This window comes from Danio rerio, chromosome 9 (genome assembly GCF_049306965.1).
Source record: "Danio rerio strain Tuebingen ecotype United States chromosome 9, GRCz12tu, whole genome shotgun sequence".
Taxonomy (NCBI): domain Eukaryota; kingdom Metazoa; phylum Chordata; class Actinopteri; order Cypriniformes; family Danionidae; genus Danio; species Danio rerio.
In genome coordinates this window covers 17,355,435-17,427,523 of record NC_133184.1, presented here as the reverse complement: position 1 = coordinate 17,427,523, position 72,089 = coordinate 17,355,435, and the positions used below count along the sequence as shown (strand labels likewise).

Sequence of the window (72,089 nt, the reverse complement as noted above, 5' to 3'; positions counted from 1 at the left end):
TTGCGAAAGCCTTCAAACGCTTAAATAAAGATGCTTCAATTACTTCCTGGGAGCCATATTTTTTTCTCAATGCGCTGCCACAACTGTCTGAGGCCTGCTTCAGGATCATATGCATGAGCCGCTCTTATTCTTAGAGCATGTTTTAAAGATTTGCCTTCTAGCCATTTGGTCAGCAAATCAAGCTCTTCATTAGCCTTTAAATTCAGACCATCGATAGCATTCATAAAAGCCATTTTCCACGACACGTAATTCTCTGGCTTGTTGTCAAAGATTTTGAAGCTGCTAGTGAGAAGCTCACGACGAGCAAGGAATACTGCAAGATCAGATACCTCACTAGAATGAGGTGCTGGTGTACTTGGGGTGAAGGGTTTTTTTATTTGAGAGGAAAAGCAATTTGGCTGCATTGAATGCTGATTTTCCCTTGGCTTGTGTCTTGCTATTACATTTGCAGCATCAGGAGTTGATTGGATGTTTCCTGGAACATTTTTATGCTCTGCACTTACTTCATTGAGTTCATCTTTCACACTTTGATTTTGAGAAAAAGTGCAATCTGATGTATTCATCGGTACGTTCAGCAGCGATGGAACTACCCTTGTCTGTTCCCTCCTCTGAACAAATAGCTGCTGTCTACAACACTCTTGCTGCTGCAAGAGCTGCTTCAGCTTCACCCTCCTCTTTCAGAGCATTTAGCGTTGCTTCAATCCTAGCCTTTTTGACTTCCATATCTATTTGACGCTTTGCAAACTCAGCTTTTGTGCGGGCAACCTCTGCTCTTGCACGTGCCTCTGCTGCAGCTTGGCTAACATTATGCTGCATTCACACCATACGAGGAACGCGCATCAAGCGTGAATGATTTACATGTTAAGTCGATGCAAACGCGCGAAAAGACATCCTACGGCACGAATGACGCGAATTGCACGAATGGCGCGGTGCGAATGACGCGATACGTGCGAATGGCGCTGCGCGAATTGATCGTTTTGCGCGTTTGACGCGCTTAACGTGCGTTTCGCGGGAATCTCTCTGATTTTATTTCTGTCATGTGGACAAAAGCTCTTTATGACATTTCTGTTCATTTGAAGTCACCATGTTGGCGGACAGAGTCTGCTTTTGTTGGGCTCTTCAGCTGCTTATTTTACCTTTAGTTTTTATTGGTTGCTATAATAAAATGTATTCATCACACTATCTGTATAGTAAGAAAAGCCAAAAAACTATATAAGATTCAGTTGTCATATCAAAACTTTCTTCACCTGCTTGTTTGTTTGTTAAAAATCTTGTTAGCCTGGGGCCTGTTTCAGTAAGGAAGTTCAAACAACTCAGAGTTTAAACTTGAACTCTGAGTTGATTTACCGAGAGATTAAAAACTCAGAGTTTTCGGTTTTAGAATAGCTGATCTGAGTTAGATCAATCAACTTTGAGTAGACCAACTCCAGAGTTAAGCACGCACACCGTGACTATAAAAATACATTATCAATGGAGCACAGATATTACGAGTGACTATAGCAACATCTTAAAAAAAAGAGATCAGCATTTCTTTCTCCAGCTGAACTTGATGTTCTCATGCAAAGTTATAGCAAATTTGAGCGTATATATTTGAAAAGAAGCAACCATCAGTGAAGAAGAGACAGTTAGCGTGGGAAAACAGCTGCTCAAGTTAATGTGTAATTTCACTTTTTAAGTTCTTAAATATTTAAGTATAATAAAATAAGTAATGTAATTTGTGACGTTTATATTTTTTTCTAAACTTTTTTATACATTTATTAGTTTTAAATGATTTAACAGTGCACTTGTGTGTCTGCCTTTTTTATTGATCAAGTGAAAGAGGTTAATATAACATTTAGAAGGTAAGCAGTACTAAAAATAATTTTTAGAAAGAATAATAATCCCATTAATCTAGTTACATGCATGTCGAAGGTGAATTTAATTTAATTATTTATTAAAAAAGGATAAGCCATTCTCGTACAGTTCTTCTGTGTGTGACTAAAATGTAGGCAATAGCATGCTTCCATCCAAATATATTACATAAATGTATGTGCAAAACTGGAATATTGCAAAAAAGATGCAAATAAAATTCCATCCAACGAGTCAAAGAGAAAAAAATTGTCACTTCCTGATTAAACTGGCACCAAATATTAACAGTAAAAACAGAATTTACTGTGGTAGAAGAAGCTGCGTCAATTAATTCTTTATTTAGCCTAATTAATGTACTTGCGCCTCGATGTCAGAAGACAATGCTGAAACACAATGAACACATGGGGGCGTCTGATGCCATGAGACGCGGAGACTCTTGACACGCACCAGACGTTCGGAGGTAATTAATAATATACACTAATACTGAAACAGTAAAGGCATTTTAGAATGACTAAAACCATATTTTTTTGACATGTTACAGTGTGCTCAGCCTGCTGGTTTGTTCATTTTCACACATTTTCATTATCATATGATCATGATCTTTTTTTAATTTACATACTGTAATTTGTTCAGTAATCGTCCGCTTCATCTTTAAAAATGGGGAGGAGCCGACAGAAACTCTGAGTTTAGAGAATAAAACCTGCTTCTGACCAGGTTAGATTCACAGAGTAAGTTACCACAGTAACTGACTCTGAGTTAAAGTTACCTTTCTTTCAGAAACAGGCTTGACTTACCCTGCTTTCTCGAGTTTAACAAACCTGCCATTTTGAAACGGAAAACCCAGAGTTACTCTTATTTCAGAGTTAAAATACTCTGATTTTTCAGTTAACCTCCTTTCTGAAACAGGCCCCTGGTGCAAGAAATGAATATATATACATTACACAACATTACACCACTGGAAAATCAGCCCTCAATACACCATACACAATGAGAATGTTTGATCTATGACATAATTTAAAAACACACAGACATCAACAATTAGTCTTTGAATCTCAACAATGGTGACAAACCAAAAATAAAAAATCTGATAAAAACAACAAGCCAGAACTATACAAAACACTGTACTGAAATATTACACAATTCAAAAAAAAGAATATTTAGTGTGGATGGTCGCAATGTTTACACGCAAACAAAACAATATTATTTATAAATAGATTATACATGTCATCTAGAGAAAAACTATGTAAAATTCGCTTATTTTTGAGATAGCACGCTCCTGTGCAGACTGTTTTTTTTTTTTTTTAAGCAGAAGTTGGTTTCATAATAAACACATGCGTTACTAAACTCCTGATCCAAACTCCAATCCAGACGGTGGCGGTAATGCTCCAAAAAGCTGGTTGTCAACCACCATGGCACGAAGATCACAAGAAGAAAAAGTTTGGTTTTTCAAAGATTTCACGTGGATTCCGGTCAGAAAGGTAAGCTTTTTACTGCTTGTGTTCTGTATAATTAGCGAATTTAGAGCTTAAAACATTTCCACGGTGTTTGGTTGTAACAGCGTTTAGTAATTTAAAACAGTTTGATACGAAATGTAACTTGCTTTAAGAAACACGACTGGAGCTAATGTATGCTAACGCTAACAATTACAAACACGTCTGAAAGTTCCTTTTCCTTTTACACAATGTTAGATTGTAACGTGTGTAGTAACTGAAAACTATTTTAATTATTTTAAAGAAACATGAAACGAATTTGTGTGTATGCTAACTTTGCGTTAAAGAAAGTTTCTGTAGACGAATCCATGAACTAACTTGGCAAAACGTGTTTTTTTCCTGATTTAACATTATAAAGAACCGTGGATGTTGAAAAAAAATCATTGTACAGGCGTATACTTATCCAACAGTATTAATTCTGTGATTGTGTAAATAAAAACTAATCGTTTTGGATTAATAAAATATTATTGTTTATCTTGTTTATGCAGTTAGTCACGAAAATGATCGAAACTCGACTGTTTACTATTCTCTTTAAATTATCCAAGAGAAATATATTACTATGCACTTTAATTCATATGTGTTAGCCTATGTGAATCAATTATATCTTTTGTTCAAGCTGTAATGGTCAGTTAATGTAAAACTGATGTTTTTTTTTTTTTGTTTTTTTTTTATGTTATTGACAGTGATAAATTCTGATTTAAATGAATGGGTAACAATATTTGTTGGTTAAGTCTCATTGTTCTTGTTTAACAAAGGTTAGTGAGATCATTTTGCAGCACATCACGACCAAAGAAGTCAATGGCACACTCTTTTGAACGTGAATAGGCATGTTGTGTGCTAAAAGTCCATTATAAGCTGTAAACTGCTGATACATTTTCAACATAGATTGAGCTTTTCAGACATTACATTACTAATTGCATCACAAACAGCTGAAATGGTTTATTGTTATTGGCTATCATCATCAAACATTTTTCACAATGGTAGGTTAATCTTCATGGGTACAGAATATTGCATGTGCTTGACCATCTTACAAATCTATGTCTCAGATTCATAAGGCTGTCACTCTGCATGAATCTCCGAATAAATCTTGTGCAGCCTTCAGTGTACTGATTATTTACACTATAGGTATTATATGCATTAATTAACTTTGATAGTATTTCAGGATTTGAACTTTTCTTTACGGGAGGTTAACAACAATGTGATGTTTTATTATAGATGCATATGAGGAAGCTCGACTCAAACATCCACACGCAACTGTGATTTTTGACTGGTAGACAGATGAGGACGATGATTACCTGTCATACATCTAAAGACAGAACAGGTTTGTTTGCAATTATTTTAAACGCATACTGTCAACATTATGTCATTGATCTATTACAACCTGTGAGTTTTGCCCTGGCACTATACTAAAGTGATGTTTTGTAAATGTATCTGATCAAGGGACAGTATAGACACATCTATACCGTGATGAAGAAAAATTAAGTAATATATATATATATATATATATATATATTTATATACATATATATATATATATATATATATATATATATACATATATATATATATATATATATATATATATATATACATATATATATATACATATATATATATATATATATATATATATATATATATATATATACATATATATATATATATATATATATATATATATATATATATATATATATATATATATATATATATATATATATATACACATATACATATATATATACATACATATATATATATATATATATATATATATATATATATATATATATATATACATACATATATATATATATATATATATATATATATATATATATATATGTATATATATATATGTATATATGTATGAATATATATATATATATATATATATATATATATATATATATATATATATATATATATATATATATTATTATTGTTTATTATTATTTTAATGTTTTATTAAAAAATGTTTCAAGATGTTTCTTCAGAATTCTGCAGTACTTTTTACAAGTTTGACTTGGATATTTTACGGATTGTCATTGGTATTTTAAAGATGTTTCTTGCTATATCTTAAATTGGTTTCTATATTTAGGTTTATATAAAATTTAGCTGTTTGTACAAATTTTTAATTCAAGTCTATTGGGAAAACAGGGTTGTTATAAAAACATCTGTGTTTGTGTGTAATTTTTAGATTTTTTGTATAAATCTTTCTGTGTGTCTTTATTGTGTTGTTTTATTGTTGTTTTTATATTGATATTCTTGTGCACTACAAAATTATTTATAAAATTTTAGTACTATTTTTTTTCTTGCAATCAATAAACGTTTAACATTTATTTATTTTGTCATTTGTCTGATTATTTTCGTTACAGAATATGTATGCAGTTTGCACTTTATTCAAAGGTTAAACGCAGTGCTTACACTTTGTGTTTACATTATAGCCTGTGTTTGCTGTTATATAAATTCAAATGGTTGTAATACCATATATCAAGTACCAATGTAATACCAAAAGGTTTTATAAGGTGTATAAATACGAAGTCGCGCCAGCTCCGGGCCGCAGCGCACATTACCCGCGGAATTCCGGCGCGGATGCGCAGCGTCGGCTCGCTTACGGCCGCCGCATCTGGCCCGCTTGATTCCGGCAGCCGGAGTTGGGCCGAGGGGTAAGTCTCCGGCAGGCGACAATCTAGCCGGATCTGGCCCGAGTGTATTTTGCTATCTGGGACAGACTCTGCCTGCAACAGAAATAAAAACAGAAATTACACAAAAGAAATTATCAGACATGTACCTGGGTTAGATTTTGTACAGTTAATTTTGTGTTTATCACAATATAATGTAAATAATCACCTCTGGTGGTTATTCAGGTGTTTGTTTAATATGCAAAATGAATTATGACCCCAGGCATTTAAAAAAAAACTAATTGCAGAATGGCGATCAATTGGGAAAATACAGTAGTTTATCTGTGCTCCTCTGATCAAGGCAGTCAAGGGTCAGTTATGCAGAAATGATGTGTTATGTGTACTTAACTCACTAAAATAAAGACATTGCAAATACATATATTAATATCTATGCTTAATTTATTTAGCTTCATAGATGTAATTTGCCTCATATACCATATTACAAGATTATAAAAACATTTATTTAACACTGATGTTTCAAAAAATACCAAATATAATATAAAATATAATATATATTTTATTCTAAAATGTTTTAATTGATCCCACAATTCGTAAAAAAAACTTAGGTGCAGCAACAGTGGGTGTTTTTACACATACTCGTGGGATACAGTGGTACTATGTTTTTATGTTTTAAACAAGACAAAAGGGAAGTAACGTTAGTGCAAAGCAGTAGCGCTCTCTTGTTCTCCCTCTCTCTCTCTCTCTCTCTCTCTCTCGGTGCATGCTGGGAGTGTACGGGTGCGTGCGAGGGTGAACACGGTGAGAGGGCGTCTGATTTTCCCCCCTTTTCTTTCTTTTTTCTCTTATTAAAGTCATAAACGAAAGTAAAGTGGATTGAAGACGTAAGTAAAAAGTTATTGTTTGTAGTTTTGGTGTGGCGGAGAAGAGATGGCCTCCTCACCTGCGGAGGGCGCGGCGTCTCTATCTCTCCGCCACAGTGTCAGGTGTATGGCTGAACCTGGAGTGACCGTGGAGGATGTACTGTTGGCAGCCAGAGAGCAAATAGGATATGAAAATATCTGCTCTGCATCCCGCATGAATAAGGCAGTCGTTATTTTTGTGAAGGAAGAAAACTTGGTGAATCACTTGATAAGCACGGGTGTTGAGGTAAGTGGCGCTTTTATCACTGTTTCACCGCTTGTCACGCCGACAACGCGTGTGACGATATCAAACGTGCCACCGTTCATAAAGAATGCTGAAATTGAACGAGCTCTTGCAAGTTATGGAAAGTTGGCTAGTCCAATTAGAATGATTTCTCTTGGATGCAAAAATTAGGCTTTAAAGCATGTGTTATCATTCAGACGGCAAGTTTTTATGTTCCTGAATGAACCAGAGCTGAACGTTTCATTTAGACTGTGGCATGAAGGGAAATCTTTTTTGCTGTACGCTAGCACTGGAAGTTTAAAGTGTTTTGAATGCGGAGATTTAGGACACAAAAAAGCCAAATGCCCTCATAAAGTGCAGGCTAATGAAAATATAGAACAGCATTCTGTTGACAGAGACCGTGATATTAGCACAAATGTAGTGGAGTAACAACCCCGAGTTGTGAATGAAACGCATGATGGTGATGTTGCTGGTAGCAACAGTGGTAGTGTTAGAACTGATGACGGGCCTGTGGTTTCCATAAACCAGAACAATACGGTCGAAGAAATAGCGAGACACGATGATGATGATGATGATGATGATGATGATGACGAGATAGTGGCAGAAAGTAGTGAAGCAGGTGTAGAGACAATGACTGAAGAAAAAGAAATTGAGCAACAACTTGAAAATTCACGAGGTCTTGAAATGAATAATGACAATGAGACTATGGATGATGATGCTTGTTCAGATATTTCAGATTTTGGTCCCCAGGTTATGGGAGAATTGTATACATTACAGGAAATAAATGATTTTCTAGATGAAACTTTTGGAAAAGTGATTGAGGTTGAGGATTTTTTCCCAGATGTGGATAAATTTATTGCTTCGGTTGTGTTGCTTCAGAAAACAGTAAGCCTTGATGAGTTGAGTAAGCAGAAGAGATTTCGGTTGAGAAAGCATTTAACAAAACTGCGCAAAGGAAAACCTCGTAAATTAAAGAAGCAAAAAATGTATAGGCTGCACAGGGTGTCTATCTTTTTTTGGTTTCTGGCTCTGTTTCTGTCCTGTCTGTTTTTCATTTATTTATGGAGCAATTGAGGGTAGGCTCCTTAAATATTAATGGGGGTAGAGATAGGAAAAAGTTGGCAGTGATTTCAGAATTTCTAGAATTAAAAAAGATTAATGTTGCCTTTTTACAGGAAACACATTCTGATTGTGATAACGAAATAGAATGGGATATGTGGTGGGGTGGAAAACTTTTTTTGAGTCATGGATCAAATAATAGTGCAGGAGTTGCAATATTAATTTCCAAAAATTTAAATGCTAATATATTATTGGTAAAAGAAATTGAAAAAGGTAGGATCTTGTATACAAAAATAGAAATGGAAGGCTTTTTGTTTGGTTTTATTAATGTTTATGCCCCAAATAATGGGTCGGAAAGGGTGAGTTTTTTTATGAAATTAAATGAGTTTTTAAAAGGAGTAGAAGAAGGTGTTTGTATTGTTTTAGGTGGAGATTGGAACTGTACAACAGATTTTAGTGTTGATAGAAATGAAGAACCTCATGATCAATCTAGTTTAGTTTTATCCAGAATAATGAAGAAAAATGGGTTAGTAGACATATGGAGATTAAGAAATAAAGAGGAAAGACAGTATACATGGGTTAAAGTGACAGATGATATGGTCTATGGTGCAAGATTGGATCGTTTTTATGTGGGACAAATATGGAACAACAGGGTTATAAAGGCTTTTATTTCCCCTACTGCTTTTTCGGATCATCATATGATTGGTTTAGAACTTAATATGACAAAAACGTCAAGATGTGCATATTATTGGCATTTTAATACAAAATTATTACAAGATGTTTTGTTTTGTGAGAGATTTATATTATTTTGGAATGAATGGAAAATGAAAAAGGATTCTTTTGAAAGCCTTAATCAATGGTGGGAGGTGGGCAAAGCACAGATAAGAGTTTTTTGCCAGAACTATACTTTAAACTCTTCCTTACAAATTAAGACAACAATACAAAGACTGGAAAAAGACATTGTGCAGCTTGAAAAAGAACTTATGGATAATCCTGGAAATGTGCAGAAAGATTTTTTGAAAAAGAAAAAAGCAGAACTTGGATCTTTCTTGTATGAACGGGCAAAAGGAGCAATGATAAGAGCAAAATTTTGTTCCATTAAAGACATGGATGCTCCCAGTTCTTATTTTTTCAACTTAGAAAAAAAAAGTGCTCAACAGAAACAGATACATCATCTGCGCCGGGAAAACGGGACTATTACTTCTGATACATTGGAAATACGAAAGATGGCTGTTGATTTTTATAGAACATTATATAGTAAGGAACCATGTGACATTAAAAGTGCGGAAGAACTACTCGAGAACTTGCCAAGATTACCAGATGAACAAAAAAAGTTGTTGGACAGTGATATTACTTTCAAAGAACTAACTGAGGCAATGCAGCAATTGTCTAATGGACGGTCTCCGGGAATAGATGGACTGCCAGTTGAATTTTATCGACAATTTTGGAATGAAATCGGAATGGATTTATATGAAGTATTTTTAAGCTGTTTTAAAGAAAAGTTGCTTCCCTTGAGTTGTGGACGTGCAGTTCTCTCATTATTACCAAAAAAAGGGGATTTATGTTCATTGAAAAACTGGAGACCTGTGTCATTATTATGTTTGGACTACAAAATTTTGTCAAAATGTCTAGCAAATAGAATTATGCATTGTTTACAATTCCTGATTGAGAATGATCAAACATATTGTGTCCCAGATAGGTCAATTATTGACAACATTTTTATGTTACGAGATGTAGTTGATTTTAGTCATCTTACAAGTAAGGATCTTGGTGTTTTATTATTAGATCAAGAAAAAGCTTTCGATAGAGTGGACCATGGTTATCTTTTTAATGTTTTAAAAAACTTTGGGTTTGGTGAAGAATTTTTATCATATATAAAACTGTTGTATTGAAATGTATTTATAATGGTTAAGGCTGGTGGGGCTTTGAGTGCTCAAGTACCTATTGGAAGAGGAATCAGACAAGGCTGCCCATTGTCTAGACAGCTATATAGTCTAATGATTGAAGCTCTTTTACTCAAACTTAGGAAAGATTTAAATGGTGTTGTATATAAAAATGGAGGTGAAATTGTAAAACAGGTCTTATCTGCTTATGCAGACATTATCACAGTATTTATCACCGGGCAGGAAGACATTAGAAGTTTAAATAAGAATATTAGAACTTATGAAAAAGCATGTTCAGCCAAAGTAAATTGGGAGAAAAGTGAGGGGTATATTATGGGTCAGTGGAATGAGGTGGGATATCCAAAGTTACCAGGGGGTTTGAAATGGGGTAAGGATGGGATTAAAGTTTTAGGAGTTTTTATAGGTAGTGATAAATATCGAATGAAGAATTGGGAGGGTATGCTGGATAAGGTATCTGCCCGATTGTCTAAATGGGAACCGCTATTACCACAGTTGTCATACAGGGGGAGAGTTTTAGTTGCCAATAATCTGGTAGCCTCTACACTGTGGCACAGATGTATAGTTTTGGATCCACCAGAAGATATTATATGTGAAATACAAAGGAAGCTGGTCAATTTTTTTTTGGAGTGGTGAACACTGAGTCCGGGCATCAGTCATTTTTTTACCAGTGTGCGAGGGAGGTCATGGACTAGTGGATGTTAAATCTCGCATTCAAGCTTTTAGGCTACAAGCAGTAAAAAGATTTCTTTATCACAAAGAGTTGTTATGGACACCCACAGCATGTGCCATTTTACAAAGGGCAGGTGGACTTGGACTAGATAAACACCTGTTTTTAATGAGATTGGAAGATATGGATTTGTCTGCAATTTCAAGTTTTTATCAGAAGATGTTTTGCGTGTGGCGTAATGTTTTAAAGGTGGAAAGAGGCAAAGACAATTTCATACACTGGGCTCCTGAAGAACCTTTGTTTTTTAATAGCATGATTCAAACAAGACTTTTATCCTCAGTAAGTGTACAAGTATGTATGCTAAAGAAGGGGATTGTGAAGCTGGGACACCTAATGAATAACAAGACATGGAAATCTGTGGAAACCATTATGGAAGTGACTGGTTTAAAATCAAAAAGACTTGCGGGACAATTTTTAACAGAAATTACTGCGGCATTACAAAACTTTTATGAAAAAATCATAACAAGTGAAAAGTTATCAGACTGGAGTGACACTAAAGATTTTCCAAGGATTGGCATTTCTTTGCAAAATTGTGATGAGAATCAAGAAGAAACCACGGACTCAATATTAAATTTGGAGACTCCTCAACTCCATAATCTAGATAATACTTCAAAAAAAGCACTATACTATGCAACAGTAAAAGTAGTACACCAAAAGTCACTAAGGAGACAAAAAGTTTCAAAATGGAGAGGATTGTTGGGTCCAGATTTCCTTGTAAGAGACAGGTGGAGGACCTTGTATAAACTCCCTGTAGAAAAACAAACTGCTGATCTACAGTGGAGGATTATTCATGGAGCCATAGCTACGAACAGACATGTGGCACACCTAAATACAGCAGTGGGTGGGCAGTGTTGGTTTTGTGACGAGGGAGAAGATTTAGAGCACTTGTTTTTAAAATGTAAAAGACTAGGTAATTTGTTTGAATTACTTAGAATATGGTTTCAGAGGTTTGAAGAAGATTTCTCAGATAAACTATTTATAGGTGGATTGAAATATAGGTTTATAAAAAGAAGGAAAGTATGTTTATTGAATTATTTATTAGGTACAGCAAAATTAGCAATATGGAAAACTAGGAAAAATAAAGGTATGGGTTTGATGGCAACTGATCCTGAAGTAATGTTTCTGTATTTGGTGACAGCGAGAATAAAAATTTAATTTGCGAATTACAACTTAACAAATAATGTAGCTGGGTTCCATGAATGCTGGTGTATTAATGAGGCTCTATGTGTTGTACATGATGATCTCTTGGTGTTAAATTTTAAAATTTTGTATGTTTTTGAATTTATCTGAGATGTTTTTTTAATTGGCAATGTAAGCAATTGATAAATTAAAGTATTATTCAACCTTTTCTCTCTCTCTCTCTCTCTCTCTCTCTCTCTCTCTCTCTCTCACACACACACGCACAGCAAGGCAATCTTTCTTTCTCTCTCTCTCTCTCTCTCTCTCTCTCTCTCCCACACACACACACACAGCACGGCGGATGCGATGTCTTTTTTTCTCTCTCTCTCTCTCTCTCACACACACACACACACACACACACACACTCAGCACGGTGGATGCGCTCTCTTTCTCGCTCTCTCTCATTCAAATGGAATCTCTCCCTCTCTCTCTCTTTCTCACACACACACAGCACGGCGAATGCGCTCTCTCTCTCTCTCTCCCTCGGGAGCGCTATATAGTCAGGCCGGTTAAAATTACACCAGAGTTACCGACCGCTACCGCGTTTTATCTGGAAATTTATTCCCGTGCTCAAGGTCGGGTCCCGCGGAACAGCCGCGGAAATGCAGACCTCTAGCCTGGGGTCAGTTTGTGTATTTGAACACATCAAACCGACGCGTGAAACACAACATACCAAGTTGCCTGACCGACGGGCAGATGTTGCTCAACGGCCAGCTGTCGGCTTGGTGTGTGCCGGGCCACGGTGACGCCAGCGACAGTTTCAAACTTTAATTTCAAGTAATGACATTTTAAACAAATGAACGCTGAATAAAAATGATGTGTAATATCTCATAATTTTTAAAATGACCTTAAATTGAGCTTACCTTAACTTCTGCTGTTCGATCCAGCGTCGCTCTCTCATTTAAAAACGCGGGCTGACACATGCGCAATTTCAAGCAAAAAAACTCACGATTTGGGGGTATACTTTACTGCCTTTATCAATGTGATGATTGTTACTGTTGACGAATGGGTAGCATATGTAGAATTTACCCATTACTTCTGAATTCCTTGGCTGGCTGCAATAATCAAGTAAATTTTATTTGGTTTCCACAGATTATATTTACCGCTCTCAAAAATCACTTTTTTCAGTGTGGGATCAGTTTAATCCAGGTTTTTTGGATCAAAGTGATCCAGATCCTACAAAAAAGGTCTGAAAAACCCTAACTAAAGGTTTGATCCGGATCAAAACCAAGATTGGATTACGTGATCTAATCCGATTACGTAATCCGTTTTTTCTTTTGAAAAACCCATTTTCAAGATTTGATCCAATCCCTTATCCAAAATCCTAGTGGATTACTTTTGAAAAACCGGGCCCTGGGGTCCGTTCTTCATACGTGGATTACTCAGTTAGCTGGATTTGGATATTGACGATTTGACATGATCCAGGGGTCCGTTCTTCGTACCTCGCTTAAATGATCTAAGATTATTTGGCAGATCCCGCATCTTTTAATCTTGATAACTGATCTCTCGCTAATTTGGTTCTTCAAACGAGTTCGCGAATCAGATTAGAATGTCTGGATAAACTGATCTGAGATCGCTGCGTGTGTTGTGAAGGACAGATCTATCGATCCTCGAAATCATGATCAGCAATGCAACGATTGGCTGACAGCACAGCAGCGTAATGACATCATCTGATTAATATTCAATTATCCATGTGAGCAAAATTACATCAAATTAGCAGTAAACGGCTTGTTAAATATGACACTCAATAACCTTCCACATTTGTTGTGAGCTGCAGGCTCGGTGTAAAGAATAACTGGTTGTTTACAAAAGCGTTTTCATATTGGTAAAGGCGTCTGCAACTTTTGTGAAGCATCAAATCACTGGCATATTAACTATCAAAAGATGTTTATGACTGCTGAAATGTATTATTGCTTTAAAAAAAGTCACATATTGTGCATTTCTATTATACACAATTTGTACCAAAGTGATCTAAAAAGTTCATATCAATAAGTTTTCTTTTTGCACCACCAGGTGGCAATCTTTGTACTTTCATTTCGAGGGTGCATATTGCATACGTTTTACTAATATGTATAACTTAATTTATGTTATTATTGACTATAATTTTATATAAATATAGTTAAAAAATATGTACCATTTTCCCAAGTGTATATAACTACTACTGTAAGAAAATATCAGAATTCAGAACATACTTACTGTATTATCATTGCTTGAACTAAGCCGATCTAATCCTGTTTATATGAATTGAACCTGCTCCCGATCAGGTTTGACCTAGCAGAACTGTTGCTATGACAACAACTCTCGGATCAGCTTTGAAGAACCAAACGATCCTGTGGTCCGTTTTTTGTACGTGGATTACTCAGTTAGCTGGATTTGGATATTGACGATTTTACATGATCCAGGATGTCCAGAACGGACCCCTGATGTTTGTGGAGTTGTTTATTGCTCTCTGCTGAGATCATTTTATTGTGTAATTTGTTTTATTTTTGTAAATTATTATTTTATTAAGAGTTTTATTCTCTTGATTTCATCTTTAATTTTGGCTGTATTTGTGTTATTTGGTCTTGTTCTTTCCTTCAGTGATTCTGCTGTTAACAGATGTTCATCAATAATTCTCGATCCTCCTTTAATTAGACACTTAATTATCTCATTAACTTTATCACTGTCTGAGTGTTCCACCCTCTGTAGTGAGGACACTAGTGAGGATTTTGCTCTGGGATTTAAGGGGTTAAATTTGTTTGACAAAAAATACAGACTGTGGAATGTATTTTTAACAGAAAAAAATCTGTAAACTGAATTTACAAATGTAAAATGTTGAAAACAGTAGATTACTGGCAACCACAGCTGCCAGTATTTTTTGTAAAATCAAGAAAAACAACAGCAAAATTCTGTAAAACATTTTTGTGGCACCATTGTGGAGAATAGTAGTGTCTGTGTGCAAGTCCAAGATGAACTAAGGGAATCTGATGTTATGCTGTATCTTCTTTTGTTTAAAGGGCCATGACACCCCCCACTTTCGGTTAAAGTCTACTTCAGAATTTTTTCAAAAGATGCATGATTAATGGGCGTGGAGCTCCGCGAGCATCGGGCAGGAGTGGGCGTGGCCAGCAGGGGAGAAGGGGAGCGAACAAAGCTAGCTCACAAAATGAGACAAACCGTGAGGAGACGCATGAGTTTATAGTTTACAAAGTTAAAATGCAAAGAAATAAATAGTGATTTAATGTCCTGCTACATTTGTTATTCGTAATTTCATATACACATAACCACAATTTATATAATTATAAAGATAAGTGTGTTCATGTAAACCGTATAAATGGGGACTTCTCCCTCAATCCCCGTATCCAGCAGACCCCGTATGCAGCAGGTCTCCTGACCTGTCTATTTTAAACGTTAGCCCTGCTGGTAATCTGGAGGATTTAGGCAAACACAGCAGCACAGTGATGTGTCTGAATGTGAGTGAACTCCTGATAAAAGACAGCGTCCGCCATTCTCTAATTCTCGTGCTGCATGCTCTCCCGACAAAAATGCTTGCAGCACATACACAGCTTTGCTGTATGATCGGCCCTGACAAGATCGCGGGGGAAAACATTCAACAAACCGCATGGATCATGCAAACAAACACATACGAGCCTTCATGAACTGCTAAATACTGTGTGCCCGTGCCGTGGGTCCGTGACGTGTCTCACAGCTCGGGCTTGACTCTGGAAGGTCTGGCAGGTCTCATAGTAATTAAGCAGCCAGCTCTTCTCATAGGATAAGAAAACTCCGCTATGAGTAATAATGAGAAACCGACGCGTCATCATTGCACTTGCAGTGCTGCGCTACGTCGCCGATTATGATCCCGCCCCAAAAATCATTTTAAAACCGGAAGCTGAAATTAGCTGACAAAAGCTCAAAATTATCCAGTTTTCCCCACAATTAAAGCTGACAGGTGTTAACATTGTCTTAACTGATACTCAACACACACAAATCTGTTAATATAAAAAACAAAAGTTATCCAGGGTGTCCTTAAACCTTTAAATGTAACTGTGTAGTTACTAATGCAGTGAAAATCTGTTTTATACAATCACACATGAGCACAATAATGCATTTAATGACTTTACATTATTTAAAAAGGTTTTGTAGTGAACTGATGTATAATGGTTCTCAATATCGATATGCTCAGATTTATTACTTAGACATTTAAAATATTGATTTTAATGCCAGTGAATTCCAATTAAAATGTAGTTGCTTTCTGCAAATATAAATAATTAACTCAAAGGATTGTAAATTATCATTGTATCAGTTAATTAATGTATTTTTCTTTCGTTAAAAATACAACATTTTTCTGTAAAAACTATTTAACAGAAAAAGTCTGCCAGTATTTTTCCGTAAATTTTACAGAATTTTTTTTACAGTGCACAAGCTTAACCAAAACCAAAACAATGTAATTTTACAGTCCAATTTACCAATGCTTTCACACAGTATGTCAGAACAGATAACATCATGTTCTAAACAGAAGCTATATAGGCTATATAAGTTCTATACAGATGTTACTACTTCAATGTGTTCCTTGTGCCGCCATTCATACCGCGGCGACGGCGGTACTTGATGCGCCAGCAGCATTTGACCGCTGGGTGGCACTTTAACCACAGATATTCAGCTTTGCCTTTTCACAATGCTAAACAGACTGTTCTGTAGGCGTAGCTTACTGTATGTGATGTGATGTGTTCAATTAAAATATAATTTTAATTTAGTTTTTCTGGTAATAGACATGCTCTTACACTATACTATGCTGTAGAAAAGATACATGGTGAGAAGTCAAAAAGCAAATATAAGAATTAAGTTATTAGCCTTCAGTGCCCGATTAAATTGCGTTGGGGTGAAAATAATGTTTTGATTTCTTTGACTATCATTGCAATGTTATTATCTCAAATCTTAAACGTGCGCATATGAAAAATAGCAAAATAATATAGATTATCCTGCTGGTAGAGCACATCACCTTACAGCACATCATCTCACAGTTGTGAACTTGCGATCATCTCAACATACTTTATCAGTAAGCTATTTATTATTTATTACAGGCTATGTTAAAATGTTTGACCAACTGCCACTTCATGTTAAAAACTCTCATGTTTTAATAAATTAATTAAATAAATGGGCATATCCGCATGCAAAGTGAGCCGCATATTATTTGTCTGTTTATTTTCTCTTTTTTTATTTTCTCTTTCACGCGCATGTAGAGAAAGAAAAAAAAAATAGCTTGTTTAAAAAAGCATTATGTCAACTAATGCATAATAATAATAATAATAATAATAATTATTATTATTATTATTATTATTATTATTATTGTAATTATTAGCTAATAATTAACTATATCCATAATGCCAGGATGCGTGTTGCTTTCACTCGACATCTAGTTCAAAAGCAAAATTGTACTGTTGCACGGCAAAGGATAGTCTATAGTGAAAAATAACTAATTAGATGCGTTTCCCAAAACCGTCGTTAGCCAAGATCCCATTATCACAAACATAGTTTGTTGATTTGCCGTTTCCCAGTTTAGTTAGTTTATAATATTTTAGTTTTTACATAAAGTATTGCATACAGTAGGCGTTAGTTTTTATCCGACTAAAACTAACGCATGGATTCTGAGTTATTAAAACATGCGTTTTAATGACGGATGTGGGTGTCACAAAATACTTTTTAAATAAATGTTTTCGTATTATTATTATTTGATTTAAACAACACTTAATAAAAATTTTTATTTATTTCACCACTTATTGGAAAAACTATCAATTAGCGATTGAAGCACACCATATGCCCACATCACTTAGTTAACTATATGCCATAAACAAAACATAATTCCATTTTTAAATATAACAATTGTATTTATTATGACACTTTTCTTTTTAATAGGTTAAAGTAAAGACCGAAATAAAAAAATAAAATAAAAAGAAATGCCATTCAGGAACAATGTGTTCTGACAGGTCAAATTAGATTCTTTTTCTCTTTCAAGTTCAAAGCAAATTTGGCAAATTTGAATGCCAAAGGATCTGCATATACAAGCCTATGTAATATATTAACATCAACAAATTAATAAAATAATTAGCAAATGAGAAATAAATGACAGAAAAGTTGATAAAGCAGACATTATCTTTAAAAGTTATCAGAATTGCAAGATTAAAACAGCTGAATAAAGGCCTAAAATAAATCTAGAAAGCAACTACTGTGCCTGATATTTTTTTTCTTTTCTGTCTTTTTTTTCGAATAACGAACAATTTTATTGTTACCGACAGCTTGATTTGCAGTATTTTCTAACATGTTAGAAGTGGGCAGCGGACATCAACTGGCCGTAGAGACGGGCTGGCTCAAAAAAAACATGGCTGTCGGTGGAGAAGTGGCTGTGCCCTCAGCAGCTGATTGAGACGAAGCTGCATATCCTAACTGAGTGCACTAAATACTCCGAGATCCGAGAAAAATTCTACTCGATAATCCAACACATACAAAACAACTTTGAGTCCCTGTCGAACAGAAACTGCCCATCTTACTGGGGGAGTGTGTGGTGTTGGTGGTGCTGTGTGTTCAACCAACAAAACCCGCTCCTGTCTCCAACACACAAATACTGGAACTCTTTATGTGGACCTACTTTTGATAATAGGCTACTATTATTACCTTTATCCTGTCTTATGTTTTCAAAAATAAATTTTTATTTTTATTATTATATTTTAATTTTTTTATTCAATTTTTATTTTTATTAATCATTTTTTTATTTAATGTTATATTCATATTTGTTTGCACTACTGACCTTTTTGTAGGGTCTTGTTTGTGCGACGCTGCACTGCTTTGGCAAAACGAATGTACAGTTACTTGTCATGCCAATAAAGCACCTCAAATGTGAAAATGTTAAAATAGCCTTGGCCACAAAAAACAAATATAGTCTAATAATAACAAAAATCTCCTTTTCATTTTCATACAATAGGCCTATGTGTGGGTTTTGACAATATGTGTTTAATTAAGCTATAAAGATTTTGATCAGATGAGATGCATAGTGAAATATGAAATAAATGTATCTTTCGCTGAATATTTAATTAATCTGTATCTTTAATACTTTAAAAATCAACTCGCTTTTGCCCAGAGAAAGAGGCGCGCGGCACTAGCGGACCTGGGGTGCTTTCCCAAACAAAGACGTACAGTAACTTGCGGCTGAACTATGCACAGTTTGGGCGAAAAAGAATTTAGTGATGCGTGTTTCCCAAAACCCCTATTTGTCTGTCGCAGATCCATCATTTGAATCACGTTAGTTATAACGTACACCCATAATGATGAAGCACACCATAATCAGGAGGGCATTAAAATAAAGACAACCTAAACATATTTTTAATTGTTTATTTATTTAATGTGTTTTTTATATCTTTATTCTTTAAATTATTTCAATATAACTTAGGCTATTCTATCGAGATGACACCATAAAAGGCCAATGCACTGATATAGTTAGCCTAATAGGGATACAATAAAAAGCCGATTTCACTTTTAACCCTGTTTTTATTCATTGATTGCGTCCCAACGCCGCATTTCTGTTGCGCGGAAAAAAGCTGCTGCAAATAAGCAAATTTATGCCAATGCCATTTTAATAGTTTCATGATAGTAGTAGCTGGTGTGCTTCATCTGCGTTATTCTGATTTGACATTCTTCCGCTAAACTTGCACTGTGTTGATGTGTAAATGGGCTATGATCTTTGCTATTGAGGCTAAAGCCTAGTTCACCCTACAGGATTTTAAACATCAGCAGATCGCTGTGCCGTTCACACTACATGACCTGACTTTGTGTCTTTTAATCTCTGTGGTGTTCAAACTACGCAACACTCCGTGAACGATCCACAAGAGGGGGGTCACACACTACATGATCTGACAACAACTCATTCCCCATCAGTTCATTCAAGCTACAGCCAATGAAATTTTGAGGGAGGAGTCGTCAGAAAAAGCTGTACACTATTGGCTGCTTGTGTGCGGATTACATCACTGACAGCGTTTCAAGCTTTGGAGAAAGCATTTAAAAACATCGTCAAATCAGCTGATTTATCAGCGGATTAATCACTCATCTGCAGGTTCCAGTGGATAGATACACAGAGAGTTTTTAATTTTTGTAATTTTATATCTCTTTGAAATAAAACTAACATATTTATAACACCCTGCCGTTTTCTAACTATCAGTGTATTTCTTTCTGACATTGTTATTTTTTTTTATTACAAAACAGTAAAGAACTGAGCATTTCTGCCTTAAATTACCATATTGGTCAAAATGACTGCATGCATGTCTGATACTTTTCGCTGTGACTTAAAATGTGTGTGCATTTTCTTGCCTAGCAACTTCCTGCTAACATAAACAAAACTTTCTGATGGCAAAAACATCAATTTACTTCAGATATCTTACAAAACAGCATATTCTATGCTGTAAAATAGCTCCTGTTTGAAAGTGAAAATGAAAGCCAAGACCTTTGCATGTTTTAGTATCTTAACTGCATATTTATAGGCTGTATTACCAAAAAAAGATTATATTTTTAGGGTAATGGTGTCATTAAATATGATGCCAGACATTCAAAGCTTAATTTTAATACCTCAATAATAGCTTTGAATGTAAATATGTTGTGACAAAATGGCATTTTATATGAGAACGGTCAGAATGAGCAGTATGGTAATTCTAATAGTTACACAATTCTAGTTCCACTGTTAATATAGTCTACTCTCATGTCTGTGCTAACGCAGAATGAAGCGAGTGCACTGATGCCCATTCTGACCAATCACAGATGTTTCTGCTGAGCTCCTGAACACACAGGCATTCAGCTCATGCTGATATGCTCTCTCATTGGCTGCAGCTCGTCACTACATCTGACCACACGTGGGGTTGAGTCGGCCGACTGCTCTGGAATATTTAGCATGCAGAATGTTGGATTTCCGTCTGCGAGGTGTCGGCAACGCGTCAGCGAGCCTCGTTGATGCGTTGTTCAGTAGTTCACACATAAAGAGCGGCGAGCGCCGAGCACCCGCAGATTTCTTCCCGATCACAGCCCGATCTGTCGGCGAGCTCGTTAACTTCCAAATCTGGCTCAAATCAGGCTTAAAATCCTCTAGTGTGAACTAGGCATAAGGCATCAAGGTGTAAATGAGCTATATTTCTCTTTGCAACTTTCAGTTTTCAGGTGGGGGAAGTGGGAAAAGCCAATTCAAATGTACCATCTCTAAAAATAAAAAGGCCTCTTAAATAAATAAATACATAAATAAATAAATAAATGAATGAATGAATGAATGAATGAATGAATGAATGAATGAATAAATAAATAAATAAAGGGAAAGAAAACATCTAGCCTTATAGGCTGAGGTCTTTTTGCTTATAATCGCCCTTATGTTTCCGTTTTAAATGTAAGGCTGTTGCATAATACAATTTTAATTTATAAGTGACTTTGTTGCGTCCCCCTTGATGTTTCAATAACGCATAATAATCTATACACCATATTACAGACAACAGAAAGACATAAAACTTTACAAATTACCTGTCCCCTTTTGTAGACTCAAAACAAGTGTCAAATCTTGAAAAAAATTGCCTGAGCCATATTAAAATATAATTTAAAGAATTACATTATCGGATATAATAAAACCGCATTAAATAAATAGACCAATATAAAACAAGCAAAAGCAAGCTATAACAGTCTAGGTAGGTCTATGTAGCCTACATAAATGAAACCGTTAAAGCCAAATTAAACTTTTATTTTACAATATATATATTTTTTTAAGATTTTAGATATTTTCTAAAAACAATAAACACCAGAGAAGGTTTAAATAATTATATAGTGGGTACGATGATAATAATCAAATCGTGCAAACAGAGCATTTTTTTTGGGGAGAGTAAAAGCAGAATGCGACCTTTTTTTGTTATCCAGCTATGCAGTGCCACCCTAAAAAACGCATCGGGGAAAACTGCAAAAAAGTGTTTTGTGTCCCCAAACAATTGTGTTGATGTTTTTATATGACGTGCTAAAATTAAAAAATGAAATTTTGCCTACATGAAGAGCTTTATTAGTAAAAAGCTGCCGAGCGCAACGAAATGGGCTATAAGCTATATTTGCTCTTATGTGCTGAAATACTTAACACTTTCCTCAAGACTGACTCGATTAATTAAATTCGATAAGGAAAAGAACGTCAAAATCATACACAAGATATTTTAAACTGTTACAGTTCACTGTTGTGCTTACCAATAGTGCAATACAATATGAAAAATTCTGAATCAATAAAGGGACTAAGCCAACAAGAAAATGAATGAATGAGCCGAAAGTAAACAGCGCATTCTCTTCGCCTTCTCGTTCATAACCGGCGATACGTGTTGCTAAGCAGGCAGGAGAGACTCCGTCATTAATCTTAGCTGATGTATCTGAGTCGAAAGAATTAAAGAGGAATGCTCTTTTAACAGTCCCAATATGTTTAATCTTTTTTTTTCTGTCATTTCTCTTCAGCAAATTATATTTTTAAAAGCTGCATGATTCTTTTAAAACCGAAAGCAGAGCCCGTCAATTGGTGTTTTCCATATAATAAACTCATTTATGAATGTTTTATTTTATGAGTAAAGTGTTTAATGTGCTTTTTAATAGTTTTATTCTATTCAAAGCAGCAATTATATGTGAATTTATCATCAAAACGTGGCACGAGAGCGATGCATGTCATGTGTCAATTTCTGATCCTTTTGCATAAAGGTTTAAATCAAACAACAGGTAATTTAATTACTTTCGATGTGTTAAAATACTTGTTAAACGAATATTATGTAAAAAAAAAAAAACATATGCACATATTAATACTGTAAAACAGACTAAAATGTATGATCTTATCAGAAATAAAGGGAATTATTTCATTAATGCGTAAAATAGGCTAGTCTTTTGATTAATTGAGTTTAATTGTTTTTAAACTTTTAATTGCATTTTTATGTCCTGTAAATAATAAAAGTTGCATCAGATTGATAAAAACGAATCTGAATACCTGCGTGAACAGTTTTTTTTTTTCACTGACTGGCAGGACTGGCAAAAGCATCAGAAAAAAACTGCTAAATCTCTGCAAATATTTGGTTAACTTATAAAACAAATATCTGGTTTACTGATAGTAAGCAGAAATCTCCTGAGCTTATTAACCCACTGACAACCACATTCTTACGAACATATTTATTATCATGTGTTGTTTCATATTCATTTTATTTCACTTGATGCATTCGTTATTTAATGTTTGAATACTGAAATAAATAACAGCCATCATTTAAAGGTTATTTCACCATCAAAATGTAGCCTATTATATGTATCATTAACTTTTTTTATATAAAACTTTGCAGTGTAAATGGGACCTTAATACAGTTTAAAGCCAAGTTGTCTGAAAGGATGATGGGCATGTCTATTGTTTTGGCTTGCATTGTGCATATTTGAAAATAATAAACACAAAAATGTAACGATGTAACGTAACAATTTTTTAACAGCTGAAAAAAAGATGTCTTTGGTTACTAAATGGTCACTAAATGTACCTGCAACTACAATCACCCTACTGTTCGAGATACATCAGTTCTGTTTCATTGCAGTAGCTGGTTGAAATGCTCTGTAATTAAAGCAATAAATGAAACACAAAAGGTTATGATAGCTAAGCGATTATGAGTCGATTTGTTAAAGTGCTGCAATGTGTTAATATGTAGCTATGCAGCAATGTTGTAAACTGTGCCCGAACTTTGAAGTGCGGTCATCCATTAACACGATCATCAACGATGAATAAAACTAGTGCGCGTCAAACATTCTGCCCAAATGCTCAGGAGAAACCTAATCATATTAATATTTCCCTAAGTTATAAAACACTTGATAGGTAATTTATCTTTATTTAAAAGAACAATTTAAGGATGTTGCATAACTCGGTTATCAAGGAAACCGTTGTGTTGCAGGACATAAGTAATAAAATAGGCTATAGCCTCTATTTTCTTGCACTCAGCAGCTATAATAAAACTCTACATTTCCTTTTTTTTTTTTAATTAAACCACGTCAGACAAAAACATAAACACTTGTTTGAGCAGGACTGGATTACAGAAAAGAAGATAGGTTTCTGGTGGTTTCACTCTCACGAAAAATACTGTTTGCGCGATTTGATTGATATCGTCGTATCCAAATACTTTATAGGTCTATTTAATATTACAAAACTAATTTGTTGTGTATTGTTTTTTGTACATATAATTTATCTATGCCCCATATGGTCCAAACCAGTGGCGCAAAAAGGGGGTATGCAGTATATGCGGCGCATAGGGGCGCCACACATGGGGGGGCGCCATTGTGCCAAAACTATTTTTGAAATTATACATATTATTATACATATTAAACAAAATAAATACATATTTTTGGTTAAAAATGTTTATCCTGCATTTTATATAAATATACAATTGTATTTTATTGAATAAAAAAATTATACCACCCCTCCCTCTTCATTGACCATTTGATTGATCCGTTGCTCGGTTACAGTCACATGATCAAAATGGAGAGAAGAGTAAAGAGACGTGGAGCGCAAAATAGAAAACAAAAAGAGAACAAACAATGCCTTAACATAAAAACTGCCATGACAAATTGGATAATAAGGAATTGGTAAGCTTAAGCTTAAAATTACCACACTTTTATTAAACTTCTAATGTTTTTGGGAGCAACGGGCTGCCATATCATTAATTATTCCTTATCGCCACTCAGTCACTGCATGCATGGGCTTTTACTTAACATAAATGCAGACAAGGTGGTTTTGTCCAGGCAGGGGGACAGTGACGCACGGCCACACCTGAACTGCGTCCGAAATCGCATATTTCTCTCTCACCCAATAAACTATCCACCATTGTTTCAGACTCTCTTCCTCCATCTCGCAAACTCACTGCACTTGATTCGAACAGTGCCACTAATACACTCTGCTCCACACTAGCATCATGTCTAGACCGATTATGTCCTCTTGCATCCAGGCCAGCCCGTGCCAGTCCTCCTGCACCCTGGCTCTCGGATGCTCTCCGTGAGCATCGCTCAAAACTTCGGGCTGCGGAGAGAATTTGGCGGAAAACTAAAAATCCTGCACATCTCTTAACATACCAAACTCTTCTGTCCTCTTTCTCAGCTGAGGTTACTTCTGCAAAGCAGACGTATTACCGTCTGAAAATCAACAATGCCACTAATCCTCGCCTACTTTTTAAAACATTTTCCTCCCTCCTCTATCCTCCTCCTCCACCCACATCCTCCACACTTACTACTGATGACTTTGCTACATTCTTCTGCACCAAAACTGCAAAAATCAGTGCTCAATTTGCTGCACCTACAACAAACACGCAAGATACAACACCAACACCACACACACTCACCTCTTTTTCTCAGCTCTCTGAGTCTGAGGTGTCCAAACTTGTGCTATCTAGCCATGCAACCACCTGTCCACTCGATCCCATTCCCTCTCATCTCTTGCAAGCCATCTCTCCTGCAGTCATACCAACACTGACTCACATAATTAACACATCTCTTGACTCTGGTTTATTCCCCACTACATTTAAGCAGGCTAGGGTAACCCCACTGCTAAAGAAACCCAACCTGGACCATACGCTACTTGAAAACTACAGACCAGTATCCCTGCTTCCATTCATGGCCAAGATTCTGGAGAAAGTAGTGTTCAATCAAGTCCTGGACTTTCTTACTCAAAACAATCTCATGGACAACAAGCAATCCGGCTTTAAGAAAGGCCACTCAACTGAGACTGCCCTGCTCTCGGTCGTGGAGGATCTCAGACTGGCTAAAGCAGACTCTAAATCATCAGTCCTCATTTTGCTGGACTTGTCAGCTGCTTTTGACACTGTCAACCACCAGATCCTGCTATCTACGCTTGAGTCACTGGGCGTTGCGGGCACTGTTATACAATGGTTCAGATCTTACCTCTCTGACAAGTCATTCAGGGTGTCTTGGAGGGGAGAGGTGTCCAACCTACAGCATCTAAACACTGGGGTACCTCAAGGCTCTGTTCTTGGGCCACTTCTCTTCTCCATCTACACATCATCTCTAGGACCAGTCATCCAGAGACATGGATTCTCCTACCACTGCTATGCTGATGATACCCAGCTATACCTCTCTTTTCATCCTGATGATCCCTCGGTTCCAGCTCGTATCTCAGCCTGCCTGTTGGATATTTCACACTGGATGAAAGATCATCATCTTCAGCTGAACCTCGCAAAAACGGAAATGCTTGTAGTTTCTGCCAACCCGACTCTACACCATAACTTTTCAATCCAGATGGATGGGGCAACCATTACTGCATCCAAAATGGTGAAAAGCCTTGGAGTAACGATTGATGACCAACTAAACTTCTCTGACCACATTTCTAGAACTGCTCGATCGTGCAGATTTGCACTCTATAACATCAGAAAGATCCGACCCTTCTTATCTGAACATGCAGCTCAACTCATTGTTCAAGCTCTTGTTCTCTCCAAACTGGATTACTGCAACTCTCTACTAGCTGGGCTTCCAGCTAACTCTATCAAGCCTCTTTAACTGCTCCAGAATGCAGCAGCACGAGTTGTCTTCAATGAACCTAAACGAGCACATGTCACTCCGCTGCTAGTCCGTTTGCACTGGCTGCCAGTTGCTGCTCGCATCAAATTCAAAACTCTGATGTTTGCCTACAAAGTGACTTCTGGCCTAGCACCTTCTTATCTGCACTCACTTCTGCAGATCTATGTGCCCTCCAGAAACTTGCGTTCTGTGAATGAACGTCGCCTCGTGGTTCCATCCCAAAGAGGGAAAAAATCACTTTCGCGAACGCTCACGCTCAATCTGCCCAGTTGGTGGAATGAACTCCCTAACTGCATCAGAACAGCAGAGTCACTCGCTATTTTCAAGAAACGACTAAAAACTCAACTATTTAGTCTCCACTTCACTTCCTAATCTGCAATTGCCTCTTTGAATATCACACTAACTGTACAAAAAAAAAAAAAAAAACTACTAACACTTCCCTTCTTAGACTTTACAGACCTGAAACTTGTCTTTAGTACTTATTCATTGTTGCTCTTAGTTGTGTAAATTGCTTCCTTGTCCTCATTTGTAAGTCGCTTTGGATAAAAGCGTCTGCTAAATGACTAAATGTAAATGACTAAATGTAAATATTTGCATCCTGTATAGTATGCGAAAAACACTATATTTCTATAGGCTAAAGCCATGATGAGCTGGTGTAAAGTTAACTTTATGGTAAAGGCTTTTGTCGTAAATTCATGGACCATCAGCTTCAAAAGAGAACATTTTTATTTACTGCATTTAAATATTGATTACAGTTACTAAAGAGCAACAAATGAATTTAGTTTGATCCTCTGTTTTGTTTGATGACAGAGGTGCGAGTCTGACTTTAAGAATGCAATGAAAACATTTGTTTTGTTTATGCTAATTTAAGATAATATTACTTGTGTTTCAAATAAAACATGTTTACATATTATTGTGTATATTTTTTCTATTTACACACCTGAATCTTAAAGTATCCGCTCTCATTCATCTTTAAATCGCGTGTATAGAAGCCGTCTATCACTATGGAGCGCGTCCGTCACTCAGCACCGTTAAACTGATTTAGAGGCTGCATAAGGGCAGCAAAAGACGCATAAAGCTTTACTGGAAAGGACGTGAATGCGGCCGTTTTTACATTAATTTCAAAGTGCTGTCAATCAAAATAATGTGAAAGCTTAGTTCTCTTAAACAGTTCTTGCATCACATTTGAGATCGGCTCTGTGCAGCTGCTACTTTCACTTTTTATAGAAACATTACAAATGCGGGAGAAATACTGGAAAAACACACGGAAGACAACGGATAGAATAGTAAAATATGGTAGAATTAATATGGCAAAAACGAGAGGGTTTATAGGTATGAATTGCATTCGTTGACACATACATTTTAATTCAAAATAAGTTAAAACAATAACATGCAGTCACACATCCAAGTGTAAAGTTTATGTAAAAGTTTTATCAAAATAAACTGTCAAATCATACTTACAGCTGAGCTCAAAAGGTTTGAGTAATGTGAAACATTCTATTATTAATTGATTATTTAGCAAAAAATAAGAGGGATCACACAAAATGTATGTTTAAAACCTTAATATTAGGGCCAGACAGAATCTGCAAACATTTTTTTGCTATTTCTGCTGAGAATTACAGGCAGAAAATACTACTTTACCAACTGTATTGTAAATAAATCATATGGACATTTTAATATTACTATTATTATATCACAATAATATTAGTGAAATGAATTTGAATACTGAGTAAATAAAAATGTACACAAATTTACACCAATAGATTCAATGATGGGCTAAAAATCTGTAGAAAACTGCAGATGTCTGCGCATGCAGACTCCGTGCGGGACTGTACTGAATTTATTTTAGGCAAAATAGAAAATAATACATGGATTAAAAAATTCCCTATAAAATTTTTTAGATATCTAATTATAATGATTCTTAACCCTGTTAAAACTATAGTCAGAATATTCAAATTTTTTGGAACTGTAATGTTTATTAATCCCATCAAGATCCATTTTTATACCCTATACATGTTTTTTTTTATAAATTAAACTTGAAAAACTTGAACTCGCATACCCCTCAGTAAATGTGCAGTTGCGCACCTGGTCCAAACACCTGACAGATGGAAACAACTAAGCTTTTTTTTTTAATATAACAAATATAAATATGCAGGTAATAAATATTACTGCTAATAATAATACCATTATAACAAAGCTAGTTGTCATAAACAAACTACAAAGAAGCCGCCCGAGTTGAAGAAGGCATGGAGGCAGTGGTATTTATTTCTATGTGGAAAACATTATTTTCTGTTATATTTTAATTTAAAAATATATATTTTTTTTTATTAGAAAACATATTTGCGTATAGCTGTAACATTTGTCCTATTGCTACTTAGCAACAAAAATCTAAAGCTAAAGGATTAGGGATGATAAATGTAGGCTACTGTATACAGTAAAGGCAACTGTCTCTTACAAATGATGGGCAAAGATTCACACCTTTGCAGTCCCCCACCCACATTTCACAACCTGTATGATCCCATAAAGGCCGCAAGTGCCACAGTCCCTGTAAAACTTAGCTGATCATCTGCGTGAATCTTTTGCGTGAATCTTCTGCATGACCTATTAAGTCATTATGAACAGCTCATCTTTTTACGGAAAGAGGACCAGGAACTCAAAAAGGTAATTATTAAACCATTCTGTCTTTCCGTAATCTCCTTCATGATTATTTGTACTGTGTTTTCCTACGTTTCATGTTTTAACATCATTTTAACTTACTGCATTTATAGAGGGCTTTGTTTGAGAACAGGGAGACAACACCTAAGGCAACACCTAAGAAAACAGCAAAGAAGACGAAGAAGCGAATGGTCTCCAAAAAAGCGGTAATTTAATTTATTTCCTTATTTTCTGTATAATAAAATAATAACAAAAGGCTTTTTTTTTGGAAATTTGTGTTCACACGAAACGTGGCAAAATTTAATAGTACACTATGTTGACTCTCAACAGGCCGATGCGCTGTTAAGTATGATCAACCCACACACTACACCCCCGGCTGTGGCGAAGGATCCGAGGCGTCAGCCGAAAAGGCAGCCCTGCGTTATTAAGGCACTGAGAGAGCAGCTAGCGGCTGGTGTGCTAGAGACGGAGGCTATGCGAAAGGAGCTGAATGCCTGCAAAGCAGCCCTTGCAGACTTAAACAACAGTCACAAGGAACTGATACAAACTCATGCAACCACTGTGCTTCAGCTGAAAGAAGTGCAAACAGCAGCAACGGAAGCTCAGTGGACACAAGACCCCATGCATACACCCATTAACCTGAATGAGGATATGGAACAGTCCGAAGTCACCTCTGCTGGCCCGACTCCAAATTCAAGTTGCCATCCCGATTTACTGTTCTCCCCTCCCACTCAAGAGCACATTGACATGCTTATGGTTCAGAGTCATGGACGGCCAGATCGGTACGGTTGCTTGCTGTTTCGTGCAGTTGTGCCAGACCAGCGCTACGCAGAGTGGGCATCCACAACGAACTGGGATGGTTTGAGAGGCAAAGTTGCTTTGCCTGTGAACCTAAAACAGTTCGTTAGAGACAGCGTGATTAAGAGATACCCTAACCTGACCAGCGCTGACAGCAAACGCATAAAGGACAGAGTGAATGAATTTCTACGGTCCCCACGAACCTCTGTTAGCGCCCACCGACGTCTTCAGTATTAGAGACAACTTAAAAAAACATTCAGTTATTTTTGTATTTGTATTTGCTTTTTTTCTCAGAATAAATATATCCTCTTAACCAACTGTATGACTGTTTTTTTTCCCGATTATACGCAAAAGAAATATTTTTAAAGTGTTTTTTTTCATGCTTTATTTCTAACACGTTTATGAATTATAAGTTTTAGCCTAAGGTTACCAGACAGAACAACAATAACAACATTATTATACATCATAGTAGCATGTAGACTATAAAAAGGCAACATATCGACTCATGCGCACACATGAGGCCCGTAGCCAGCCTGGTGAAAGGGATGGTTCTTTTTTTCTCAAGTGGACCTTTTTGCAGTTATACGCCTCAGTTTCTATTTAACTATGAGATTTAAATACTACATTTTAGTGACTTTTTTGCTGGATTAGCCAGTCAGATGTCATTATAACCACACTTTTTGATGTACAAAAATATTTCCTAAAAAGTGCAGTTAAAAAAATTCAAAAAAGAGAAATTTTTAAAATACAAATTTATTAAATCATATGTCATTAGAAAAATAGCAATCTGTTTTAAAGTTTTAAAGTAAAAAAAAACTATAATTTATTAGACAAAAAACACACTGGCCAAACCTGACAGCTTTTTCTTCTTTTTTTCGCGGTTATGCGCGCATTAGCCTATATTTTACATGCATATGTAAGGTGACTGAAATTAAAATTAAAATACAAAACATACTGATCCATTAAGTAAAAAAAAACAAAACAACAATTTTACTTTAAAGAAGAACATTGACGTTAACATTATTTTATTATACTGTACTTTAAGTCATCTACTTGAGGTAGGTCACATTTATCAATGGTAAATTTTAACCTAAGTTTACATTAATAACATACAGTGCATTGTTCTTTACCATACAAAATAAAAAATAATGAAAGAAACATTATACACCATAGTAGCCTGTAGCCTATAAAAAGGCCGCAAATCTTTTTAAATTCATTAAAAGGCAAGCGCATATCTAAGCCTTACCTTGAGTTTGTTCACACTCTGCCTTGCTGTACTTACATGCTGTATTTTAATATAGCTAATTTTGATGAATTCGCTCTAACCTTTGACAGTTTTTTCTTCTTTCCGCGGTTATGCGCGCATTATATTTCAAATGCATATGCAAGGTGACTGAAATTGAAATTAAAATACAAAACATACTGGGCCATTAAGTAAAAAAAAACAAAACAACAGTTATACTTTAAAGAGAACTTTAAAGAGAACATTGATGTTTTGAAACAAAAAAATTTACTGAAAACTATTAAAAATAAACCTGCGAGATATGTCATGCGGCAAAATTATTTTATGAAGCAGCATTCAACTTAAGCTCTTTAGACCATGCGCCTGACCGTTTTAGTGTTTCACCACATGTCTTTAAATACATAAGGCCTATTTTTATTATTTTTCATTATTCGTTTATTATTATGTACAATAATTGTGACGTAAAATATAATCAACAACGAAAATGTAAATAAAAACGTAAATTAAAACATAAATGAAAAGGTTTTTTGTTAGTCCTACCAAAATAGCAAACACTGAACATCTCTTTACATTTAGGCTAAAAGACTTTATTTTTTAATTTAGGCATACTTAGAATATTTGTACTGAATGTTTGTGCTTTAATTTTAGTTGTCTTTAACTTCTTCAATTCTATTTTTCAAAAAGAATCCTCTTTGCACTTAAGTTTAGAATAACAATAAAGCGTGTTAACAAATTTTAAATGATTAATAAAGGAATTATAATGCTTTGACTTATTGTTTAATCTCATTTACAAGCACAGTAGCATATTTAAGGCTGCTGTGTGGGCTATTTCTGTCCGTTCGCATCCCGTCCCTTTGCGCCCCCTAGCGGCTCATTCACAAACTGCGGTCATACACTAAAAACAAAGCGGCTCCTATTTCAAACGGCGGCGGTATATGACGCGGCGGTAATAGTCACTTTGAACTCTCACCTACTGTATGTCAATTGAAAGACAAATGATATATATATATATATATATATATATATATATATATATATATATATATATATATATATATATATATATATATATATATATATATAAATGGCGTTTCTTTGAGGAGTTTGCATGTTCTCCCTGCGTGGGTTTCATCTAGGTGCTCCAGTTTCCCCCACAGTCCAAAGACATGCTACAGGTGAACAGTGTATGAGTGTGACAGGCCCATCTGACAGGCCGGCCGGAAGGTGTAAAAAAGTTGTTATCATATGGACAAGTCTAAAAATGGAGGACTTGTTCCAAAAATTGCCGACCCCGCAATCATACGGGACTGAGGCCATAGAAGAGAAAGAGAAGATATATGTATGTATATATATATATATATATATATATATATATATATATATATATATATATATATATATATATATATATATACACAATGCCAATAAAGAAAACATTGGTTTTCATGTTGGATTCTAAGTGGACTGCAAAAAAAATGCCAAAATACAGGCATTGCAGATATGGAAAATGAAAAATTATAATAATAAACTATAGAATACAAACAGTTGCACTCATTGTAAAGTTTTTTTGCTGTGAGTTGAAAACATTAATTATAAAGTTGTGTAGCGTACAGTCCACAGATAAAATTACTTATTGATTTTATCACAGTCTAGGTTCAGTCGACAGGACGGTTTACGACTCCTGGCTCCATGAAGTCTGGATTTTCGTGACAGCTTACGTAATCAAGGGAGACTGGACAGATAAGCCTAGATCTTCAAAGACATTCCTTTTTTACACACACACTCAACTCCCCCACACCCAAAGGACACTAGTCCAAGGAGAAATTGACTGAGAAATCAGGGACCAGCACAGAACTAAAATGTTATGTTTGCAAACTTTGTATCTCATTTCTGACTTTTCTTACCTGTGTAACCTCTCTTATAACCTGTATGCCTGTTCCCTTTAGGCCTTTTTAAAGCATAAATAATGTAAGGATATGAAAAATTATGTTGATGTACTTTTAAACCCCCCATGTTTGGTACTGATGGGTTTCTGCTGACATTTTACAACACATGATGCATAGAGCAAGATCATAACTCGCATTGCTTTATTCTTTAATTCTCTGTATTAAATGCCTGTCCGCATGCTTTGGGCGGACACTCAAATTTGCAAACGAGCAGCCTCAAGACAAAGGAAGGATTCGCGCTTAAACTTTCCCCTAAAATCATTGGTCAGAATGCTGAACGGGTTGTCACGTGACCCGCAGGTATAACCAGACTTCTCCCCAAACATCCTGGAGAACGTCCGAACAAAGAACATCACAAAAAAAGGTGGCCCCTCGGGCCAAGCAGCTCTTCTAAGCCGCATGGACTTTTCCCGCCAGGCTTTTCTTTATTTCCCGGCAAAGTAAACTCAGTTTAAAGTTTGCGATCGTGTTCGTCCAAACTGCATTACAAACTCCACGCATCAAGAAGGACATCCAAAAGGAGTTTTCATCACGACAGAAGAAAGACTTGCATAAGAGAGACCTCCAGACATGAAAGTCCAGGTGATTTTAGTTATGCGATTAAGCTGTGCCCCTTTTATCAAAAAAAGGTGTTTTTGTCTTTATAATCTTGGTGGTCCTTAATGGTGCGTGTGGAACTGAAAGTTTTGTCACTCTTTTATCTGAAATCTCTATTTCCTCGCTTTACTATTTCTCTTTGTTGTTACACGTTCTAGAGACCCGATATCTCCACGTGGTTTACCTTTGTTCTGTGTTTAATGTATGTTTGTGCATTGTTCGTTATCTGTCTGACTAGTCAATAAATCCCATTATAATCAAATGAATTGTATTGTTTGCCTCACGAGAAAATGTCACTGAAATACAGATTCCCCTGCCTAGCTATTATAAGTTGTTTAAAACTTTTGAATGATTAATCTACTTCGCAAGAAGTAGCAATTAAATTCCCTTTTTCTATATGAATCGATCATTGCTGTGTCCGCTCGGAAGAGCGGCGGCTCTGCTTGTGTTTGTTTGGTCAAATTAACAATAAATTGATCCGGAATATTAATGTTTAATAATAATTTGTTATTGTTGATAATTAATATTCATAATCTGGGAATCTGCTCGGTCGCGCGAGCATGATCATATACAATTATATGTTTGTTTGACCAAATTGACTGAAGCTTAAGCCGGAATATTAATAATTAGGAATAAACTGCTATTGTTGATTATTTATATTCATAGAATGAGCTTATTTCTGTTACATTAGAAACAATTTAGCTTAATCCTCCTTTACATTCATCCAGTTGCTAATACTAGGAGTATCTAAAAAGTGCCCAGAGACTCCCGGAAGCCAGCAAATGAATGATAATTTCTCACAAACCGGACGTTAAAAACATTGCACACCCCTCTCCACCACATCCCTGTTTGCTATTCAGGTAGCTTATGTCGCGCGCAACTCACCCCCACCGTCCTTCAGGTTCGTCTCGCGCGCACACGCCCCTACTCAGATACGCCACTCACTCCACCCTTGACACCCCTCAACAGGCCTGACAGACACACAGACAGACAAACACACCTCAGATTCAACATGCATGATCATGTTCATCAAATTTTCTTAAACTAAGCGTCCTAAAGTATTACTGTATTTGACAAGGATTCTGACACAACAACACGAAGCATTTGCTTTCGTTGCGTTTACTGAGGAAACACGCTAAACTTGGAGGGCTCATGCTGAAAGGCAGAGTAATGCCCTGTCTTTGACAGCTCGCAACTTCACCAGAGACTTTCTGAGTACATTCACATAAGACACCAATACTCCGATTTTAATACGATTAAGATTATACTCTTATTAAAATTCTACAGTGTAGCCTAAGCAGTGATTTTATTACCTTAAAGGAACACCGAGTCACGAAATGCAGAGGATTTTCTTTCTGTTCGCCATGCGGTATCAGCTTACAACAGAAGTCGAAAGTTTAAAATGAAACACCTGAAATTGCATGAAACTCTGGAGAGCCTGGTGATGCGACTAATTGTTTTATACTGAAACTTGCCTTCAAAAAGTGCTTCCTTGGTCTTATCCACATTTCTTGCATGTTAAACACACGTCCACCACAACAGGAAGTAAAAAAAAACCTGCAACTGCATTAATTGCGTTAATTTTTTTAACGCGTTAATTATTTAAAATTAATTGCATGCGTTGACGCACTAATTTTGACAGCGCAAATATATATATATATATATATATATATATATATATATATATATATATATATATATATATGTCACAGCTGATTTCCATCTAGAAACCACACTCATGTGTTGAGGTTTTTCAAATCACATGATCATACTATATGTTCTAAAAGAGGACTCATGAGGTTTTTGAAAGCAATACGTCCAGGTAAGGTTATGCAATATAGTGATTACTTTACTATGCACAATGTGTTTTGCAGTAAACTACTCTATAAACCTGGCGTTCATTAGTACATACATTAGTTATACAGTACAGTGAAGCATTTACACTGTGTCTAATTACTTTTAGAGAGTCATGGAGTTGGAGGCCAATCAAGTCCCACATGAAATTATCTGTTGATGAGGCTGGCTTCAACTTGGCCAAAAGGTGTCACCGTAGGAGAAACATAATAGGCCAAAGGGCCACCGATGTTGTGCTAACTGTGTTAAGAGTTTAGGAAAGTTGTTAAATGTATTGATCAAAGTGTCATAGCCATTGTAAAAAAAACTGTAAGTTCCAATGGAATTAAAATGGGGTACTTTAAATTTAAAACAAGGGGAACTTCAATTCGATTTGGTGATCAAAAGAGAAGTGATATAATGCAAAAAGAATTTAGGATAATTCAGGAAATTAATGCTTCCTGTAACATACAAGATAAAGTTAAAGATGTGAAAAAGTTAATTACTCTTCAAGCTAAATTAGACAGCATGTATGTAATGAAAGAACAAGAAGCATTTGTAAGGTCTCGTGGAAAATGGATGGAAGGAGAGAAGAACACATCCTATTTTTGTCAATTAGAAAAGAGGACACAGCGAAGTAATGCAATTCACACTTTAGTTATTAAGGATGCAATAATTCCGAATTCTAAACTGATATCTAAGGAAATATATAAATTTTCTAGTAATATTTACTCTTCATCATTTTCTGAAAATAATGCTATTAAATTTCTAGAAAAGGTTAAAGATTATATCCCAGATACTAAATTTAAAGAAATGTGATGAGGATTTGAAGCTAGAGGAACTTGAAGTAGCTATTAAAAAGATGTGTTTGGGTAAGTCTCCTGGTCAGGATGGTTTAACTACTAACTTCTACAAACATTTTTGGCAGGATATAAAATGTTTGATATTTGAAGCATTAAAAGAGTGTTTTAATTCTTATACTTTACTTCCAACTATGAAACAGGGTTTAATTATTCTTATTTTAAAGTCAAACAAGGAATAAAGAATTATTGAGAATTTGAGGCCGATTACTCAATGTGGATTATAAAATTCTTATGTATGCAATAGTTAATAAATTTAAATTTAGATTGATTCTAGTTATAAGTGTAACTCAGTCTGCACTGTAAAAAATTGCTGTTAAAAAACGGTCAGATTCTACGGTAAAATAATGTTTTTTCACTAAAACAGTAATATTCTGTTAAAAACAGTGCTTTCTGGGTAACATTTTTGTTTTCGAGAAAGTAACCAACAGCAGAAAACTGTGAGCTAACAGAGTTCAGATTCGATGTTTTGAAGTCTGTGTTTGAAATCACACTGTGTGTCCTTGTTCACTATTTCATACACTAGTTAACTAATATTGTTCACCTGACAGTTTTAATGATCACTAATGAGTGAATTCAGACACTGATGAACACCTGCTGTTAATAATTACAATTACTGAAGAAAATAAACAAGAAACACAACCAGTGACTTGAGTTACAACATTAAATAAAATCAAATAAAATAAAACAGCTTCAGTCCCAGCAGAGGATCATTAAACAACTCCACAAACAACAGCAGACACACACTTATAACTGACTGATTTGACTGCCATACTATTCTCATTGAGATCCAACAGAAATTAAGGTGTTTTTTGTGTCACCGTAATGGAGTGAGGGGCTGATTTAGTTGGGCTCTTCACCCTTGAACTCATTTAATAAAACTTTCCAACTGCTGTAATACAGAGTTTACAAAACATCTGTACTATAGCAATAAGGTTGGGAAGTCAATAAATAGAGAAATCTATTTGTCTGAAATTAGTTCTGATAAATGTTTTGTTATAAATCTGGAAGAAGGACCTCATGCAATAGATTATATGCTTAGTTGCAGGTACTAATTTAATTAATGAGAAGTGGAAACAGAAAATATACCTCCGTAATTACTTAACAGTTAAGAAATTACATACAAAAACAGTTCAGTTATGACAAATACACACTCAGACCTCATGAATCTGACCTTGTATCTCAACAATGGTAACATCTCAAATGTTTCATGCTGGGAGTGGCACGGTACAAATATCCCAGCATGCATTGCGGTATAAATAAATGTTGTATAATGGTCTCACAGTTTTCTTTATTTGTGTTTGATTCTGCTGTTGTTTATGTTTAGACTTTTAGTTGCCTGTTTGTGAGTTAAACTGTTAATTTTGTTAGTTGTCACCATTATTGAGGTTCATATGCTGATTATTGATGTCTCTTTGAGTCTCTTCGATTTACACCATAGAGCAGTGTTATTGTCCAAGATATTCTTAAAAACTTCCAGAAATTATTGCCATATATAGACATAAAATGTAAAACAATAGATTTAACATTGAATAGGAGCAGTAGATTTTATTACACTAAATGAGAACAGACTCTGCCATTTAATAGCAACATGAACATCACCAGATCTTATTTAGGTTTTTGGCTGGCTTGCCTCAACAAAGGAGCTTTTTAAACAAAGTTCTTAACAATTGCAGCAGCCAAGATATATAACTGTTAAAAATGACAGGGCTAAGAGCCCAACTAAAGCAAACTCTGTTCTCCATGATGGTGACGTAAAACTTTAACTTTTTCTCAAGAAGAACTTTAGTAGATGTTATACAAAAATACATGTATTAAGTAATAAGTGTAGCTGGTGATGATGTTTGTAGAGTTGTTTAATCATCCGCTGATCATTTAAATGATTTAATCATTTGTTGTTCTTCAGGTTATTTCATTATAAAGCTGTGACTAAAGTTTTGTATGTTCTGTTCTTGTTTTTTCCCTTCAGTATTTCTTCATTTGTTCATTGTTAATCCTCAATTATCATTTAATTAGTCAGTTAATTAATACATTTACTTCAGCTTTGCTACATGTTTCTTGAACACTCAGTAGTGTGGACACTTCAATAAAAACTGAAGTATATGCTCTGGGGTTTGTTAGATTTTGCTGTATTTGGCTTAACCGTTCTTGGGTGGCTCGCCAATGTATCAGATGACTCTAATACATAAAATCAGTAAGCTGACCAAAGTTCTTATGGAGAGAAGACTTTATTGAAGACAATGAATAGTGCAGTTCCTCAGCAGTGATGTTAACCCGTCGGTCTTCAAGTAACTTAACTCAAAGTACTGTCTGTGAGACAGTACTTTATATTAGCATCAAACAAACCATTCTGTTTACGAAGCTCAGCAGGACCCTCTTCAGATGTTTCAGCTGTTGTTTTGCTAATACCCATTGAGATTGTAAAAGGGTCATTTAGTTCACACCTTTCAGTTTGTGGGGGTCGAGGCACAGGTCACCCCATCATATCACATCAGAGTTTAATCAATGTAAATGCAAGTGAACTAAAATGCACATAATCTTTCAATCCCTCCTCTGATCATTTTTGATCATAAAACAAGTTAATCATGTATACAGCAATCTGCAATACAGGCTATATAACTTAAAGTGACAGAATAACAAGGCATGGTGAAGCTTGCATTTCCTTATATGCCTGAGTCCATTTCTATTTGAAGTTGTGATGTTGTGGAAGAAGCGGATGTGGTTGTGTTCTGTGAATGTTCAGGTGTGTTCATCTAGGTGTCTGGTGTTGTGTGTCTCTGGTCATTCTCTGGAACATCGGAACACCTGCAATCACACAAAAGAGAAAAGGGAAACGTATCTTGCCCAAAAAAAGATTTTAGAGAAATTGTCAAACTGCCTATAGAAACTATAGAAACTGTCCCTATTTAATATTGACAGGACACTACAGTGTTTATCAGTGGTGGTTTATGTCTTCATCCTCAGGTGACAAGCTAGAGCCTAAAAACTCTAGTCCCGCCATATCTGGACTCTGAAAAACACTACTGTCATCTATCCCTCGTCTCTAGGCAAACTCACATTGATCCATTCATCAAGTCCCTGAACTTTATTTATTGAATCAGATACTAAAACCTTCTCATGTGAGCTCTCACTCCTAGATTTTAATGTTAATATCTGAGGTTGTCGTATCTTTACCCATTTTCTGGGATCTAAACTATGGCCCCTCTTCAGAGGTGACAAAACTTGATTAATGTCCTCATGTACTGCCAGGCTGAGTCTTGCTTTGTTTTGGACAAGGCTGTCAGATGTAAGATTTTCTGTGGACATGGGCTGGTTTAGGGCATGTTCAAATAGGCATAGTCTATTTCCATCTGTACTGCATTGGTTGCCATCATGCAGTTCTATTGCACCGTCCATCAGCATTTCTTTTGTTGAGTTTTCATTTGCAGTCTGCTTTCTGTCTAAGACTGATCCGTGGTCTTGCTGAAGCTGTCTTAATGCCGCTGTATGTTCACCTCTCTCCTTTACGGCTTGTTTGGCAACACCATCTACTAGGACATCAAACTTGTCTTCATCTGTTGAGACTTCTGTGTCAGCTTTTATATTACTGTTTGCATACACATTCAGTTCATCAGCTTCTGGAAAAGACGTCACTAGCTGGTGCTGCAGAGAGAGGTTCTTCAGTTTCCCTGCGGCTGTACAGCATTTAGCAGAGTCTGTTTTTGTTGTATTGTTAGCTGCTGAAACTGCTTGAACAGGTGGTCATCATCCTTACTTTGATGTTTTAAACTGAGCTTGCACTCACGGGCCCAGTGTCCTTCTTCATTGCAATTTCTGCATCTTCCTTTAGTTCGTAGTTTTGAGTATCCCATATACTCACGTTCTTTTTGCTCATCCTCAATTCTTCTGTTCTTGTAAAACAAACTTTCCGATTGCAAAGATCTGAGTCTGACATCTTGTGCTCTCTCCAGTTTAGCTGACCATTCAACAATCTGGATGAAAGTTGTTACAGTGCTGTCCCAGTCATCATACCTGATTTTAAGATCTTTAGAAATCTCAGGATTGAGTCCATTGACAAATGCTGTTTTCAGGGGAATTCCAGTGTCTTTGTCAAGATCTTCACTTGTATTCAGACCAGAATGTTCCGTCCATATTTGTCTGAAGCGTTCTTCAAACTCTGCAACACTTTCTCCAGTTTTCTGCATGCATGAGGTAATTCTTGCCCAATTGACCTCTGCAGGTTTCAGTTCAAACAAGAAGTTTTTTATGGCTTCCCATCCATCCTCTATGTTTTCTTGTGATTCACCAATCCTTCTTTCAACACTTTCTGTGAGTCTCTTTTGGTCACTTTCTCTTAGGGTGACATTAAGAATCATCACACCGTCTAGTGGATGTAAAATGTAGATTTTCTGCAGTCGTTGAAGAAACTGCCAAACCTTTCGTGGTTGTTTGTATACATCTGGCAGCTCTTTTGTCCATTTGTCAACTTGCTCTGGAGTAGCTGGATGGTATGTCCTGTATGGAACATACTTCTTTACCACTTTTTTATTCACAGTGCGAGTTCGTCTCTCTCCATTGTCTTCATAGCCCTCCTCATTGTCAATTTCAACGTTAGTCCTTCTGTGTTTGACAATCACAGGAGCTAATCTAATCTTTGAGTTCACTGGGTCATGAACACAGGTGTTGATGGAAAGATCAGCCTCACTGTCAACAAAGCTGCTCGAAGATCTTGATTCCAGCTGTTTAGAGATCAAAGTCAATAGCTTGTTGTTTTCCTTTTCCAGTCTTTCTTTATCCTTCTTTAAGTTTTGCAATTGTTCAGCCAGTGCTCGAACTTTAGCTTTCTCCGCTTTGTTCTCACGTTCCAATCTGTCAATCTTACACTTATGCTCATGTTGAAGAATTTGCTTAACCAAAATCACAGACAATCCATCCTTCTTGGTGGTTGTGCATAAGCGCTGTGTCTTTCCATAAGCCCTTTTAATGTCCGGCAATGCCCATAATCCACTCTCTGAGTGCTTGATGCTGTACTTCTTGCACACGTCATCACGACACTTCCTCAGTCCCAGCCTTTTGTCCAAATATTCATTCAGATTTTCCAACATCTGATCAATGGTAACACATGGAGGTTCTGTTCCATTCTTTTCTGATGTTGTTCTCAGGGTAGCTCCATTAGCATAGTTCCTTGCAGACTCAGCCATGGGAAGTACAGGACAGTGCCCTCAGAGGTGTGAAACAGAACAAAAGGTGTTAGAGCTATCAAAGGTGCTTATTCCAATTTAAATTCACAGCAGTCTGTTAAACCATTACAAATACATAGACAGATTCAACATTTGTTTCAAAGCTAAAATAGTGGCTATTAAATTAGCACTTTCGTTCTTTCAGTCCCAAATCTTATTTGGCTTCTAACAATCTTTGAACAAATGTATTAAACTATTACTTTTACAATCTCTACAATCCCAACAGAGAATGTGTCAAGCTTTGCTTCTGCATTCTTAGTGATTTGACCAGAATTATTTTTTCACAGTTTCTACAATCTTCAAAGCAAGAATCAAGCCTAAAATTGTCTGAAAGCTTCTGTCTAATAACAATTCTTTCTGAGCATTATCTTAGAAGGCTAAGTAACTTTCTTTAGGATTTGTCCCTAATACAATGTACTTAAATCTTACTGTATCCTTAAACCTAAGGCAAACAGATTACAGTTTCATGCCATCATATTTTAACACAGTTAGAATTTTCAAAATTCCAATACTGGCTACTGAATAAGCCCACAGTCAAGAATTCCTAATTCTCGCAGCAATATCAGTCGCAAACTATTTATGTTTGCTTTATATGGCTCATAACCATCTTTGGACAAATAAGCTAAACTGTTATTTTTCAATCTCTACAAACACAGCTGAGAATGGACCAAGCTCTGCTTCTGCATATAGTGATTGGACCAGAATGATTATTTAACAGTTCATGCAAACTCTAGAAAACGAACCAAACCTACAATGTTTTAAGAATTCTATCACAGAAGGCTCTGTTACCTTCAAAATTAAAATAGTGGCTACTGAATTAGCACCCAGTCAAGAATTCCTAATTCTTGCAGCAACATCAGTCCCAAACTATTTTACGGCTCCTACAGTCCCCTGGGGAAATGGACCAAATTATTTTCAACAATTCCTACAATCTCCATGAGAAAGGACCAAATTGTTTAAATAATTCCTACAAGTACCCTGAGAATGGACTAAGCCTAAAATTTCCACTGCTCTTTCAAAATCTTTTGATAAATGGACCAAATTGTTTCTTTAACAATTTCTGCAAATATTGAGAAAAAGCCTGAAATTTCAGCAATACTATCACTGTAGTTTATTACTGCACTACATATACAGGTCGATCTGCTTACTTTAATGGTTACTTATAAAAGATGTATCTTTTAAGGGTTCTTTAAGAGAGCTGATAAGTTTCACTCACCAAACTAGGATCTTTGAGATGAGATCCAGTTGATTAAAATAAAGTGTGTCCACAGATACAATATGTAGATCCAGGACTCGTCCACAAACAAAATCCGTTTATCTTCAGCTTTAACTGTAGATTCTCCAAGATTCTTCAGTTCATTTCTTGTTGCAGTTGATGAGTTTTCCTCTTTTCAGTCTCTCCTGGCTGGCTCGCCAAATTGTTAGATTTTGCTGTATTTGGCTTAACCGTTCTTGGGTGGCTCGCCAATGTATCAGATGACTCTAATACATAAAATCAGTAAGCTGACCAAAGTTCTTATGGAGAGAAGACTTTATTGAAGACAATGAATAGGGCAGTTCCTCAGCAGTGATGTTAACCCGTCGGTCTTCAAGTAACTTAACTCAAAGTACTGTCTGTGAGACAGTACTTTATATTAGCATCAAACAAACCATTCTGTTCACGAAGCTCAGCAGGACCCTCTTCAGATGTTTCAGCTGTTGTTTTGCTAATACCCATTGAGATTGTAAAAGGGTCATTTAGTTCACACCTATCAGTTTGTGGGGGTCGAGGCACAGGTCACCCCATCATATCACATCAGAGTTTAATCAATGTAAATGCAAGTGAACTAAAATGCACATAATCTTTCAGGTTTAAAGGGTTAAAGGTGTGAGAGGTAAAAACACAGTGTAAAAATGTATTTTAACAGTAATATACTGTTAATTTACACCACGGAAATAGACTGTAAAAAACAGTAGATTGCTGGCAACCACAGCTGCCAGTAGATTACTGTTAAATCAAGGAAAAAACAGTATTTTACTGTAAAACCTGAAGCTAATTTCTTCTGTCTGTCACCGTTGTGGAGGAGAGTAGAGCCAGTGTATGAGTTAAAGATGAACAATGAACTGCTGATGTTATTCTGCATGTTTCTCTATTTAAAGATAGCGGCTGTTTAGTTGCTGATGCAGTCAGAATCTCTCTGGTGATTCCAGATTTACATGAATGTGTGCTGTTGTGAAAAATAAGACATTAGAGTTAAACCGAACTTTTCTAATTAACTAAAATAAGTTATCATTATAAGTATGCTTCTAAGCATATATAGCACATTACTTCATAAACTCATTCAGCAGTTGACCAAGTTGAGGCAGTTGCTTTCAGTGAGCAAAATGAGTTCACTTGAGTATTATGTAAATCAATGTAGTCCATGTATTTTTACAGCAATATACTGTAAAATAACAGTACATTGCTGGCAACTGCAGCTGCCAGTATTTTACTGTTTTTTAACGGGACAATTTTTAACAGTGTGGTTTTATTAAAGGAAGGCTAATTCAGAACAACATTAGACTTTTTAGATCTAATTAATTATGGACATTTAATTAAAGAGGATGGGTTTGTTTTATTTCTCGACATCTACAAGGCATTTGATACTGTAGAACACAAATTTATTTTACATACATTGAAATTTTTTGGTTTTGGTAATAAATTTGTTAACATAATAGAAATGCTGTATAAAGACACAAGACAAGGGGATTAGACAAGGGGATCCGACAAGTCCATATTTATTTTATTTTAGTAGTTGAATTGTTAGCACTGTATGTTATCAGACCTTTGAATGCTTTAGGGAGTCAAATAATAATAAGTCAACTATATGATACCACCCTGTTTCTCAGTAATGCAGAGCAGATTCCAGTTGCCATTATTCTGGTGTCTCATTTTTCAAATGCTTCTGGTCTGCAATTGAATAAAAAAAGAAAAAAGTAAGCTGATGGCACTCCAAACAACTGTTCAATATTCCAGTTAAAATTTAGGTTAAAGGGTGTTGTTATTTCTAAAGACCCTAAAGTAAGGGAATAATCTGATTGGTAATATGATAAAAAGTAGAACAAAATACAAAATTTGTGGGATCAATCTATTTTTGGTAGAACTGTTTTACAAAAAGTCAGAAGCACTTTCCAGGATGATTTACCCTGCTTTTTCTTTAAGTATAGCTAATAGGTGCATTAAAAATCAGAATCAAATGCAATATAAATTTTTATGGATAAATAAGCATCATTATCCTAGGAAATCAGATGTAGTGAAACCAATCAATGAGGGAGGATTATATGTAATTAATTTTGATGTTATGAATGGTTTCCTTAAGCTGAAGTGGCTTCAAACCTTCATTCGACATAAACATTCTTTCTGGTTTAGTTTTTTTTCTAAACTATTTGATTCCTTTGGGGGCATAGACTATCTATTAAGATGCGATTTTGAGCCATCAAAGTTAAAGTGTAAATTTTAATCTTTTCATAGTCAGGTATTGCTGTATTGGAAGTTAATATACAATTTTTTTTTTTTTTTTTTTGCCACATAGTTGTTCTTTGTGGAATAATAAGTATTTACTTATTAAGAGGAAATATGTGTTTCTTCAGGAGTGTGTGGACAAACGTGTTTGGTCTATTATACAAATTTTGGATGGGGTTGGAAATTTCCTCAGTTATGTTGATTTTTGTGAAAAATACCATATTATTTGTACTCAGAAATTGTATATGTCTTTGTTGAAAGCTATTCCTGGTGGTTTGGTTCAGCTGATCAAAGGGTAATTGGGTTATTCTTCTGTGATACCAAGATTGGGCAATCTTATTATTTTTTGTATTAATTTTATGGGCAGAGCTGTTATAATAAAACTTTAAGAATGTTAGTTATAATAAACAGATTTTCCCTTCTAAAGTTAAGAAAAGACCCCTTGTTTTAGATTTTCCTGAAGACAAGGTGGTTCGAATTCGAACAAGATTTCTCTCTCTTGCACTTCTACCAATGGCAAAAGAAGTTCAGTTTAAATTTATTAACGATATTTACCCTTGAAATGAGTTCCTCAGACATAGATTTAATATGGATTGTAACGTTTGTACCTTTTGTAGAGGAGACATAGAGTCATTGGAACATATGTTTTATTTATCAAATTTTCAAAATAATTATGGGATGACATTTCTGTTTTGTTAAGAATAAAATATGTAATACCTGATTTTGATTTTAAAACTATAAAATATTTATATTTTTGTCAGAATTCTGATCTGGAATTTTTTGTTAACAATATTGTGACGATACCATTCCATTTTTGTTTTTAACAAACTTTGATGCATGGCTTGCTTTTGTTCATATCACGAACAGTTTTATCATTTAAAGTTTATTACAATGTTAATCACAAGAAAACATGAGTTGCTCTACAAATATATTTTTATTACGGCAAGAATAAAAGCAAAAAAAGTACACTTACTAAAAAAAAAAAAAATACTGATGTTTTTTTTTTTTTTTTAGATTTAGCCCAATCCACAAATATACATCATTGTAAAAGTATACCTGGTCTCCACTTTTGTCATGGCCTCTTTTGGCATAAACAAACTTATCCCTCAGGTTTTTCCAAACTTTTTAACATAAACTTTCCTCCCTTCCCACTGCTGTTGCTATTTCTATCAAATAATTATTGGTCATCACTTGCTTTTGTTTATATCTCGAACAGTTATACCAATTTAAGTTTATTAAAATATTAATGACAACAGAACATGAGTTGCTCTACAAATATATGTTTTATTATCGCAAAAATAAAAACAAAAAAGTACACTTACTAAAAAATACTGATTTTTTTTTTTTTTTTTTGGTTTAACCTGCTCCACAATTCACACATTACTGTCTGGCCAGTTTCTAAGTCTGTAAGGCAGTGACGGTCCAACATTAAAGATCATTATCACCAATAAAGCCCAGAGAAACAGGGCATCAGTATATTGTATTCCTTTCCAGTAATCAAAAAATAATTTTGTGACTTCATTATAGTTTTGTAACTATTAAATTGTTATAAATACAAAATTAAACAAAATACATCAGTGTAAAACCTATGACATGGTGGAAAAAACATATTCTGTAATTATGTACACTATAAAAAATTGCTGTTAAAAATGGTCAGATTCTACGGTAAAATAATGTTTTTTCACTAAAACAGTAATATTCTGTTAAAAACAGTGCATTCTGGGTAACATTTTTGTTTTTTGAGAAAGTAACCAACTGCAGAAAACTGTGAGCTAATAGAGTTTAGATTTGACGTTTTGAAGTCTGTTTTTGAAATCACATTTTGTGCCCTTGTTCACTATTCCATCAACTAGTTCACCAATATAGTTCACCTGACAGAGTTAATGAATGCTAATGAGTGAATTCAGACACTGATGAACACCTGCTGTTAATCATCTCAAGTACTGAAGGAAAGAAACAACAAACGCAAACAGTGACTTGAGTTACAACATTAAATAAAATCAATAAAACACCTTCAGTCTCCACAAACAACATCAGATACACTTATTGCTGACTGCTTGGACTTCCCTACTATTCTCATTGAGAGCCAACAGAAATTTAGGTGTTTTTTTGTGTCACTGTAATGGAGTGAGGGGCTGATTTAGTTGGGCTGTTCACCCTTGATCTCATTTAATTAGGCTTTCCAATTGCTGTAATACAGAGTTTACAAAATATTTGTACTATAACAATAAAGTGGGAAAGTCAATAGATAAATGAATCTAGTTGTCTGAAAATTGTTTGAATGAGTGTTATGGTATATGTCTGGATGAAGAGCCTCATGCAATAATTTGTATGCTTAGTTGCAGATATTCATTTAATTAATAAGTGAAAACAGAAAAGATGTAATTACTTTACAGTTAAAAATAACATACAAAAACATTTCCGATATAAGACACACTCAGACCTCATAAATCAGACCTTGTACCTCAACAATAGTAACAATTCAAATGTTTCATGCTGCAATGCATGCTGGTTGTGCCACAGTACAAATATCCCAGCATGCATTGCGTCATGAATAAATGTAGTATAATGGTTTTACAGTTTTCTTTATTTGCGTTTTATTCTGCTGTTGTTTATGTTTAGACTATCAGTTGCCTGTTTGTGAGTTAAACTGTTAATTTTGTTAGTTGTCACCATTATTGAGGTTTATACGCTGATGATTGATGTCTGTTTGAGTGCAAATTACATCATAGAGCAGTGTTTTTGTCGAAGACATTCTTAAAAACTTTCAGAAATCATTGCCACAAATGATGTGAAACAATAGATTAAACATTAAATAGGAGCAGTAAATTATATTAGAACAGATTCTGCCATTTAATAGCAACATAAACATCACCAGATCTTATATAGGTTTTTGGCTGGCTTACCACATTAAAAAGAGCTTATTAATCAAAGTTCTTAACAATTGCAGCAGCCAAATTATTTTAATCATGAAAATGTCAGGGCTTAGAGCCCAACTAAAGCAAACTCTGTTCTCCATAATGGTGACGTAAAATGTTAACATTTCTCTCAAGAAGAACTTTAGTAGATGTTATACAAAAATAAATGTTTCAGTAATAAGTGTAGCTAGTGTTGTTGTTTGTAGAGTTGTTTAATCATCCACTGATAATTTAAATGAATTAATCATTTGTTGACCTTCAGGTTATTTCATTTCAAAGCTGTGACTAAAATTGTAGTTTTGTTTGTTCTGTTCTTGTTTTTTCCCTTCAGTATTTTTTCATTTGTTCACTGCTAATCCTCAATGATCATTTAATTAGTCACTCAGTAGTGTGGACACTTTAATTAAAACTGAAGTATATGCTCTGGGGTTTAAAAGGTTAAAGGTGTGTAAGTACACTGTTAAAAATTGTCCCGTTAAAAAACAGTAAAATACTGGCAGCTGCAGTTGCCAGCAATGTGCTGTTATTTTACAGTATGTTGCTGTAAAAATACATGGACTACATTGATTTACACAATACTCAAGTGAACTCATTTTGCTCACTGAAAGCAACTGCCTCAACTTGGTCAACTGCTGAATGAGTTTATGAAGTAATGTGCTACATATGCTTAGAAGCATACTTATAATGATAACTTATTTTAGTTAATTAGAAAAGTTCGGTTTAACTCTAATGTCTTATTTTTCACAACAGCACACATACATGTAAATCTGGAATCACCAGAGAGATTCTGACTGCATCAGCCACTAAACAGCCGCTATCTTTAAATAGAGAAACATGCAGAATAACATCAGCAGTTCATTGTTCATCTTTAACTCATACACTAGCTCTACTGTCCTCCACAACGGTGACACACAGAAGAAATTAGCTTCAGGTTTTACAGTAAAATACTGTTTTTCCTTGATTTAACAGTAATCTACTGGCAGCTGTGGTTGCCAGCAATATACTGTTTTTTTACAGTCTACTTCCGTTGTGTAAATTAACAGTATATTACTGTTAAAATACATTTTTACACTGCGTTTTTACCTCTCACACCTTTAACCCTTTAAACCCCAGAGCCTATACTTCAGTTTTAATTGAAGTGTCCACACTACTGAGTGTTCAAGAAACATGGAGCAAAGCTGAAGTAAATTCATTAATTAACTTACTAATTAAATGATAATTGAGGATTAACAATGAACAAATGAAGAAATACTGAAGGGAAAAAACAAGAAAAGAACATACAAAACTTTAGTCACAGCTTTATAATGAAATAACCTGAAGAACAACAAATGATTAAATCATTTAAATGATCAGCAGATGATTAAACAACTCTACAAACATCATCACCAGCTACGCTTATTACTTAATACATGTATTTTTGTATAACATCTACTAAAGTTCTTCTTGAGAAAAAGTTAAAGTTTTACGTCACCATCATGGAGAACAGAGTTTGCTTTAGTTGGGCTCTTAGCCCTGTCATTTTTAACATTTATTTATCTTGGCTGCTGCAATTGTTAAGAACTTTGTTTAAAAAGCTCCTTTGTTGAGGCAAGCCAGCCAAAAACCTAAATAAGATCTGGTGATGTTCATATTGCTATTAAATGGCAGAGTCTGTTCTCATTTAGTATTATAAAATGTACTGCTCCTATTCAATGTTAAATCTATTGTTTTACATTATATGTATATATATTGCAATGATTTCTGGAAGTTTTTAAGAATATCTTGGACAATAACACTGCTCTATGGTGTAAATCGCACTCAAAGAGACATCAATAATCAGAATATGAACCTCAATAATGGTGACAACAAATTTAACAAAATTAACAGTTTAACTCACAAACAGGCAACTGAAAGTCTAAACATAAACAACAGCAGAATCAAACACAAATAAAGAAAACCGTTAGACCATTATACAACATTTATTTATACCGCAATGCATGCTGGGATATTTGTACAGTGCCACTCCCAGCATGCATTGCAGCATGAAACATTTGAGATGTTACCATTGTTGAGATACAAGGTCAGATTCATGAGGTCTGGGTGTGTATTTGTCATAACTGAACTGTTTTTGTATGTTATTTCTTAACTGTTAAGTAATTTCAGAGGTATCTTTTCTGTTTCCACTTCTCATTAATTAAATTAATACCTGCAACTAAGCATAAAATCTATTGCATGAGACCCTTCATCCAGATTTATACCAAAACATTTATCAGAACTAATTTCAGATAAATAGATTTCTTCATTTATTGACTTCCCAACTTTATTGCTATAGTACAAACGTTTTGTAAACTCTGTATTACAGCAGTTGGAAAGTCTTCTTAAATGAGTTCAAGGGTGAAGAACCCAACTAAATCAGCCCCTCACTCCATTACGGTGACACAAAAAACACCTTAATTTCTGTTGGATCTCAATGAGAATTTTATGGACGTCAAATCAGTCAGTAATAAGTGTGTCTGCTGTTGTTTGTGGAGTTGTTTAATGATCCTCTGCTGAGACTGAAGGTGTTTTATTTTATTTTATTTTGATTTTTTTTATTTTATTTTATTTTATTTAATGTTGTAACTCAAGTCACTGTTTGTGTTTCTTGTTTATTTTCTTAAGTAATTGTAATTATTAACAGCAGGTGTTTATCAGTGTCTGAATTCACTCATTAGTGTTCATTAAAACTCGTTTGGAGGCCTAGTACAGCAAGTGATAAAAACAGCTTCAACCAATTAAAAGCAGCATTCGTTTTGTTTTAGACAACATTTCATGCAGTGTTAAGCATGTTAAAGCAAGTTGCAAGTTATAACCAGTGTATCTGACTGAGATTGTAATACTGCTTATTTTGACCTCGTTGCTGGCTGGGAAAAGCTAAAAAGCATCATTCTTTTTGTTTTAGACAACATTTCATGCACTGTTAAACATGTTAAAGCAAGTTGCAAGTGAAAATCTGTGTCTCTGACTAAGTTTGCATTACTGCTTATTTTGACCTCTCCGCTGGCTGAGAAAAGCTCATTTTCAAGGTCCATTACAGCAAATATTAAAAACAGTCTCAGCCACTAAAAAGCATCATTCTTTTTATTTTAGACAACTTTTCATGCACTGTTAAACATGTTAAAGCAAGTTGCAAGTGAAAATCTGTGTCTCTGACTGAGTTTGCATTACTGCTTGATTTGACCTCTCTGCTGGCTGAGAAAAGCTCATTTTCAACGTCCAATACAGAAAGTAATAAAAACAGTCTCAGCCACTAAAAATCATCATTATTTTTATTTTAGACAACATTTCATGCATTGTTAAACATGTTAAAGCAAGTTGCAAGTGAAAATCTGTGTCTCTGACTGAGTTTGCATTACTGCTTGATTTGGCCTCTCTGCTGGCTGGGAAAAGCTCATGTTCAAGGTCTAATACAGAAAGTAATAAAAACAGTCTCAGCCACTAAAAATCATCATTCTTTTTATTTTAGATAACATTTCATGCACAGTTAAACACGTTAAAGAAAGTAGCAAGTGAAAATCTGTGTCTCTTACTAAGTTTGCATTACTGCTTAATTTGACCTCTCTGCTGGCTGAAAAAAACTCATTTTCAAGGTCCAATACAGAAAGTGATTAAAACAGTCTCAGCCACTAAAAATCATCATTCTTTTTGTTTTAGATAACATTTCATGCACTGTTAAACATGTTAAAGCAAGTTGCAAGTGAAAATCTGTGTCTCTGACTGAGTTTGCATTACTGTTTATTTTGACCTCTGCTGGCTGAGAAAAGCTTTTTTTTAAAGGTCCATTACAGAAAGTGATAAAAACAGTCTCAGCCACTAAAATCATCATTCTTTTTATTTTAGATAACATTTCATGCACTGTTAAAAATGTTAAAGCAAGTTGCAAGTGAAAATCTGTGTCTCTGACTGAGTTTGCATTACTGCTTATTTTGACCTCTCTGCTGGCTGAGAAAAGCTCATTTTCAAGGTCCAGTACACAAAGTAATAAAAACAGTCTCAGCCACTAAAAATCATCATTATTTTTATTTTAGACAACATTTCATGCATTGTTAAACATGTTAAAGCAAGTTGCAAGTGAAAATCTGTGTCTCTGACTGAGTTTGCATTACTGCTTATTTTGACCTCTCTGCTGGCTGAGAAAAGCTCATTTTCTATGTCCAATACAGAAAGTGATAAAAACAGTCTCAGCCACTAAAAATCATCATTTTTTTTTATTTTAGATAATATTTCAGGCACTGTTAAACATGTTAAAGCAAGTTGTAAGTGAAAATCTGTGTCTCTGACTGAATTTACATTACTGCTTGATTTGACCTCTCTACTGGCTGGGAAAAGCTCATTTTCAAGGTAAAATACAGAAAGTAATAAAAACAGTCTCAGCCACTAAAAATCATTATTCTTTTTATTTTAGATAACATTTTATGCACTGTTAAACATGTTAAAGCAAGTTGCAAGTGAAAATCTTTGTATCTGACTGAGTTTGCATTACTTCTTATTTCGACCTCTCTGCTGGCTAAGAAAAGCTAATTTTCAAGGTCCAATACAGAAAGTGATAAAAACAGTCTCAGCCACTAAAAATCATCATTATTTTTATTTTAGACAACATTTCATGCATTGGTAAACATGTTAAAGCAAGTTGCAGGTGAAAATCTGTGTCTCTAACTGAATTTGCATTACTGTTTATTTTGACATCTCTGCTGGCTGAGAAAAGCTCATTTTCAAGGTCCAATACAGAAAGTGATAAAAACAGTCTCAGCCACTAAAAATCATTATTCTTTTTATTTTAGATAACATTTCATGCACTGTTAAACATGTTAAAGCAAGTTGCAAGTAAAAATCTGTGTCTCTGACTGAGTTTGCATTACTGCTTGATTTGACCACTCTACTGGCTGGGAAAAGCTCATTTTCAAGGTAAAATACAGAAAGTAATAAAAACAGTCTCAGCCACTAAAAATCATCATTCTTTTTATTTTAGATAAACAGTCTCAGCCACTAAAAATCATCATTCTTTTTATTTTAGATAACATTTCATGCACTGTTAAAAATGTTAAACCAAGTTGCAAGTGAAAATCTGTGTCTCTGACTGAGTTTGCATTACTGCTTATTTTGACCTCTCTGCTGGCTGAGAAAAGCTCATTTTCAAGGTCCAGTACACAAAGTAATAAAAACTGTCTCAGCCACTAAAAATCATCATTATTTTTAATTTAGATAAACAGTCTTAGCCACTAAAAATCATCATTCTTTTTATTTTGGATAACATTTCATGCACTGTTAAACATGTTAAAGCAAGTTGCAAGTGAAAATCTGTGTCTCTGACTGAGTTTGCATTACTGCTTGATTTGACCTCTCTACTGGCTGGGAAAAGCTTATTTTCAAGGTCCAATACAGAAATAAATAAAAACAGTCTCAGCCACTAAAAATCATCATTCTTTTATTTTAGACAACATTTCATGCATTGTTAAACATGCTAAAGCAAGTTGCATGTGAAAATCTGTGTCTCTGACTGAATTTGCATTACTGTTTATTTTGATCTCTCTGCTGGCTGGGAAAAGCTTATTTTCAAGGTCCAATACAGAAATAAATAAAAACAGTCTCAGCCACTAAAAATCATCATTCTTTTATTTTAGACAACATTTCATGCACTGTTAAACATGTTAAAGCAAGTTGCAAGTGAAAATCTGTGTCTCTGACTGAGTTTGCATTACTGCTTATTTTGACCTCTCTGCTGGCTGAGAAAAGCTCATTTTCAAGGTCCAATACAGAAAGTGATAAAAACAGTCTCAGCCACTAAAAATCATCATTATTTTTTTAACAACAGTTCATGCATTGTTAAACATGTTTAAGAAAGTTGCAAGTGAAAATCTGTGTCTCTGACTGAGTTTGCATTACTGCTTGATTTGACCTCTCTGCTGGCTGGGAAAAGCTCATTTAAAAGGTCCATTACAGAAAGTAATAAAAACATTCTCAGCCACTAAAATCATCATTCTTTTTATTTAAGACAACATTTCATGCACTGTTAAACATGTTAAAGCAAGTTGCAAGTGAAAATCTGTGTCTCTGACTGAGTTTGCATTACTGCTTGATTTGACCTCTCTACTGGCTGGGAAAAGCTCATTTTCAAGGTAAAATACAGAAAGTAATAAAAACAGTCTCAGCCACTAAAATCATCATTCTTTTTATTTTAGATAAACAGTCTCAGCCACTAAAATCATCATTCTTTTTATTTTAGATAACATTTCATGCACTGTTAAAAATGTTAAAGCAAGTTGCAAGTGAAAATCTGTGTCTCTGACTGAGTTTGCATTACTGCTTATTTTGACCTTTCTGCTGGCTAAGAAAAGCTCATTTTCAAGGTCCAGTACACAAAGTAATAAAAACAGTCTCAGCCACTAAAAATCATCATTATTTTTATTTTAGACAACATTTCATGCATTGCTAAACATGTTAAAGCAAGTTGCAAGTGAAAATCTGTGTCTCTGACTGAGTTTGCATTACTGCTTGATTTGGCCTCTCTGCTGGCTGGGAAAAACTCATGTTCAAGGTCCAATACAAAAAGCAATAAAAACAATCTCAGCCACTAAAAATCATCATTCTTTTTATTTTAGATAAACAGTCTCAGCCACTAAAAATCATCATTCTTTTTATTTTAGATAACATTTCATGCATTGTTAAACATGTTAAAGCAAGTTGCAAGTGAAAATCTGTGTCTCTGACTGAGTTTGCAATACTGCTTGATTTGATCTATCTGCTGGCTGGGAAAAGCTCATTTTCAAGGTCCAATACAGAAAGTGATAAAAACAGTCTCAGCCACTAAAAATCATTATTCTTTTTATTTTAGACAACATTTCATGTACTGTTAAACATGTTAAAGCAAGTTGCAAGTTAAAATCTGTGTCTCTGACTGAGTTTGCATTACTGCTTGATTTGACATCTCTGCTGGCTAAAAAACTCATTTTCAAGGTCCAATACAGAAAGTGATAAAAACAGTCTCAGCCACTAAAAATCATCATTCTTTTTATTTTAGATAACACTTCATGCACTGTTAAACATGTTAAAGCAAGTTGCAAGTGAAAATCTGTGTCTATGACTGAGTTTGCATTACTGCTTGATTTGACCTCTCTACTGGCTGGGAAAAGCTCATTTTTAAGGTAAAATACAGAAAGTAATAAAAATAGTCTCAGCCACTAAAAATCATCATTCTTTTTATTTTAGATAACATTTCATGCACTGTTAAACATGTTAAAGCAAGTTACAAGTGAAAATCTGTGTCTCTGACTGAGTTTGCATTACTGCTTGATTTGACCTCTCTGCTAGCTGAAAAAAGCTCATTTTCAACGTCCAGTACAGAAAGTAATAAAAACAGTCTCAGCCACTAAAAATCATCATTATTTTTATTTTAGACAACATTTCATGCATTGTTAAACATGTTAAAGCAAGTTGCAAGTGAAAATCTGTGTCTCTGACTGAGTTTGCATTACTGCTTGATTTGGCCTCTCTGCTGGCTGGGAAAAGCTCATGTTCAAGGTCTAATACAGAAAGTAATAAAAACAGTCTCAGCCACTAAAAATCATCATTCTTTTTATTTTAGATAACATTTCATGCACAGTTAAACACGTTAAAGCAAGTAGCAAGTGAAAATCTGTGTCTCTTACTAAGTTTGCATTACTGCTTGATTTGACCTCTCTGCTGGCTGAAAAAAACTCATTTTCAAGGTCCAATACAGAAAGTGATAAAAACAGTCTCAGCCACTAAAAATCATCATTCTTTTTGTTTTAGATAACATTTCATGCACTGTTAAACATGTTAAAGCAAGTTGCAAGTGAAAATCTGTGTCTCTGACTGAGTTTGCATTACTGCTTATTTTGACCTCTCTGCTGGCTGAGAAAAGCTCATTTTCAACGTCCAGTACAGAAAGTAATAAAAACAGTCTCAGCCACTAAAAATCATAATTATTTTTATTTTAGACAACATTTCATGCATTGTTAAACATGTTAAAGCAAGTTGCAAGTGAAAATCTGTGTCTCTGACTGAGTTTGCATTACTGCTTGATTTGGCCTCTCTGCTGGCTGGGAAAAGCTCATGTTCAAGGTCTAATATAGAAAGTAATAAAAACAGTCTCAGCCACTAAAAATCATCATTCTTTTTATTTTAGATAACATTTCATGCACAGTTAAACACGTTAAAGCAAGTAGAAAGTGAAAATCTGTGTCTCTGACTGAGTTTGCATTACTGCTTGATTTGACCTCTCTACTGGCTGGGAAAAGCTCATTTTCAAGGTAAAATACAGAAAGTAATAAAAACAGTCTCAGCCACTAAAAATCATCATACTGTTGATTTTAGATAAACAGTCTCAGCCACTAAAAATCATCATTCTTTTTATTTTAGATAACATTTCATGCACTGTTAAACATGTTAAAGCAAGTTGCAAGTGAAAATCTGTGTCTCTGACTGAGTTTGCAATACTGTTTATTTTGACCTCTCTGCTGGCTGAGAAAAGCTTTTTTTCAAGGTCCATTACAGAAAGTGATAAAAACAGTCTCAGCCACTAAAAATCATCATTCTTTTTATTTTAGATAACATTTCATGCACTGTTAAACATGTTAAAGCAAGTTGCAAGTGAAAATCTGTGTCTCTGACTGAGTTTGCATTACTGCTTATTTTGACCTCTCTGCTGGCTGAGAAAAGCTCATTTTCTAGGTCCAATACAGAAAGTGATAAAAACAGTCTCAACCACTAAAAATCATCATTATTTTTATTTAAGACAACATTTCATGCACTGTTAAACATGTTAAAGCAAGTTGCAAGTGAACATCTGTGTCTCTGACTGAGTTTGCATTACTGCTTGATTTGACCTCTCTACTGGCTGGGAAAAGCTCATTTTCAAGGTAAAATACAGAAAGTAATAAAAACAGTCTCAGCCACTAAAAATCATCATACTGTTGATTTTAGATAAACAGTCTCAGCCACTAAAAATCATCATTCTTTTTATTTTAGATAACATTTCATGCACTGTTAAACATGTTAAAGCAAGTTGCAAGTGAAAATCTGTGTCTCTGACTGAGTTTACATTACTGTTTATTTTGACCTCTCTGCTGGCTGAGAAAAGCTTTTTTTCAAGGTCCATTACAGAAAGTGATAAAAACAGTCTCAGCCACTAAAAATCATCATTCTTTTTATTTTAGATAACATTTCATGCACTGTTAAACATGTTAAAGCAAGTTGCAAGTGAAAATCTGTGTCTCTGACTGAGTTTGCATTACTGCTTATTTTGACCTCTCTGCTGGCTGAGAAAAGCTCATTTTCTAGGTCCAATACAGAAAGTGATAAAAACAGTCTCAACCACTAAAAATCATCATTCTTATTATTTTAGATAACATTTCATGCACTGTTAAACATGTTAAAGCAAGTTGCAAGTGAAAATCTGTGTCTCTGACTGAGTTTGCATTACTGCATATTTTGACCTCTCTGCTGGCTGAGAAAAGCTTATTTTCAAGGTCCAATACAAAAAGTGCTAAAAACAGTTTCAGCCACTAAAAATCATCATTCTTTTTATTTTAGATAACATTTCATGCACTGTTAAACATGTTAAAGCAACTTGCAAGTGAAAATCTGTGTCTCAGACTGAGTTTGCATTACTGCTTATTTTGACCTCTCTACTGGCTGGGAAAAGCTCATTTTCAAGGTAAAATACAGAAAGTAATAAAAACAGTCTCAGCCACTAAAAATCATCATACTTTTGATTTTAGATAAACCGTCTCAGCCACTAAAAATCATCATTATTTTTATTTTAGACAACATTTCATGTACTGTTAAACATGTTAAAGCAAGTTGCAAGTGAAAATCTGTGTCTCTGACTGAGTTTGCATTACTGCTTGATTTGAACTCTCTGCTGGCTGGGAAAATCTCATTTTCAAGGTCCAATACAGAAAGTGATAAAAACACTCTCAGCCACTAAAAATCATCATTTTTTTTATTTTAGATAACATTTCATGCACTGTTAAACATGTTAAAGCAAGTTGCAAGTAAAAATCTGTGTCTATGACTGAGTTTGCATTACTGCTTGATTTGACCTCTCTACTGGCTGGGAAAAGCTCATTTTCAAGGTAAAATACAGAAAGTAATAAAAACAGTCTCAGCCACTAAAAATCATCATTCTTTTTATTTTAGATAACATTTCATGCACTGTTAAACATGTTAAAGCAAGTTACAAGTGAAAATCTGTGTCTCTGACTGAGTTTGCATTACTGCTTGATTTGACCACTCTGCTAGCTGAAAAAAGCTCATTTTCAACGTCCAGTACAGAAAGTAATAAAAACAGTCTCAGCCACTAAAAATCATCATTATTTTTTATTTTAGACAACATTTCATGCATTGTTAAACATGTTAAAGCAAGTTGCAAGTAAAAATCTGTGTCTCTGACTGAGTTTGCATTACTGCTTGATTTGACCTCTCTACTGGCTGGGAAAAGCTCATTTTCAAGGTAAAATACAGAAAGTAATAAAAACAGTCTCAGCCACTAAAAATCATCATTCTTTTTATTTTAGATAACATTTCATGCACTGTTAAACATGTTAAAGCAAGTTACAAGTGAAAATCTGTGTCTCTGACTGAGTTTGCATTACTGCTTGATTTGACCTCTCTGCCGGCTGAAAAAAACTCATTTTCAAGGTCCAATACAGAAAGTGACAAAAACAGTCTCAGCCACTAAAAATCATCATTCTTTTTGTTTTAGATAACATTTCATGCACTGTTAAACATGTTAAAGCAAGTTGCAAGTGAAAATCTGTGTCTCTGACTGAGTTTGCATTACTGTTTATTTTGACCTCTCTGCTGGCTGAGAAAAGCTTTTTTTTAAAGGTCCATTACAGAAAGTGATAAAAACAGTCTCAGCCACTAAAATCATCATTCTTTTTATTTTAGATAACATTTCATGCACTGTTAAAAATGTTAAAGCAAGTTGCAAGTGAAAATCTGTGTCTCTGACTGAGTTTGCATTACTGCTTATTTTGACCTCTCTGCTGGCTGAGAAAAGCTAATTTTCAAGGTCCAGTACACAAAGTAATAAAAACAGTCTCAGCCACTAAAAATCATCATTATTTTTATTTTAGACAACATTTGATGCATTGCTAAACATGTTAAAGCAAGTTGCAAGTGAAAATCTGTGTCTCTGACTGAGTTTGCATTACTGCTTGATTTGGCCTCTCTGCTGGCTGGGAAAAGCTCATGTTCAAGGTCCAATACAGAAAGTAATAAAAACAGTCTCAGCCACTAAAAATCATCATTCTTTTTATTTTAGATAACATTTCATGCACAGTTAAACACGTTAAAGCAAGTAGAAAGCTGCGTAGTCGGAGAGAGTTCTTTAATAAAGCTCCCGTGGCGCACGCTCCTCGCGGTTCGGGTCCCGCTCGTGCTGAGGCTGAGCGTCGACTTCGGTCGTGGGGTTCGCACCATGGCAACCAGATCAGAACTAGATCTGGCGGTTGAGATGGAGACGGACTCTGTTCTTTCTCTCTTTGGATCCGTGAGATCTAATCCTCCTTCGGGAGCGTCAGAAGCACGCTCTGCGGTTTCTTCTGCACCTCGTGGGAGGTCAGTGGAATATGAGGAGTTAGTGGAGGTGATTTCACGTGCTGCTGACAGGTTCGAAGTAATAGATTGGCAGCCAGCACGTGAGCAGCAGCAGCTGCGTCTGACACTAATGCTGGATGAGAGAGAATTACCCAGCAGAGTAGATCCTCCACTAAGGGACCTCCCCTTTTGTCCCGAGCTACATGATGCGGTTTCTAAATCATGGAAAAATCCATATTCAGCATAGTTAATGACACCAAAAACAGCTATTTATTCAGCAGTTCGTGGGCTAGGGGAAAAGGCATGTACAGTAATGCCAATGATAGAAGAGGACTTAGCACGTCATCGTCGTTCAGATCTAAAATCTGCAAGGGTCCCTCCTTTGTTGTCGAGACCATTAAGAGTAACATCGGGTCTAGTCAGTAAAGCATATATGACGGCTGGTCTGTTGGATGCCTGCACACCATGTCAGTGCTGCAGGCATATCAGGCTGACCTAATTAAAGAGTGCCTAGATGGTGGGGGAGCAACACCCGAACAGCTTCGAGAAGCTCTTCGGGCGTCAGATCTAGCTTTAAGAGCTACTAAAGAGGCAGCCTCTAGTTTGGGGCGATCTATGGCTACCCTGGTGGCTACTGAGCGGCACCTCTGGCTGACACAAGCAGAAGTGTCAGAAACCGATAGAGCTATTCTTATGGACGCTCCAATATCGAGCTCAGGGCTCTTCGGTGACGCCGTCGATCGCGTCGCCGAATCCCTCGACAGAGTTAAAAAACGCTCTAGCTCCCTCGGGGACTTTCTCCCCCAAGATCAAAAAGTCAGGGGGCTTTTAAAAGACAGTCCCAGCCGTCAACCAGCTCCTCATATCATGAAATACAAAGGATAAAACAAAGTCCTGACGTGTTGGGAGTCAGGCTTTCCAGGGCCCCCCCTGGACACCGAGAGCACCATTCAGCGCTCTCACTGAACCAAGGTCCGTGGAGAAAGGGAGAGGCCACCTCACCACTTATGTTGGTGGGGGGCTCTGTGTCTACCGGGGTGGGCGTTCCTCAGTGTCTGAGGGCATTGGGGGCCCCACCCCCTCTGCAGGGGGGTCAAAGAACAACCAGAGGCCAGTCTCGAGAGGCTGGTACCCCTAGCACATTTTTTGGCAGCGTGGAAACACCTGCCGATGGTGTCCCAGTGGGTCCTGTTCACAGTAGAACATGGCTACAAAATACAGTTTTGTGCACGCCCACCTCGCTTCAACGGTATTGCACCCACCATAGTGAAGCCAGAACAGGCTCTGGTTATGGAACAGGAAGTACTGGCCTTATTAATAAAAGGCGCAATAGAGCGTGTTCTCCCACTCGACAGAGAGTCTGGGTTTTACAGCCGGTATTTTACAGTTCCCAAAAAGGATGGGGGATTGCGTCCCATATTAGATCTGAGAAATCTAAATCGGTCCGTCGGGGCCCTCAGGTTCAGGATGTTAACCATCAAAAACGTGGTGTCACAAATTCAGTCCGAGGACTGGTTTGTGACGATAGACCTGAAAGACGCATACTTCCATATTTCCATCCTTCCCCAACACAGGAAATACCTGAGGTTCGCTTGCGGGGGCGAAGCGTTCCAGTATCGGGTTCTTCCATTCGGCCTAGCTCTGTCACCTCGAACCTTTACCAAAATAGTCGAAGCGGCACTAGCTCCACTTCGTATGCAGGGGATACGTATCCTAAACTACATAGACGATTGGCTAATTCTAGCTCAGACTCACGATATGGCAGTTCGGCATCGAGATGTCGTTCTCACCCATATCAGAAGGGGTTTCGGTTAAACACCGCAAGAAGTGTGCTTGTTCCAGCCAGGACGACCATTTCTTTAGGTGTGCTATGGGACTCTATGACGATGCGAGCACGTCTGTCCCCGCCATGAATCGCTTCGATTCAGTCAACCGTACACAGAGTCAAACTAGGCCAGTTCATCACTGTGAAACACTTTCAGAGGTTGTTGGGTCTCATGGCAGCAGCAGCCAGCGTGATTCCGTTCGGTCTGCTGTACATGAGACCCCTGCAGTGGTGGCTCAAATCCAGGGGGTTTTCCCTCAAAGGGAATCCTTTCCGCATGATCAAGGTCTCGCGGCGCTGCCTTCGAGCCTTAAGTATGTGGAAAATGCCCTGGTTCCTGTCCCAGGGCCCAGTGTTGGGGGCTGTCTGTCATCGCGTCATGCCTATGACAAATGCTTCTCTGACGGGCTAGGGAGCAACGGGATTGATCCGCATGATCAAGGTCTCGCAGCGCTGCCTTCGAGCCTTAAGTATGTGGAAAATGCCCTGGTTCCTGTCCCAGGGCCTAGTGTTGGGGGCTGTCTGTCATCGCGTCATGCTTATGACAGATGCTTCTCTAACGGGCTGGGGAGCAACCCTGAGGGGGCTTCCCGCAGCGGGACGATGGGGAGAACATCATCGTTACTGGCACATAAACTGCCTGGAGATGATGGCCGTGTTTCTGGCCTTAAAACACTTTCTCTCAGATCTAAGGGGCCATCATGTTTTAGTCTGCACAAACAACACATTGGTGGTCGCTTACATCAACCAGCAGGGGGGTCTGAAGTCTCGAATGCTATGCAAACTAGCACATCGGATCCTCCTGTGGGCCCAGAACAAAATCCTGTCCATCAGGGCAATGTATGTCCCGGGCCATCTGAACATGGGAGCAGATCTCATGTCGAGGCAGGGGGTGAGATCCAGGGAATGGAAACTTCTTCACCCCGAGGTGGTGGAGTCCATTTGGGAAAGATTAGGGAAAGCGCAGGTAGACCTGTTTGCTTCCCAAGAGACCCCGCATTGCGTACTATGGTTTTCTCTCTCGCATCCAGCCCCTCTGGGACTGGTTGCCATGGTTCAGACATAGCCGAGGCTACGTCTGTATGCTTTTCCCCCGATCGCTCTGCTCCCAGGAGTCCTGGAGAGGGTCCGTCAAGACTGAGTACAGTTACTGCTGGTAGCCCCGGTTTGGCCTACCAGGATTTGGTTTTCGGACCTCATAGCCCTGTTGGCGGGTCTCTCGTGGGAGATCCCCATCAGCAGGGACCTTCTGTCCCGGGCGGGAGAAATGATACTTCATCCCCTACCCGACCTGTGGAAACTGTGGGTGTGGCCTCTGAGGGGGCCCACCTCATAGAGTATGGACTGTCAACCGAGGTTGCTCAGACCATTCTAAGCTCCAGGGCTCCCTCCACAAGGAAGCTTTATGCCCTAAAATGGGCTCTCTTTTCAGCTTGGTGCAGAGAACACCAGCTGAACCCTGTCAGCTGCCAGGTAGCCTCAGTGCTGGAATTTTTCCAAGATCGCCTGTCTGCTGGGTTAGCTGCATCCACTCTGAGAGTGTACGTGTCAGCTATAGCGGCCTACCGTTCTCCCCTAGATGATGAGTCACTAGGACAGGATCTGCTAATTCGTCGCTTCCTTCGTGGAGCCATAAGGCTAAGGCCTGTCGGCACACACAGAGTACCGACATGGGATTTAACATTGGTGCTCGAGGGCATCTCTGTTCCCCCATTTGAGCCACTGCAGGAGGCGTCAGATAAGTTTCTGACACTAAAAACAGCTTTCTTATTAGCTATTTCTTCCTTGAAAAGGGTTGGTGACCTCCAGGCTTTGTCGGTTGCACCTTCATTTCTGGAATTTGCTCCAGGCATGTCCAAAGCCTTTCTTTATCCCAGACCGGGGTACGTGCCTAAGGTGCCCACTCATGTGGCGAGACCTGCTGTGCTACAGGCCTTTCACCCACCCCCATTTCAGTCGTCGGACCAAGAGAAGTTAAACTTACTCTGCCCAGTTAGAGCTCTGAATACATATGTTAACCGGGTTATCAACTGGAGAAAGAGTGAACAGTTACTGGTCTGCTTCGGACCCTCAAAAAGGGGGAGTCCGGCAAATAAGCAGACAATAAGTAATTGGATAGTTGAGACTATCTCATTTACCTATCAGGCTGCTGGACGCCCTGCACCTAAATTTGTTAAGGCCCACTCCACAAGGGCTGTCGGGGCCTCCAAAGCTTCTATTTCGGGCTCAGCCCTTTCTGACATTTGTTTGGCGGCAGGATGGTCGACTCCACATACATTTGTGCGTCACTATCAACTCGATGTAGACCCCTCACCAGGGTCCTCTATTCTCACTGCGTAGTGTGCGTTCACAGTCAGCAGTGAGTCTGGCCTAGTGGGTATTGCGTTCCCCTAGCGTTCTGGTTAGACGCAGTGTTGAAGTTCCCTAGAAGGGGAACGTCTCGGGTTACGTATGTAACCATAGTTCCCCGAGAGGGAACGAGACACTGCGTATTCCGCCATACTCTCTTCTGCCTGTTACTTCTTTCAAGCAAATTCGAAGTTGATACTGAATGCTCAGTACAGGCTTTTATACTCTCTGGTCTGACGACACCTGCTTAATTACATTAGATTGATTTCACATGTGCTTCAAGACGCGTATAAAAGAGGTGTTCCCCTAGCGTTCTGGTTAGACGCAGTGTCTCGTTCCCTCTTGGGGAACTATGGTTACATACGTAACCCAAGACGTTTTCAAGGTCCAACACAGAAAGTGATAAAAACAGTCTCAGCCACTAAAAATCATCATTATTTTTATTTTAGACAACATTTCATGCATTGGTAAACATATTAAAGCAAGTTGCAGGTGAAAATCTGTGTCTCTGACTGAGTTTGCATTACTGCTTATTTTGACCTCTCTGCTGGCTGAGAAAAGCTCATTTTCAAGGTCCAATACAGAAAGTGATAAAAACAGTCTCAGCCACTAAAAATCATCATTATTTTTATTTTAGACAACATTTCATGCATTGTTAAACATGTTAAAGCAAGTTGCATGTGAAAATCTGTGTCTCTGACTGAATTTGCATTACTGTTTATTTTGACATCTCTGTTGGCTGAGAAAAGCTCATTTTCGAGGTCCAATACAGAAAGTGATAAAAACAGTCTCAGCCACTAAAAATCATCATTCTTTTTATTTTAGACAACATTTCATGTACTGTTAAACATGTTAAAGCAAGTTACAAGTGACAATCTGTGTCTCTGACTGAGTTTGCATTACTGCTTGATTTGACCTCTCTGCTGGCTGGGAAAATCTCATTTTCAAGGTCCAATACAGAAAGTGATAAAAACAGTCTCAGCCACTAAAAATCATCATTCCTTTTATTTTAGATAACATTTCATGCACTATTAAACATGTTAAAGCAAGTTGCAAGTAAAAATCTGTGTCTCTGACTGAGTTTGCATTACTGCTTGATTTGACCACTCTACTGGCTGGGAAAAGCTCATTTTCAAGGTAAAATACAGAAAGTAATAAAAACAGTCTCAGCCACTAAAAATCATCATTCTTTTTATTTTAGATAAACAGTCTCAGCCACTAAAAATCATCATTCTTTTTATTTTAGATAACATTTCATGCACTGTTAAAAATGTTAAACCAAGTTGCAAGTGAAAATCTGTGTCTCTGACTGAGTTTGCATTACTGCTTATTTTGACCTCTCTGCTGGCTGGGAAAAGCTCATTTTCAAGGTCCAGTACACAAAGTAATAAAAACAGTCTTAGCCACTAAAAATCATCATTCTTTTTATTTTGGATAACATTTCATGCACTGTTAAACATGTTAAAGCAAGTTGCAAGTGAAAGTCTTTGTATCTGACTGAGTTTGCATTACTGCTTGATTTGACCTCTCTACTGGCTGGGAAAAGCTCATTTTCAAGGTAAAACACAGAAAGTAATAAAAATAGTCTCAGCCACTAAAAATCATCATTATTTTTATTTTAGACAACATTTCATGCATTGGTAAACATGTTACAGCAAGTTGCAAGTAAAAATCTGTGTCTCTGACTGAGTTTGCATTACTGCTTGATTTGACCACTCTACTGGCTGGTAAAATCTCATTTTCAAGGTCCAATACAGAAGTGATAAAAACACTCTCAGCCACTAAAAATCATCATTCTTTTTATTTTAGATAACATTTCATGCACTGTTAAACATGTTAAAGCAAGTTGCAAGTGAAAATCTGTGTCTCTGACTGAGTTTGCATTACTGCTTGATTTGACCTCTCTACTGGCTGGGAAAAGCTCATTTTCAAGGTAAAATACAGAAAGTAATAAAAACAGTCTCAGCCACTAAAAATCATCATTCTTTTTATTTTAGATAACATTTCATGCATCGTTAAACATGTTAAAGCAAGTTGCAAGTGAAAATTTGTGTCTCTGACTGAGTTTGCATTACTGCTTATTTTAACCTCTCTGCTGGCTGAGAAAAGCTCATTTTCAAGGTCCAATACAGAAAGTGATAAAAACAGTCTCAGCCACTAAAAATCATCATTGTTTTTATTTTAGACAACATTTCATGCATTGTTAAACATGTTAAAGCAAGTTGCATGTGAAAATCTGTGTCTCTGACTGAATTTGCACTACAGTTTATTTTGACCTCTCTGCTGGCTGAGAAAAGCTCATTTTCAAAGTCCAATACAGAAAGGGATAAAAACAGTCTCAGCCACTAAAAATCATCATTCTTTTTTATTTTAGACAACATTTCATGTACTGTTAAACATGTTAAAGCAAGTTGCAAGTGACAATCTGTGTCTCTGACTGAGTTTGCATTACGGCTTAATTTGACCTCTCTGCTGGCTGGGAAAAGCTCATTTTCAAGGTCCAATACAGAAAGTGATAAAAACAGTCTCAGCCACTAAAAATCATCCTTCTTTTTTATTTTAGATAACATTTCATGCACTGTTAAACATGTTAAAGCAAGTTGCAAGTGAAAATCTGTGTCTCTGACTGAGTTTGCATTACTGCTTATTTTGACCTCTCTGCTGGCTAAGAAAAGCTCATTTTCAAGGTCCAGTACACAAAGTAATAAAAACAGTCTCAGCCACTAAAAATCATCATTCTTTTTATTTTAGATAAACAGTCTCAGCCACTAAAAATTATCATTCTTTTTATTTTAGATAACATTTCATGCACTGTTAAAAATGTTAAAGCAAGTTGCAAGTTAAAATCTGTGTCTCTGACTGAGTTTGCATTACTGCTTATTTTGACCTCTCTGCTGGCAGGGAATAGCTCATTTTCAAGGTCCAATACAGAAAGTGATAAAAAGTCTCAGCTACTAAAAATCATCATTCTTTTTATTTTAGACAACAATTCATGCACTGATAAACATGTTAAAGCAAGTTGCAAGTGAAAATCTTTGTCTCTGACTGAGTTTGCATTACTGCTTATTTTGACCTCTCTGCTGGCTGAGAAAAGCTCATTTTCAAGGTCCAATCCAGAAAGTGATAAAAACAGTCTCAGCCACTAAAAATCATCATTCCTTTTATTTTGGACAACATTTCATGCACTGTTAAACACGTTAAAGCAAGTTGCAAGTGAAAATCTGTGTCTCTGCATGTGTTTGCATTACTGCTTGATTTGACCTCTCTGCTGGCTGGGAAAAGCTTATTTTCAAGGTCCAATACAGAAAGTAATAAAACAGCCTCAGCCACTAAAAATCATCATTCTTTTTATTTTAGACAACATTTCATTCACTGTTAAACATGTTAAAGCAAGTTGCAAGTGAAAATCTGTGTCTCTGACTGAGTTTGCATTACTGCTTATTTTGATCTCTTTGCTGGCTGAGACAAGCTCATTTTCAAGGTCCAATACAGAAAGTGATAAAAACACTCTCAGCCACTAAAAATCATCATTCTTTTTATTATAGACAACATTTCATGCATTGTTAAACATGTTAAAGCAAGTTGCAAGTGACAATCTGTGTCTCTGACTGAGTTTGCATTACGGCTTAATTTGACCTCTCTGCTGGCTGGGAAAAGCTCATTTTCAAGGTCCAATACAGAAAGTGATAAAAACAGTCTCAGCCACTAAAAATCATCCTTCTTTTTTATTTTAGATAACATTTCATGCACTGGTAAACATGTTAAAGCAAGTTGCAAGTGAAAATCTGTGTCTCTGACTGAGTTTGCATTACTGCTTGATTTGACCTCTCTACTGGCTGGGAAAAGCTCATTTTCAAGGTAAAATACAGAAAGTAATAAAAACAGTCTCAGCCACTAAAAATCATCATTCTTTTTATTTTAGATAACATTTCATGCACTGTTAAACATGTTAAAGCAAGTTACAAGTGAAAATCTGTGTCTCTGACTGAGTTTGCATTACTGCTTGATTTGACCTCTCTGCCGGCTGAAAAAAACTCATTTTCAAGGTCCAATACAGAAAGGGATAAAAACAGTCTCAGCCACTAAAAATCATCATTCTTTTTTATTTTAGACAACATTTCATGTACTGTTAAACATGTTAAAGCAAGTTGCAAGTGACAATCTGTGTCTCTGACTGAGTTTGCATTACGGCTTAATTTGACCTCTCTGCTGGCTGGGAAAAGCTCATTTTCAAGGTCCAATACAGAAAGTGATAAAAACAGTCTCAGCCACTAAAAATCATCCTTCTTTTTTATTTTAGATAACATTTCATGCACTGTTAAACATGTTAAAGCAAGTTGCAAGTGAAAATCTGTGTCTCTGACTGAGTTTGCATTACTGCTTATTTTGACCTCTCTGCTGGCTAAGAAAAGCTCATTTTCAAGGTCCAGTACACAAAGTAATAAAAACAGTCTCAGCCACTAAAAATCATCATTCTTTTTATTTTAGATAAACAGTCTCAGCCACTAAAAATTATCATTCTTTTTATTTTAGATAACATTTCATGCACTGTTAAAAATGTTAAAGCAAGTTGCAAGTTAAAATCTGTGTCTCTGACTGAGTTTGCATTACTGCTTATTTTGACCTCTCTGCTGGCAGGGAATAGCTCATTTTCAAGGTCCAATACAGAAAGTGATAAAAAGTCTCAGCTACTAAAAATCATCATTCTTTTTATTTTAGACAACAATTCATGCACTGATAAACATGTTAAAGCAAGTTGCAAGTGAAAATCTTTGTCTCTGACTGAGTTTGCATTACTGCTTATTTTGACCTCTCTGCTGGCTGAGAAAAGCTCATTTTCAAGGTCCAATCCAGAAAGTGATAAAAACAGTCTCAGCCACTAAAAATCATCATTCCTTTTATTTTGGACAACATTTCATGCACTGTTAAACACGTTAAAGCAAGTTGCAAGTGAAAATCTGTGTCTCTGCATGTGTTTGCATTACTGCTTGATTTGACCTCTCTGCTGGCTGGGAAAAGCTTATTTTCAAGGTCCAATACAGAAAGTAATAAAACAGCCTCAGCCACTAAAAATCATCATTCTTTTTATTTTAGACAACATTTCATTCACTGTTAAACATGTTAAAGCAAGTTGCAAGTGAAAATCTGTGTCTCTGACTGAGTTTGCATTACTGCTTATTTTGATCTCTTTGCTGGCTGAGACAAGCTCATTTTCAAGGTCCAATACAGAAAGTGATAAAAACACTCTCAGCCACTAAAAATCATCATTCTTTTTATTATAGACAACATTTCATGCATTGTTAAACATGTTAAAGCAAGTTGCAAGTGACAATCTGTGTCTCTGACTGAGTTTGCATTACGGCTTAATTTGACCTCTCTGCTGGCTGGGAAAAGCTCATTTTCAAGGTCCAATACAGAAAGTGATAAAAACAGTCTCAGCCACTAAAAATCATCCTTCTTTTTTATTTTAGATAACATTTCATGCACTGGTAAACATGTTAAAGCAAGTTGCAAGTGAAAATCTGTGTCTCTGACTGAGTTTGCATTACTGCTTATTTTGACCTCTCTGCTGGCTAAGAAAAGCTCATTTTCAAGGTCCAGTACACAAAGTAATAAAAACAGTCTCAGCCACTAAAAATCATCATTCTTTTTATTTTAGATAAACAGTCTCAGCCACTAAAAATTATCATTCTTTTTATTTTAGATAACATTTCATGCACTGTTAAAAATGTTAAAGCAAGTTGCAAGTTAAAATCTGTGTCTCTGACTGAGTTTGCATTACTGCTTATTTTGACCTCTCTGCTGGCAGGGAATAGCTCATTTTCAAGGTCCAATACAGAAAGTGATAAAAAGTCTCAGCTACTAAAAATCATCATTCTTTTTATTTTAGACAACATTTCATGCACTGTTAAACATGTTAAAGCAAGTTGCAAGTGAAAATCTTTGTCTCTGACTGAGTTTGCATTACTGCTTATTTTGACCTCTCTGCTGGCTGAGAAAAGCTCATTTTCAAGGTCCAATCCAGAAAGTGATAAAAACAGTCTCAGCCACTAAAAATCATCATTCCTTTTATTTTGGACAACATTTCATGCACTGTTAAACACGTTAAAGCAAGTTGCAAGTGAAAATCTGTGTCTCTGCCTGTGTTTGCATTACTGCTTGATTTGACCTCTCTGCTGGCTGGGAAAAGCTTATTTTCAAGGTCCAATACAAAAAGTAATGAAACAGCCTCAGCCACTAAAAATCATCATTCTTTTTATTTTAGACAACATTTCATTCACTGTTAAACATGTTAAAGCAAGTTGCAAGTGAAAATCTGTGTCTCTGACTGAGTTTGCATTACTGCTTATTTTGATCTCTTTGCTGGCTGAGACAAGCTCATTTTCAAGGTCCAATACAGAAAGTGATAAAAACACTCTCAGCCACTAAAAATCATCATTCTTTTTATTTTAGACAACATTTCATGCATTGTTAAACATGTTAAAGCAAGTTTCAAGTAAAAATCTTTGTCTCTGACTGAGTTTGCATTACTGCTTATTTTGACCTCTCTGCTGGCTGAGAAAAGCTCATTTTCAAGGTCCAATAAAGAAAGTGATAAAAACAGTCTCAGCCAATAAAAATCATCATTCTTTTTATTTTAGACAACATTTCATGCACAGTTAAACATGTTAAAGCAAGTTGCAAGTGAAAATCTGTGTCTCTGACTGTGTTTGCATTACTGCTTGATTTGACCCCTCTGCTGGCTGAGAAAAGCTCATTTTCAAGGTCCAATAAAGAAAGTGATAAAAACAGTCTCAGCCAATAAAAATCATCATTCTTTTTATTTTAGACAACATTTCATGCACTGTTAAATATGTAAAGCAAGTTGCAAGTGAAAATCTTTGTCTCTCACTCAGTTTGCATTACTGCTTGATTTGACCTCTCTGCTGGCTGGGAAAAGCTTATTTTCAAGGTCCAATACAGAAAGTAATAAAAACAGTCTCAGCCACTAAAAACATCATTCTTTTTATTTTAGACAACATGTCATGCACTGTTAAACATGTTAAAGCAAGTTGCAAGTGAAAATCTGTGTCTCTGACTGAGTTTGCATTACTGCTTATTTTGACCCCTCTACTGGCTGAGAAAAGCTCATTTTCAAGGTCCAATACAGAAAGTGTTAAAAACAGTCTCAGCCACTAAAAATCATCATTATTTTTATTTTAGACAACATTTCATGCATTGTTAAACATGTTAAAGCAAGTTGCATGTGAAAATCTGTGTCTCTGACTGAATTTGCATTACTGTTTATTTTGACCTCTCTGCTGGCTGAGAAAAGCTCATTTTCAAGGTCCAATACAGAAAATGATAAAAACAGTCTCAGCCACTAAAAATCATCATTGTTTTTATTTTAGACAACATTTCGTGTACTATTAAACATGTTAAAGCAAGTTGCAAGTGAAATTCTGTGTCTCTGACTGAGTTTGCATTACTGCTTATTTTGACCTCTCTGCTGGCTGAGAAAAGCTCATTTTCAAGGTCCAGTACACAAAGTAATAAAAACGGTCTCAGCCACTAAAAATCATCATTATTTTTATTTTAGACAACATTTCATGCATTGTTAAACATGTTAAAGCAAGTTGCAAGTGAAAATCTGTGTCTCTGACTGAGTTTGCATTACTGCTTGATTTGGCCTCTCTGCTGGCTGGGAAAAGCTCATGTTCAAGGTCCAATACAGAAAGTAATAAAAACAGTCTCAGCCACTAAAAATCATCATTCTTTTTATTTTAGATAAACAGTCTCAGCCACTAAAAATCATCATTCTTTTTATTTTAGATAACATTTCATGCACTGTTAAACATGTTAAAGCAAGTTGCAAGTGAAAATCTGTGTCTCTGACTGAGTTTGCATTACTGCTTGATTTGACCTCTCTACTGGCTGGGAAAAGCTCATTTTCAAGGTAAAATACAGAAAGTAATTAAAACAGTCTCAGCCACTAAAAATCATCATTCTTTTTATTTAAGATAAAATTTCATGCACTGTTAAACATGTTAAAGCAAGTTGCAAGTGAAAATTTGTGTCTCTGACTGAGTTTGCATTACTGCTTATTTTAACCTCTCTGCTGGCTGAGAAAAGCTCATTTTCAAGGTCCAATACAGAAAGTAATAAAAACAGTCTCAGCCACTAAAAATCCTCATTGTTTTTATTTTATACAACATTTCATGCATTGTTAAACATGTTAAAGCAAG

At 36.0% G+C, this 72,089-nt stretch overlaps 2 protein-coding genes across 3 annotated transcripts; one reads left to right on the top strand and one right to left on the bottom strand.

Annotated features, from left to right (window-relative positions):
• Nucleotides 1-29,106: 29,106 nt before the first annotated feature.
• On the top strand, nt 29,107-32,067 carry LOC141376258 (uncharacterized). Of its 2 annotated transcripts, none has more exons than XR_012385764.1 (2): nt 29,107-29,487; nt 29,543-31,439. XR_012385764.1 is itself a non-coding variant. In XM_073913408.1 (2 exons), the coding sequence occupies exons 1-2, from the start codon at nt 29,401-29,403 to the stop codon at nt 30,245-30,247; spliced, it is 723 nt and encodes a 240-aa protein (XP_073769509.1). In that variant the 5' UTR covers nt 29,107-29,400; the 3' UTR covers nt 30,248-32,067. The 2 variants fall into 2 exon arrangements, 1 of the variants encoding a protein (XP_073769509.1); XM_073913408.1 differs by having other exon boundaries at nt 29,107-29,418; nt 29,543-32,067.
• A 6,631-nt stretch (nt 32,068-38,698) lies between these two features.
• znfl1b (zinc finger-like gene 1b) lies at nt 38,699-43,301 on the bottom strand. Its single transcript, NM_001113633.1, is given in 2 exon segments — nt 38,699-41,689; nt 42,925-43,301. A coding segment is annotated over 1 exon segment (1,521 nt). The 5' UTR covers nt 41,670-41,689; nt 42,925-43,301; the 3' UTR covers nt 38,699-40,148.
• Nucleotides 43,302-72,089: the final 28,788 nt, after the last annotated feature.